Here is a 72,089-nt window from a genome sequence, read left to right as displayed (position 1 = left end):
CTGGTGGTCTTAGTCCGGAGGCTCCTGTGGCGCCTCCCAGAGGGCAGGAGGGTGAAGAGTCCATGTGATGGGTGACTGGGGTCTTTGATGATTTTCCCAGCCCTTTTCAGACACCGCTTCCTGTAGATGTCTTTTATGGCAGGAAGTGGTGCTCCGGCGATGCGCTGGGCAGTTTTCACGACCCTCTGCAACGCCTTCCGGTCCGAGGCAGAGCAGTTCCCATACCAGACTGTTATACAGTTGGTCAGGATGCTCTCGATGGTGCAACGATAGAAGTTCACCAGGATGTCTGAGGACAGGTGGTTCTTCCTCAGAGTCCTCAAGAAGAAGAGGCGCTGGTGAGCCTTCTTGATCCTGCAACCCTGCGCTCATTTCTTGGCTTGAGTGCATGGTACAGCAAGTTTGTGCCAAATTACGCGGCTGTTGTTGAACCCATGAGAGCTCTTCTGCGTAAGGACTGTTCATTCCACTGGAACGAAGCAGCTCAAGCAGTGTTTGATCAAGTCAAGCGGTTAATCGTACACAGCCCTGCCCTGGTGATGTTTGACCCCAGTAAGCCAACCATAGTCTTGACAGATGCCTCAGACTATGGTGTAGGTGCTGTTTTGACTCAACTTGACGGTAATGATGCAGAACAGACTGTTGCATTTGCATCTCGCAGCCTGTCTGATGCAGAGAGGAAATACTCAATCGTTGAGAAGGAAGCCCTAGCTTGCGTCTGGGCTGCTGAAAAATGGCGCACATGGCTCTGGGGCAGAAAATTCCTCCTACGAACAGATCACCAAGCACTTACAACACTGCTGACTACTAAGGGCAATAACAGAGCTGGTCTACGCATAGCCAGATGGTCAGCTCGCCTGTTGGAGTTTGACTATGAAGTGGAATATAGAACTGGGTCATTGAACCATGTTGCTGATTGTCTTTCTAGGCTCCCACTTTCCGAGACAGACATGGCATGTGCAGAGGATGTGGAGTCAGTTGCAGCCATCCTCACTGATCTGAGTGCTGTGTCTGAGGATGACTTCCAGTCAGAGTGCAAAGCCTGTCCAGTGTTCACAAAGCTCCGTGTGCAGATACAGAAAGGCTGGCCTGCAAGGAAGATGTCACTGGAACCTGACTTACAGCCGTACTTCCCAATCCGCCATGAACTCGCGGTCTTGAACGAGTGCATTGTCAGAGGTACACATTGATTGCTAGTGCCTGAGTCGTTGCAGAAAAAACTCACTGATGTAGCTCATGAAACTCACCAAGGCATTGTACGTACCAAACAACGCCTGAGGGAATTGTACTGGTGGCCCAAAATGGATTGTTACATAGAGACACTGATAAAGAACTGTGCAACGTGCAGACAGAATGACAAGTCCACTGTCACCCATGATGCTCCACTCCAACCCATTCCTTTACCAGCTGCTGCTTGGGAAAAGGTGTCTGTGGACATCATAGGCCCTTTTGAAATAGCCCCTTCTGACTGTAGATTTGCCATCACATTGGTAGACTACTTTAGTAAGTGGCCTGAAGTAGCTTTTGCTTCCCGAGCTGATGCAGCTACTATCATTCAGTTCCTTTCTGTAGTTTTCTCTCGTGAAGGGACTCCAAAGACATTGATAAGTGACAATGGCTCTCAATTTCTCTCTGCTGGGTTCGCTGACTTCCTGAAAAGCAGGGGAATCCAACACCTGAGATCCTCAGTGTATTACCCAAGAGCTAATGGGGAAGTTGAGAGATTCAATAGATGCATTAAAGACTGCCTACAGACTGCCTCGATTCAAGGACAACCCTGGAAATCGTTCCTGAGAACTTACCTGATGGACTACAGAGCAACCCTCATTCAACAACTGGAGTTTCCCCTTCAGAACTGCTCCATGGACGACGAATGAGAACAAAGTTACAGGTAATGGATATGCCTGTTCCTCAGACAGAGAGGTATACCATGTGCGAAAGAGTTAAGAATAAGCAAATGAAAATGAAAGAATACACTGATGCTCACAGACACGCCATACCATCCAACTTTCAGCCTAGTGACAAGGTACGGGTTAGGAAGCCGTGGAAGGTAAAGAAAGGTGAGTTAAAGTTTTCCAAACCAAGGACTGTCATGACAAGGAAAGGACCAAACACTTATTTGCTGGATGATGGACGGACCTGGAACGCCTCACACTTATCGGCTTTGTCAGAGCTGAACACAGGCACTGATTCTGACACAACAATGGACTGTCATAAACCAGGAACTGATCTAGCATCTAACTCTGAGTCTGATAGTAGGCTTAGGCCCACCAGGATGAGGAACCCACCTTGCTGGACCCAAGACTTTGTCGTGGGAAAGTGAATGTTACTGAGTAATGTGAAATATGTTAAACGTGTATTAGGTGACATACATCAGAATGATGAAGTCAGGTTCACATAAGAAATCCTTGTTCAAAGGGGGAGATGTTGTGTCCACACATACTATTGCATTTGTTCTGTAGATGCATTTACCAGAAGCGCTAGAGGGCGCTAGTGAGTATGTTGTTCTGGTTGTCGTTTTTGAAGAAGAAAAATAAAAATAAAGAAAGGAGTTATCTCCGGTAATCCTCTGTTCCTACCTGCGTGTGTGTGTAATGCCTGCTGAACTAACACCACACAACAGCGGGTGAATAAAGTCACCCAGTCGCTAGCTGTGCCATTACCCAGCATACACCACTCCCTCCATAAATGCAATAAACGAGACAAAAGTAATAGCCTATAATTAATTTATCTGTTGTATCTGCTGTTTCTCAGGTAGTTGCTTACATTATATAATTTATTGTGTTCAGTATACGTCACTACAATGTGATTTCGGAAATATATAAATATACGGACAACAGGCTCTTCCGCGGCAATCTCTTGTTGTCAATAAGCAAGGTTTAGGGAGCTCTATAGTATTCAATGAGAGGACCCTGCACGTCAATTCTCGACGCGAGGGGGGTACCCTGCACGTCGATAAGTGAAGCAGAGGGAGCCTGACCATGTGTCACACATTTGACGAGTTGGGAGTGAGAACGTGTTGTAATTATGGCTTTTGGATTAACTAATTGTTCACACTAGTTTCCATACTTTAATAAATAATGTGCTGAGAGACCTTTTGAACATCTCTTCATTTGTGTTCCTTGATCATATCGTTGTCTTTTTACAAAAGCTTGATTTGACCTCGTAATTTTTCTCAAAAGTAGTCAATGCAGAATATTGTGTAGCAAGCCATAAAGCTAATTCTGGAAGAGTGGAGAGGGCTGAGCAGCCTTTTGTGGTTTGGACTGACCACAAACAGAAATAAGACAGACAAAAAGCCATCTTACCTCCAGAATACCAAATGTTTGGCAGATTTCAAACCCCAAGGAATTTGTGTCTCATCTATGAAATGTGTAATGTGTAAACCATTAAACAATACTACGCCTGTTACTATACCATATAAAATATCATTGGTTGCAAAATTATTCCTGATTTAGTCTTCACTCCTTATTAATATTTTTATAATACAAAATATAATAATAATAATAGAAATATATTTAAATTTAAATATTTAAATTTACAAAAATATTTTGATATTTTTAGTGTTACATAACTTTATTAGAAAAGTGTCTGTGACATATTATCAAATGACATTAAATGCATTTTTAATGATTACAGTCATTTCGTATTTATTGTTTAAACTCACTAATTTCAGACTGTCTTTTGCAATAAGCTTTATATAATATCCATTTGCATTGTTATATTATATCCCATTTTATTATATTATATTGTTACTTTTCAGCAGTTTTACCAATTTTAGCCAATAATTTTAAAAATGTACAGAACTAGTATTAAATTGAAATTATAAATTAAATTACAGTAGCTATTTCCATTGATATATCCCGCACTTTACAGTCTACTAAGAACTGTGAATGTTATAATAAATATTTTGCCAAACATTTGTTTGGTGAAAATTTTCCATAATTACATATCTGTTCAAGTCTTTGTAGAATTACAGAAACTATTTAAAAAACTGCCATCTATAATCATAGAAGGGTAAAGTACTGCATATGCTGATGGATATTATTAATGTTTCAGGCTATATAGTGAGGAAATAATTATTTGATCATCTGCTGAATATGTAACTTTACTCACAAAGAAATGAATAATCTCTTCTTTTTATGGTAGTTTTATGTTAATGAAACTCTCTCAACTCTCAACCAAAATACCCAGGAAAAACAAAAAACATTGCATGGATGACTGATATCCATGTCTTTAAGTGAAATAAGTAATTTGATACTCCAGCAAAACATAACTTTGCGCTTAGTGGAGAAACCTTTGTTGGCAAGTTTGTAGATGATTGTGGACTGGAGACTAGCTAGTGCATCTTCTTTAACCACACCTTTGTTGTATTGCGTCCATGGTTTTGGTCAATGTCACGCTGGAAGACTAATCCATGATTCATCTTCAGTGTTCTTACTGAGGCAAGGAGAATCTCCAAGATTTTACAGTACGTGGCCCCATACATTAGCCTCTTATTGCAGTGAAGTTATCCTGTACCTTTTTGATAATTTCTCTTCCTCCAAACATGGCAGGCTGAGTTAATGCCAAAGAGCTCAGTTCTCCCAAGAATTCACTCACTGGCAAGCTTAAGATGGGCCTGTCCACACAGGGGGGATCTTGGGGGCGCAAGACTACAATCCATTATAGTATATTGTTACCAAATGGTGTTCTTAGTGACTTTGGCAACTTCTTTCAGATCATTAACAAGCTCCTTACATACGCGTCTGGGCTAATGCACTAACGTTTCTTTGTTTGTTAATTTATTTCAAACATGTAAACAATATTTAGTAACGTTCTCATGATTGTCCTCACCCCATGAGGCAAGATCTTGCATGAGCTTCAAAGTAAGGGTGACTGATCATTTTATCTTTCTACTATGTCTGAATAATTGCAACAACAGTTGTCACCTTCAAACCAAGCTTCTTGCTGATGGTCTTGTTGTCCATTCCAGTTTTGTGCAGGTCTTCAATCTTCTCCCTGATACTTTGGTCTCACCTATGCTGGTGGAGAGGTTGGAATGGAAGAACTGATTTCGTGGACAGCTGATGTTTGCTGGAGCCACAACTGTAAAAGCTGCTGGCCATGATATCAGTTTGGATATGTGGTGAGAAGGAAATATGAAGATGATACCAGGAGATGTCCTTACTGAATCATCAGAGCTGAACAGGTGATGGAGAAACAGGTTTACCTTTTAGGTGACATGAATGACTTGAAGGGAAGTTATGAACTGTTTCTGAGAGACAAATGACAGCTGGTAACTGTGCAGGGGCGGGTCTAGCAAAGTTTTGCCAGGGAGCCGGGTAGGGCATTAACAGGGAAAGAGGGGCACAAAGAAATACTTTTCTTTCTTATTCTCTTTTAAAAATGTCTGGCTTTTAATAAATAATTATCTGAATCTTAAAACCAAAGTTTTTATCTGATGTAAAATGTATAGAAATCATACATATACCAACAAGACAGTGTACATCACTGTCACCACAGCATTTGTTTTCATTCAAAGGCTTTATGGCTTTTCCGATAATATCTGGTGGGCTGGTCTCTAGTCAAAATGCCCAGGCCGATTTTTTGTCTCAGTCCAGCCCTGGACACGACACGCAGTGAATTAATCTGAGAAGGTGCATTAAAAAATAAATGGCCGCGCCAGCGGTGCACATCAGAAATTAGCTCACTTAGACACATTAGTTTTGCTGCTTCTTAATGACGGTATCTTAGCTAACAACCCCAACTACCAGATTCAACTTGTAATTGGCTAAAAATAACTTAGCCTACCGGTGAGAGGGTAGGTAACTGGCAATTTTTTTCAAGCGATGTTGAAATTTCCACATTCCAACACTTCAAATGCTTCAGGAGCTGTCCGCTCAGCGCAGCATTAGTACCACGGAAATACATGGATACATCCATAGACTCGAGACTGATCAAACCAAAAAGCTTTAATGAGCAGCTGGATTTGTCTCCCATTATAAAGCGACATCGAAATGCAGCTGATTGAACTGAAAAGCTGGACTTTGTGGGGGTCAAAGTTTGCAGAACTACAAACGCAGCTGGAATACACAGCTGCATGTGTGTGTGTGTGTATATATATATATATATATATATATATATATATATTAGGGGTGCAACGATATTCGTATCGATATTGAACCGTTCGATACAGTGCTTTCGGTTCGGTACGCATATGTATCGAACAATACAACATTTGTAATTTATTTTATCAATTTTCCTTCTGACGATGCTGTCTGTGTTGAGCGCTCAGTGAATCTGTGTTCGACTACTCCGCCTAGGCTGCACTGTCGAGCGCAGATCCACTGAGCGCTCAACACAGACAGCATAGTCAGAAGGAAGAGTGCAGGGCAAGCTAGCGAGACAGAAGTTAAGCTCTACTTGCAACATTCAGATCTGGCGTTTGGAATTATTTTGGTTTTCATGCGACGTATGACCGTGAAGGTAAGCGAGTCATGGACTAAAGTAAAACAGTATGTTGGATGTGCCATGCAATGCTCAATTACATTGGTGTGAACTAGTGTGTTAGCGCAGTTAGCTCGTTAACGTGTTTGCCGTGTAGCCCCATGCACGGAGCGATCGGCGGTAGCTCGTTAACGGAGATTTGCCGTGTTGTGGCGTTAAGGTCATTTCAACGAGATTAACCTGAAAGCACTAGTGGGAACACAACGAATATGACTGCACATTTACGCCGACATCATCCTAGTGCAAAGACAAAAACAACAAGCATGCTACTAACTTTAGCCGAGTCATTTAGACAGCTGTTAGCACATGATTCTCCTTATGCTGCTGAGAATATAGCCCAGAAGAAGCGGATAGTATAGCTTTTATTTTGGAAAGAGCCATTTCTCTGTAATAAACTCTCTTTTCCAAAGATGAGTGATTCCTCAATCAGATACAGGGCTTGCAATATTGCTAGCCCGACGTCCCGGAGCTAGCGATTTTTTCAGTCGGGCTACCAAAATCTATCTCTTCCCTGCCCGTCGGGCTATTGTAGGAAAAATATATGTCAATGCTTTTGCATTCTTTCAGAAATGTAGCTGGGTAATTATGTCATTGGCATCGGTGAGCCACTGTCAATATGTGACATATTGAAGTCGCGTTTGAATTTGCGCTTGTTTTTTTGCTTTCACTTTGCAATCGTGCGAACTGTGTATAGAGAGCGACAGCACTGATCTGTGAGTGATGATAATTTGTGCACCAATTCCTCTGACATCGTCTTATTAATCGTTAGCTTACTATGCAAACATGACAAGTGAAATCTCCCGCAGCAAGCTTAAACATGTGAGAGGTTGATCGCGCAGAGAATCGCTGAGCTTATGTGAGTGAGCGTGTAAAAGCATTTCAGTTCTGCTGAGCCAAATAAGACAGGTCAGGGTGAAGAAGTGACAGCCAAAGAAAAGCTTACCACAAAACGGAGAAGTTATGACAAATCAGACTATAAGGCAAAAAGAAAGTGCAGCTTTATGGTTTCATGGACAAAAGAATTTCTGTGGCTGCAATATGATGAGCTAAATAACCAGGGCTGCACATAAGTGGTCCACAGGTGCGCATTCGCTGTCAAAATAAAAAACATGCACAAGGGTTAGGGTTAAATTTAAAAACTGTACTTTTGAGTTAAAATATATATTTATAATTTTAATAAATGACAAATTAAAAAGGCATGAACATTTTTTTTGTATCGAAAAAATATCGAACCGTGACACCAAAGTATCGAACCGAACCGAACCGTGAATTTTGTGTATCGTTGCACCCCTAATATATATATATATATTTATATATATATATATATATTACAGTGTTGGGGAGTAACAGAATACATGTACCGCCGTTACATATTTAAAATGCAAAATATGAGTAACTGTATTCCGTTACAGTTGCCATTTAAAAAGGTGGTATTTAGAATATAGTTACTTTGTTGAAATAAATGGATTATTTTCCTTTTTCATATTGTCGCGAGTCAGGACTGTTTGAGTTTTGTTTAACAGCTATGTTCCAGGCGGCAGCGTTACGGTTGCCATGATTACAGGGTGACGCGCTCTCTGCGACTGTGTGTTTCCTGGGTGAGAGAGCTCCTTTTTGTTGTTGTTGTTGTGTTAAGCTACAGAATGCTACAGGCATAGCCCTAAAGAATGTAGCCTCATGGGCAGTGTAGTCCGTGCTGCAGGGAGAATGGACTGCCATACCCGTTATGTGTCTTTGAGCGCGAGGAGGGAGAAAAAGGAAGTAGAAAAGTACGAGCTGTCATCGAGCAGAAACGGGAGCTGGAAGCATGTAAATATAATAATAACCACTGCAGCCAAGAAGAGTGCCTGACGAGCCCAGTTGTAAGTAAGCTATTAAGACTCAATTGTACACTGTGTTCGTGTTTTCCTCCGAAACAATAAGTTCCGTTGGAGCAGCCTTTCAATGCCTCTCTCTGTCTCTCGCTAGCAAAGTTGACCCAGACAACAAAGTAGAGCTAGTTGTCGGCTACGAGCCCGACACGGAACCCAACGTATTAGCCAGAGGTCGCTTTACTACGGTTTGGAGCCGCGGACCTTCAGTAATAGTAATAAATCACACAGCAATAGTACATTCATGCAGTTGTAAAAAGCATGATAATATAATAAGTAATCCAAAGTATTCAGAATACGTTACTCTCATTGAGTAACGTAACGGAATACGTTACAAAATACATTTTGGGGCATGTATTCTGTAATCTGTAGTGGAATACATTTTAAAAGTAACCTTCCCAACACTGTGTATATATATACATACATATATATATATATATATATATATATATATATATACAGTGGGGCAAAAAAGTATTTAGTCAGCCACCGATTGTGCAAGTCACTGTCGTTCTCTAAAACCTAAAAGAGAATTATGGATTTGATCAACTGGTCTCTGAATGCTATTGACACCCTCTTCTCAACGAGAAGTCTGGGCTGGCAGACTGCCGGATACACGATGGATGGGTGGCAGACCTGGAGGATCTTGTGCCTGGCGGGACTGTCTATCGAGGACGCTGAAGACATCTACCTATTCGGAACCATGATAACAGGGTTCTTGCTGATTGGAGCTGGCTTGGCCCTGACCTATCGGAGAAATAAGAGAGCGGAACCAGCTGTTCAAACTCCCCCAAGGCTGACCGCTGGAATTGAAGCGACGGGACGAGGCGCGACCTCTCACACCGAACGCAGCATGGTTAAAATGACAACACCACGGAACAGAAGTTTGATACCATCATGGGGAGGCTCGCGGCTCTCCAACGGGAGATCGAGAGACCAGTGTCAGAGTGCTAAATTCGGAGCTGCTCGCATAAAGGAGAAATCAACAATATTCAACATATGGACACCACGGCGCCAGCTGCTCAAGCCCAAGGCTGGAGCCCACCAAAACAACTCCCTGATAACGACTGTGTGATGACTATTCTTCCCATCCCATGCAAGGCCACCTGGGTTGGCTGGCAGACTGTTTACTTAGCCTGATAGGGCGAAGGACACTGTCTCAGCTGAACTCTGGACACGCACACACATACACTTACACTGATAAGCACGCCTTCCCCCTCCCTTTCCAAACGCCTTCGATGCTTGTTTCCTGCGGGGGAAGAGGGCGGGTCTGCGTGCCGCGTTGAAATGTTAGCGCTGTATAAGACGACTGCTGTGTTCCTTCGGATTACCCCCCACCCCCCTATCCACCCCTGTGGCTAGTCACGTGCTCTAATGTTGTGATGTGGACATTAATGTGCTCTCTGTGCAGAGGAGTTTTTTTTTGTTTCCTGTTCTCATGCTGTCCTCCCATAGGTGCCCAGCGTGAGAAGAGGTCTCTTTTTTTCCTCTTGTACTTTTTCCCATTGTTGTGTAATTTTTCAGTGTTTTCTCTGCAACGCTGCCGATCTCCGACTGTATTCCCATGTGATGTCTTTGTTGTGTGTGTAAGTCTGGGGGGGGGGGTCCTATTCCTCTGCGGGGCAACCTGCATATGGCCAATAAAGCATTCATTCAATTCAATTCAATTCAATTCAATTCAAGTTCCCCCACCTAAAATGATGACAGAGGTCAGTAATTTGCACCAGAGGTACACTTCAACTGTGAGAGACAGAATGTGAAAAAAAAATCCATGAATCCACATGGTAGGATTTTTTTTTTTTTCTTTTTTTTTTTTTTTTTTGTGTCCCGTTTGGATCTATGGCCATCAGAATTGTTGTCTTAAGGCCAAGAAAGATGCCAAGCGGATTTATTTTACCAAGTGGATCGTCATGGCCTTGCCATATTGGTCCATTTGATTGACCTTTATTATAATTATGAATTTATTTTATTTTCAGTTGCTACAAACGGGACAGACATGACTGGAGGATAGGACAGGGAGAAAGAATGAAAGAAAGAGAGGGAGAGAAAGAAAACCAAATGGGAGAAGAGACGGTGAGAAGGGGGGGAAGAAAAAAAAAAAAAAAAAAAAAAAAAAAAGAACAAAACTCCTGGGTCACCTGTATGGAGAAAAAAAACAGAAGAGAAAGCAAACAACAAAGAGCAACATAATAAATAAAAAAAACGGCACCATCACAATAAACTAGCTAGCAGTAGATATCAGTAGATACTAAATAATAAACGATATTGTGCAGCACGCAAGATAGACAGCGCATAATGTGCTTTGAGGCAGCAGCCAAGAAAGCTGTAGTCCGCGTCTGAGAATACCCGTGTGTACACCTGTGTGCATACCTGTGTGGATCAGCATGCTTGCATTCCAAAGGTTTCTCCATGTAACGATCTGCTAGGGAGTGTGGGGAGCCACAGCCCCGTCCTCCAGGGCATGAAGCAGGTATGGAGGAGATCAAGACTCCAGACATCCAGAGGCCCCCAGAACACAAGAGACCAAGGAAGACCAACAGAGGGGCAGCCGCGCCACTGTCCCAGTAAGAGCTGAGGAGAGTCCCAGATGAGGGCTCACTCAGCAGCCGCGGAGCAGAAGCCAGGGGGAGTTGCAGTGACGCGCCCGTGAGCTCCGCCGGCAGCCAGCTGTGCCTGAGTGACCGAGCCCCAGGCCGAGAGGCCGGGGGCACCCCACCTCCGGAGTGGCCCGAGCGAGCCCCAGGCTCCAGGCCGCGATAAGCGGCCGCCAAGGAGTGAGCCGGTGTGTACCCGGACGCCCACCCCCAGACACAAAGAACCACCAACACACCGACACCTGAGGGAGTCCGCCACTGGCAGGGGAAGTGGTGGTGGGTGGAGATAGGCCTCCAAACCTTGGAGGGCCTGAGATGTCCCCAGAGAGGTGGCGTCTGATACCCAACCTGACATATAGACACAGACATACAGGCACACACAGACACAAACATCCATTCCCACCCTCATGCTCTCATAGGCACTTACTCCACACTCAACCAACATGGAGACAGACATAAAGAGACGCTGTACACACGGTCACACTCCCCAAGCGTACTCTACGAACCGGGTCTAGGTACCCTTGCCCCTGGAGGGGGGAACTGCACCCAGACCCAGGTGGTGTGGTAGGATGGTAGGATTTGTAAAGAATTTATTCGTAAATCAGGGTGGAAAATAAGTATTTGGTCAATAACAAAAATACAACTCAATACTTTGTTGGCAATAACAGAGGTCAAACGTTTACTATAGGTCTTTACCAGGTTTGCACACACAGTAGCTGGTATTTTGGCCCATTCCTCCATGCAGATCTTCTCGAGAGCAGTGATGTTTTGGGGCTGTCGCCGAGCAACACGGACTTTCAACTCCCGCCACAGATTTTCTATGGGGTTGAGGTCTGGAGACTGGCTAGGCCATTCCAGGACTTTCAAATGCTTCTTATGGAGCCACTCCTTTGTTGCCCGGGCGGTGTGTTTTGGATCATTGTCATGTTGGAAGACCCAGCCTTGTTTCATCTTCAAAGTTTTCACTGATGGAAGGAGGTTTTGGCTCAAAATCTCACGATACATGGCCCCATTCATTCTGTCCTTAACACGGATCAGTCGTCCTGTCCCCTTGGCAGAAAAACAGCCCCATAGCATGATGTTTCCACCCCCATGCTTCACAGTAGGTATGGTGTTCTTGGGATGCAACTCAGTATTCGTCTTCCTCCAAACACGACGAGTTGAGTTTATACCAAAAAGTTCTACTTTGGTTTCATCTGACCACATGACATTCTCCCAATCCTCTGCTGTATCATCCATGTGCTCTCTGGCAAACTTCAGACGGGCGTGGACATGCACTGGCTTCAGCAGCGGAACACGTCTGGCACTGCGGGATTTGATTCCCTGCCGTTGTAGTGTGTTACTGATGGTGACCTTTGTTACTTTGGTCCCAGCTCTCTGCAGGTCATTCACCAGGTCCCCCCGTGTGGTTCTGGGATCTTTGCTCACCGTTCTCATGATCATTTTGACCCCACGGGATGAGATCTTGCGTGGAGCCCCAGATCGAGGGAGATTATCAGTGGTCTTGTATGTCTTCCATTTTCTGATGATTGCTCCCACAGTTGATTTTTTCACACCAAGCTGCTTGCCTATTGTAGATTCACTCTTCCCAGTCTGGTGCAGGTCTACAATACTTTTCCTGGTGTCCTTCGAAAGCTCTTTGGTCTTGGCCATGGCGGAGTTTGGAGTCTGACTGTTTGAGGCTGTGGACAGGTGTCTTTTATACAGATGATGAGTTCAAACAGGTGCCATTCATACAGGTAACGAGTGGGGGACAGAAAAGCTTCTTACAGAAGACGTTACAGGTCTGTGAGAGCCAGAGATTTTCCTTGTTTGAGGTGACCAAATACTTATTTTCCACCCTGATTTACAAATAAATTCTTTACAAATCCTACCATGTGAATTCATGGATTTTTTTTTCACATTCTGTCTCTCACAGTTGAAGTGTACCTCTAGTGCAAATTACTGACCTCTGTCATCATTTTAAGTGGGGGAACTTGCACAATCGGTGGCTGACTAAATACTTTTTTGCCCCACTGTATACACACACACACACACACACACACACATATATATATATACATACATATATATATATGTGTGTGTGTATACATACATACAGTACATACATATATATATATATATATACATACACGGGCGCCTGGCAGCACAAATGAACCAGCTGCTAGTTGATGAGAGACACCCGGAATGGCTAACCGAAGGCTGAACAGTCCTGATCCTCAAGGACCCCCAGAAGGGACCGGTCCCCTCCAACTACCGACCAATAGCCTGCCTCAGCATCATGTGGAAGCTCCTGTCAGGCATCATAGCGGCTAAGACAAACAGGCACATGGGTCAATACATGAGCGGGGCACAGAAAGGGATGGGCAAGAATACCAGAGGCGCAAAACACCAGCTACTGGCAGACCAAGCAGTCAGCTGAGACTGCAGGACCAGACTGACCAACCTGTGCACTGCCTGGATTGATTACAAGAAGGCCTATGGCTCAATGCCCCACACCTGGATCCTGGAATGCCTAGAACTAAATAAGATCAACAGGACCCTGAGAGCCTTCTTCAGGAACTCAATGGGGATGTGGCGGACAACACTGGAGGCCAACCTTAAGCCCATAGCACAAGTCACCATCAAGTGCGGGATCTACCAAGGAGATGCTCTGTCCCCACTGCTGTTCTGCATAGGCCTTAACCCCCTCAGTGAGATAATTGACAAGACTGGCTACGGATACCAACTACGGAATGGAGCAGTTGTCAGCCACCTCCTGTACATGGATGACATCAAGCTGTATGCCAAGAGTGAACGAGACATCGATTCACTGATCCACACCACCAGGATATACAGCAATGACATCGGAATGTCGTTCGGGCTGGAGAAGTGTAGTCTGATGATAACAAAGAGAGGGAAGGTAGCCAGAACAGAGGGGATCAAACTACCAGAAGGCAACATTGCAGACATAGAGGACAGTTACAAGTACCTGGGGATCCCGCAGGCAAATGGGAACCATGAAGAGGCCACTAGGAAAGCTGCGACCACCAAGTACCTGCAGAGGGTCAGGCAAGTCCTGAGGAGTCAGCTGAACGGTAAGAACAAGATCCGGGCTATCAACACCTATGCCCTGCCCGTGATCAGGTACCCTGCTGGGGTAATAGGCTGGCTAAAGGAGGAGATAGAAGCCACTGACATCAAGACAAGAAAGCTCCTTACAATGCATGGAGGGTTTCACCCCAAGTCCAGCACCCTGAGGCTGTACGCTAAGCGGAAGGAAGGGGGCCAGGGACTGGTGAGTGTCAGCGCCACAGTCCAGGATGAGACAAGGAACATCCACGAATACATCACAAAGATGGCCCCAACTGACAGCGTGCTCAGTGAATACCTCAGGCAACAGAAACCCAAGAAAGTGGAGGAAGGCGAGGAACCATCATGGAAGGACAGACCCCTGAACGGTATGTACCACTGGCAGATAGAGGAGGTGGCTGATATCCAGAAATCCTACCAGTGGCTGGACAAAGCTGGACTGAAAGACAGCACGGAAGCACTAATCATGGCAGCACAGGAACAAGCACTAAGCACAAGATCCATTGAGGCTGGGGTCTATCACACCAGGCAAGACCCCAGGTGCAGGCTGTGTAAAGATGCTCCAGAGACAATCCAGCACATAACAGCAGGGTGCAAGATACTAGCAGGCAAGGCATACATGGAACGCCATAACCAAGTGGCCGGCATAGTGTACAGGAACATCTGTGCCGAGTATAACCTGGAAGTCCCAAGGTCAAAATGGGAGATGCCCCCAAGGGTGATGGAGAATGACCGAGCTAAGATCCTGTGGGACTTCCAGATACAGACGGACAAAATGGTGGTGGCTAACCAACCGGACATAGTGGTGGTAGACAAACAGAAGAAGACGGCCGTAGTGATTGATGTAGTGGTTCCGAATGACAGCAACATCAGGAAGAAGGAACACGAGAAGCTCGAGAAATACCATGGGCTCAGAGAAGAGCTCGAGAAGATGTGGAGGGTGAAGGTGACGGTGGTCCCAGTGGTAATCGGAGCACTAGGTGCGGTGACTCCCAAACTAGTGGCTCCTCAATCTGTCTGTTTTTTTTGTCACTTCCTGTTTCATTTTTTTTGTCTTTGTTTCATGTGCATTTTGTTTAGTTTTGCTTTCCACATGTCCTCAAATTTAATTCTTACAAGCTGTTTCCCCACCTGCTTCCTATGCTTTCATTATCCTGTGTGCCTATATATGGTCTGTATCTCACTGAGTTCTGTTTCTTGTCTTCTTTCATCTCTCAGTGCAGTGTATTCCCTGTCAGCAATGTTCCCTCTAATTTTTCATGTGTCTGAGCAAACGCACAAACTTGGACTACTGTGAGCAACAGTAGACGTGTGCACTGTGGTCACGCCAGCATCGAATCCATCCAAGTTACATGGTTTATTAAAATAATCAAATTACAGCATTTACATTTATGTTAGACTACTTTTAATTAACTGCTTTAGCCCACTTACAATGAAAATTTACAAACATCTTGTTCATGACCTGTGTAGTAACAGTAACAGTATTGGAAGTAAAAATAGCTTGAACTCCAATTTTGAAAACACAACTTTCTTTCTTTTCTTTTTATAAAGCGGACTTGTATTATGAGTATGAGTCTGTGGTCTGGGAGAGAGTTCTGTAACTCTCTGTCTGCAAAATACAGTATATAGAGACCAATGTTGGGCAATTAATTATATAGTTACTTCTTTAAAAGGTTTTACAAACAAAGTTTTTTGCAGCTGTTTACCTAAAAATGCAGCCAAGGCGTTTTTTAAACAAACATTTCAAAATATTTACAGAACAATCAGGTGTTCTGCATCAAATTTGATGCCACACAAATTATTTGTGCCACTCCAAAAACTAATTTCTGTCCACAATGAGATAAAGGAGAACAACAGCCTGATACCTGCAGGTGTCAGCCGGTGATCAGCTGTGATCAGCTGATCACGGGGCCGGGGTTAAAAGAGAGACGCCACCCACCTGTTCGCCGCTCAGACATCATTCTCTTCGTGTCAGGAGCTCCGAAACCCTGCCGACGTCAGTCTCCGCCTGATTCAGCAACCGTGAGTGTTTTTCCCTTCAATCCTTTTTCTCTTCCCGGCTCCGCTCGCTCTCTGTCTGTAACGACAGTTCCGAAGCCACGCTTCGTGCACCGATCATTACTAGAATAACTACGTGTCTGCTCCAAACCCACCGCTAGCCGTAGCCGCGCTTGGGTCTAGTCAGCACGCTACACAGGCACGCCGAGCTACTGTGCGTAGCTCGCCCCGCCGTGACAGGATGTCTGAGCCCGCTATAGACCCAGCGGAATTCGAACGGCTGAAAGCCGAAGTGCTATATCTTCGCGGTGTGGTAGATCGGATATGCACAAAAATGGAGTCCCTCACCGAAACTGTCCTCCAACTTTCCACTTCCGTCACCTCGCTGCAACGTCAGCCGGTGCCGGTGAGCGCGGAACCCCGGATCGGACTACCAGACAAGTGGAACGGAGTTGATGGCCGGCCTGATGGTTTGCTTGCCACTTTAGACATGCTGTTCAAGTGTCAGCCCACTAAATACGCCACCGCCCGTGCAAAGGTTGCACTGCTAACCTCTCTCTTGTCTGGCCAGGCTCAGGAATGGGCCGCGGCTCTCTACTACAATAAATCGGCAGCTTGCAATGACTATGCCCTGTTTGTGGAGGAATTAAAAAAGACGTTTGTTCCCCCGAGCAGCGAAGTGGAAGTGGAGTCACAGCTGCTTCATCTACGCCAGGGCAGCCGACCCGTCTGTCACTTTGCCTCTCAATTCCGCACCCTGGCCGCTAAGCTACAGTGGGGAGACGCTTCTCTGCGCTCTATTTTTCTGGAGGGACTGGCTGACTACATCCGAGACGAGATAACTGGCCGTGAGGCCCCTAAAACCCTGGATGAGGCCGTGGACCTCGCGCTGAAGATTGACCAACGGGTGATGTCGCGGCCTCGCCATACCCCTCGGGCCTTCAAACCCTTCCAGCCTCAGAGGACCACGTCTTCGCGACCTCCTCCCCCCTCTGATGGAGCCACGGCTAGCCCGAGCGGCACATCCAGCGAGGAGCCCATGCAGCTGGGTGGGCTCCCCAAAGAGGAGAGAGAGAGACGCTGGCGTGAGGGCCTCTGCGCCTACTGTGGATCAGCTCGACACCGTCGTCCCCAGTGCCCGCTACGGCCGGGAAACGACGACGCCAGGTAGACTGCGGGGGTGTCCCACCTGGCCCTTCCCACTCCTCTGACCCCTCTCGTTTTCTGTTACCGGTAACGTTTCACCTGAAACACCAACGGCTCTCATCTGAAGCCCTCCTGGACACCGGAGCCGCTGAGAACTTCATCGATCAAACACTGGCCTCTCAGCTTCGCATTCCGTTGACTTCCGTCGACCGATTCCTCCCGGTGACCTCAGTAGACGGGCGACCACTCCAACCCTACCCGATCCAGTTCCAGACCCAGCCAGTCCGCATGTCTGTCGGGGATCATCAGGAGGAGATCCGGTTTTTAGTAGTCTCGGCCACTTCCTCTCCTCTCATCCTCGGATACCCCTGGTTCCGTCAACATGACCCCCACGTCTCCTGGTCTTCCTGCCAGATCCTGGACTGGGGTCCCCAGTGTTCACGCCACTGCCTTCTCTTCCGGACTGGAAAGGACTCAAAGTCAGAAGAGGCGTCACCCCCGGAGCCCATTGATCTGGATAAGATCCCTCCGGCTTACCATGACCTATCTGAGGTCTTCAGTAAGAGGCGAGCCTCTGCTCTCCCTCCTCGTCGCTCCTACGACATGGCCATCGAGCTCCTCCCGGGAGCGGTCCCTCCTCGTGGTCGCCTGTTCCCGCTGTCACCCGCAGAGAACAAAGCCATGGAGGAGTACGTCGCTGAGGCTCTCCAACAGGGCTTCATTCGCCCTTCTACCTCCCCTGCAGTTGCGGGATTCTTCTTTGTCAAGAAGAAAGACGGCGGGCTTCGCCCCTGTATAGACTACCGGGGCTTGAATAAAATCACTGTTAAGAACCGCCATCCTCTTCCTCTGCTATCCACCGCACTCGATTCCCTCTCCCAGGCCTGCAGCTTCACCAAACTAGACCTATGCAGCGCCTACAATTTGGTGCGGATTAGGGAAGGGGACGAATGGAAGACGGCCTTCATCACCCCTAACGGGCACTGGGAGTATCTGGTGATGCCCTTCGGCCTCTGCAACAGCCCTGCTGTCTTCCAACATCTGATCAACAATGTCTTGCGGGACATGCTGGGCCGGTGGGTGTTTGCCTATCTGGATGACATCTTGATCTACTCCCGCACCGAAGTGGACCATATTCGCCATGTGCGGGCCGTGCTGAGCAGGCTGCTCGAGTACCGGCTGTTCTGCAAACTGGAAAAGTGTGCCTTCCATCAGCGGTCCACCACCTTCCTGGGCTTCACCATCTCCTCCAATGGCCTGACCATGGACCCGCAAAAGGTCCAAGCCGTGACCCAGTGGCCTCAGCCCTCCAGCCTTAAGCAGCTACAGAGCTTCCTGGGCTTTGCCAATTTCTATCGGCGCTTTATCCGCAATTTCAGCACCATTGTCGCCCCACTGACATCCCTCACCAAACCAGCTAACCTGCCCAAGCCCTTCTGCCTCCCCCCTGGTGCGAAACAGGCATTCCGAGACCTCATCCGCTGGTTTGCTACGGCTCCCGTCCTGCTCCACCCTGATCCTGCCGGAGATTTTGTGGTGGAGGTGGATGCCTCCGATGTTGGTGCTGGCGCCGTCCTCTCTCAACACGGCCCGGATGGGAAACCTCACCCGTGCTGCTATTTCTCGAGGAAATTCTCTGACACGCAGCGACGGTACGGTGTCGGCGACCGGGAACTCCTGGCCATCAAGTGGGCCTTGGAAGAGTGGCGGCATTGGCTCCTGGGAGCGAAAGAACCGTTTCTGATCTGGACTGATCACCAGAACCTGATCCATATTCGTTCTGCCAAGCAGCTCAACCCAAGGCAGGCCCGTTGGGCCTTATTCTTCGAACCGTACAACTTCCACCTCGCCTACCGCCCTGGCTCCAAGAACACCAAGGCAGACGCTCTCTCCAGGCAGTTCGCCCAGGACGGCCTCACGTCAGACCCTGGACCTATCCTACCGTCTCGTTGTTTCGCTGCCCCCCTTCGGTGGCCCTTGGAGGACTCTATCCGGGATGCCCTGACCGCCGAACCGCCTCCACCTGACACCCCGGCTGGGAGGCTCTATGTACCATCCCGGTGCCGTCAGGAGGCCTTGCTCTGGGCTCACTCCTCCCCGCTCTCTGGTCACCCAGGGCCCGACAGGACCCTCCAGCTCCTCCGTCGTGCCTTCTGGTGGCCGTCCATGACTCGGGACGTCCATGACTTCGTTTCCGCCTTTGACACCTGTGCTCGGGCCAAGTCCTCCACCCAGCCGCCCGCTGGCGACCTTCGCCCTCTCCCTGTGCCGAGACGTCCCTGGTCCCATGTCGGTCTTGACTTTGTTACCGGCCTCCCATCTGTGGACGGTCTTGACACCATCCTCACCTTTGTGGACCGGTTTTCTAAGGCGGTGCACCTGGTCGCCCTGGCCGGCCTCCCCTCCGCCAAACGGACGGCCGAGCTCCTCCTGGACCATGTCGTCCGGCTTCACGGATTCCCCAAGGACATAGTCTCCGATCGGGGGCCCCAGTTCACCGCCAGGTTCTGGAAAGCCTTTTGCCGCCTGATAGGAGCATCCCCCAGCCTCTCGTCCGGTTATCACCCTCAGACCAATGGGCAGGTTGAACGGACCAATAAACAGTTGGGGCGCTTCTTGCGGTGCTTCGTCTCCGCCCAACCGTCGCTTTGGCCTCGTTACCTGGTGTGGGCTGAGTTGTCTCATAACCTTCACGTCTCTTCCGCCACCGGTCTCTCACCCTTTGAGGTCTGTCATGGTTTTCATCCTCCTATCTTCAGCCATCAGGAAGCGGGGGTCGACGTGCCTGCTGCTGAACGGATGGTCCGCCGCTGTCGTCAGGCCTGGATCAAGGCGCGGGCTGCCATTACCCGGGCCAATGTAACAGTGTTTATGTGGTATTATTCCACTTGCCACAAATATCAGTGTAATGGGGAAACAGCGCCCCCCCTCTCGGTGTGGCTGGTTAGGTGAGGCTGGCTGCAGTAATCGCTGCCAGTCTGCCTTAGCCATACGAGAGGTGAGTTGTATTGTTCCGCACACAATATAGCTAAGTAGTACAGACACATAAAACATGTTTGATTAGCTGACGAGCACCGAGTGTAATAAGTGCTTAGTGGACACATGTCCGACACCAGTTTTATGTACTTTTCATTTGTTTATTAATGTGTGAAACTGTATGCTAAAGCGGAATGCTAATGAGATGTTCTGCCGTAGTGTGCTGTGCGGAGTGGTGTGTGGCGAGCCATTTGCACTGATACAACACCGTTGTTTCCATTCAGGTACATCACTTGTTGTTGCTGTTATTTTATTGTTTATTAAAAATTGTAATATTGCTGCAGTAATCGCTGCCAGTCTGCCGTAGCCATACGAGAGTGTGCTGTGCGGAGTGGTGTGTGGCGAGCCATTTGCACTGATACAACACCGTTGTTTCCATTCAGGAAATAAAGTGGCAACGATCGATCAGAGACTCCTTGTCTTTTTAAAAACACTACACAACGCAGAGTCGAGGAGTCTGTTTGGGCCGAACTGTTGCAGCGGGATGAAGCAGAAACCGGTTACACTGGTGCCGTGACCCCAGCTCCTGCTATCCTGCGACCGCAACGGGGGCCGTCTACTTCCTGGAAGGTGGAAAAGTCGCGGGAGACTGGCTTTTCTTAGTCCCGCCATTTTCTGCGTTCTTTAGAGACATCGGGGCGGGGCTCTGTGCTTTCTTTTTTTTTTTGGAGAGTTAAAAAAAAAAGAAAAAAAAAAAAAGGGAGGGACACATTGCTGAGCCATGGCAGATTTTCCCAGTTTTGGCAGGGGAAGGGGGGCAGTTGGTTTTACCCCTCTGCATTCATATGGCAGAGGCAGATCAAGGTTGCTGACAGCCCCAGTTTCCTCCACACCTAAGCCTGTCCTTGCTGAGTTAAATGAAAACCCTATTGTTGGGAACTGTGATGATCTACAAAATACTAGATCAGAAACCAGTTCCACAAAAGAGAACCTTTATTCAGAGATTGCAACGCAAATTGGGTTTTCTATTGGGGAAAGCATTGCCTCTTGTCTTGAATCTCGGTTGGGCTCTGGAGTGGGAAACAGTGTTGTTGGGTCTGCCAATAATGTGTTATCTGAACCCTCACTATTGAATGTGATTGTAAAGTCTGATGTTAAAGAACCTGTGTGTTTTAGAGGGGATGGCTGTGATACATGCAGTGTTCAGGAATGGGAGGAAATGATGATGACTTTTTTTAAGAGAAGAGGGGTACCAGTTGCTGAACAAGCTGATGATGTGCTAAGTAAACTGCTGGGGAGGGCACGAGAAATAGTCAAGGTGGGCATACGTAGTAAGCCATCTGTGTGTCTTGAGAGGGGCCCAGAGCCCATTTTTGAGATCTTAAAGCAGCACTTCAGTGACACTGCCTGTTCAAGCATGCCTTTAGCTGATTTTTATGCAACACTACCCAACTCAGGTGAAACACCGTTTGATTACTGGCTCAGGTTGAACAGAGCCATGGAGGTGACTGAAGACTGTCTGAAGAGACAAAATAAGTCCTTTGCATATCTGACAAAAGAGCTGACTGCTATGTTCATCCGCCACTGTCCAGACTCAGAACTGTCTCTTATTTTCAAGTGCAAGCCCCTGCAGCAGTGGACGGTTGCTGATGTGCACGAGAAATTGCTGGAGCATGGCAAGGACCGGAAGTGCACCCCTCAGTTTAGTGCAGTCAGTGCCTTGAGTTTTCAGCAACAGGAGGTGAGTCCTAATGTGCAGCAGGCGACAGGCAACAGTAAGTGTATTACACCATCACCAACCTCTACCTCAGCATCTTACCGACCTTCATGCAAAACCACCTACTGATTGTCTTGATCATGTGATAGCCCTGTTAGAGAAAGTCCTGGAGGGACAGCCTCGACAAGCAAAGCTGCCTGCTAAGGATGATGTAAGGGTTCCCCGGAACCAAACACACAAAATTGTGCCTTGCGTGATTTGTGGTGACACTGAACACTCTACGTATCACCACTGTAGAGCCCATCAGCTATGTTTCATCTGCCATGCTGGCGACCACACACGGGCTCAATGCCCCAGGGCCGTGTCTGTCAGAGTGAGGGGGCCTGACTCAGCCACCCAGCAGCTGGGAAACTAGATGGCCTACATGTGGAGGGGGCAAGTGTTAGGCCTGAAATCGCCCCCAAAGAGGATGATTTTGATGATTTAGAATCTGTATTACACACTGTTTGTGAGGAGCGCCAGCTTGGCCGCAGACCCGTTCTTCAGAACACACACAGACTAAAACAGCATGATGAGCTGTTCTATGAAAATGTGACCCTGGGTGGCAAAGTGTCTGTTAAAGCCATGCTTGACAGTGGCTCTATGCCCTGCACTCTCAGCACCAATATGATGCCCCAACTATTACATCATGCAGTGCTGCAGACCCCCACCTTGCAACCCACGGATGTCGTCCTGATTGGCTGTGGTGGTTCGAGGACTGTTCCATCAGGTGTGTGTGACATTATGGTGGAGATATATGGCTGTAAAGTTGTTGTGCCAATGTTGGTGATTGCAGGGCAGAGTGAGGACCTCATTCTGGGCAGCAACCTAATGAGGTATCTGAGTAATCGCCTGAGGGAAGAGGGACATTTAGGAGAGGAATGCAGCAAGACCCTGAGTGCGGGAGAACAGCTTAATAAAAATCTGCTGAGTTCAATGTCAGGAGTGGTGGCCCCAGGGCATGTTGGTGATAAGATTGGAACTGTCAAGCTAAAGAGAGCTGTGACATTAGAGCCCTTGACAGAACACCTTGTTTGGGGCAGGCTGCAGCTAATGGATAACGGGGCAGTGGGCAGTGCTGTCGTTGTAGAGCCCATTGGGTCAAGGTCTGGACCGAGGTCAGTTATGGTTGGGAGAACGGTGATGGGTGGCTCCCTGTGAAAGTGCTGAACCCCTTTGACAAGCCGATAACACTGAAACGGAACATGAAGTTGGCTGACGTGTCCCCCTGTGCAGCAGTGGAGAACTTCAGCCCCACTGGCTCCTACTTGCAACAGAACATGCAACAGTCTACTGGCTCAGCTTGGTGCCATGATGAGCAGAGTCTAGTCACTGATGTTTCCACTCTGCCAGATGATTCACCCTCACAGGAGGTGACAAGTTGTTGTAGCCCCTTACATGCAGTGCTGCAAAATCTGGGGCTGTCTGATATCGACATTGATTCATGTGCAGTTTCGCCGGCTGGCAAAGAAAAACTGGTTGGCCTTATAGCCCAGTTTGAGTCTATCTTCTCGAGAGACAAGCTGGATTGTGGCAAGGCTAACGGCTGCCTACATCGAATTAGAGTTGTGGACGACAAGCCATTCCGGTTGCCATGCCGACGTGTGCCACCGACTCATTATGAAAAACTAAGACAGGCTCTGAATGACATGGAGGAACGGGAAATAATTCGGAAGTCTTGCAGTGAGTTTGCATCACCCCTGGTCTTAGTTTGGAAGAAGTCCGGTGAGTTGAGAATCTGTAACGACTTTCGCTGGCTTAATGCTAGAACTGTCAAAGATGCTCACCCACTCCCACATCCGGCTGACGCACTGGCTGCTTTGGGAGGGAACGGATTGTTCTCCACAATGGACTTGACTTCAGGTTATTATAATGTGGAGGTGCATGAAGAGGACCGTAAGTACACGGCATTTACGTCTCCATTTGGGTTGTACGAATATAATCGTATGCCACAAGGACTGTGCAATAGTCCGGCCACCTTCATGAGGATGATGCTAGGCATTTTTGGGGATCAGAACTTCCTCAGTGTGCTGTGTTATCTTGACGATGTTCTGGTTTTTGCCCCAACAGAAGAATTGGCACTGGAGCGTTTGCATATGGTGTTCCAGAGACTCCAGGTTCACAACCTTAAGTTGGCTCCAAAGAAGTTCCATTTTCTGAGACAGTCTGTGAAATTCCTGGGGCACATTGTAAATGCTGATGGGATACAGTCAGACCCTGACAAAATAGCATCCATTACATCCCTTGCAGAGGCAGACCTTATGGAAGCGGGTTCGAGTGTCCCATCCCAACAGAAGGTCCGCTCATTTTTGGGGATGGTAATGTTCTACCAACAATTTATTGAGAACTGCTCATCCATCGCAAAACCTCTGTTTCGGCTGACATCTGGGGATAAAGGCCCTCGTGGTTCACGGCGAAAGCACCGGCTGGTGCGTAAAAAGCTGTGTGAGGAGGACTGGACGGATGAATGCAGGGCAGCTTTCAATGAGCTGAAGCAGGCCTTGTTGGATCGAGTGCTCCTGGCCCATCCTAATTTTGAGGAGCCCTTTTTGCTCTCTGTTGATGCCTCCAGCAGTGGCCTTGGTGCCGTGTTGTCGCAAGTTCCTTCTGGAGCTTCTACATCAAGACCGATCGCCTTTGCCAGTAAGACACTCAATCATGCACAGTCCAAGTACCCAGCGCATAGGCTGGAGTTCTTTGCATTGAAGTGGGCGGTGTGCGACAAGTTCCATCACTGGTTGAGGGGTCATCAGTTTACCGTATGGACGGATAATAACCCTCTCACCTACATACTTTCTAAGCCAAGACTGGATGCATGTGAGCAGAGGTGGATCGCAAAGCTAGCGCCTTTTCAGTTTGACATAAAGTACATTCCTGGTCCTAAAAATGTGGTTGCTGACGCGCTGAGCAGGGAGCCCTTCGTGCACCCCAGGGCCTCCCACCGGTTGATAAGGGTTCCATATAATGAACTTCTGGCAGAGGCAGAGGCAGTCGCCACTGGTGGGGTTCAGGAGGCCTTCAGATGGACTGTTCACTCAGCTGATAAGGCCTCAAGCAATAACCAGCCTGTTGTTTCGCAGTGCACGGCTGTTGCACAGACAGGAATGCTGACATCTTCTGAGGTGGGAGCTGTCTTCCAGGCCCATAGTGAACATGAGTCCAGGGTGTGGCCACATGCTCTCCTTCTGCCCCAATGCTCTCAGACTGTGCTTATGGCAAACCAGTCTGACTCTGAACCCTTCTCGCATGATGACCTAGTGAGACACCAGCGGCGTGATGATGTGCTGTGCAGAGTGATCTCCTATATGGAAAGGGGACGGAGACCCTCGAGGAGGGAGCGGGCAAGTGAACCGGTTGATACGAAGAGATTTCTAAGGGCTTGGGACAAGTTAACTGTGAGGGATGGTGTGCTGTATCGAGTCTCCAAGAATCCCGTCTCAAAGACAAAGACTTATCTGTATGTTGTTCCGCCAACCTTGCGGCTCGCTGTACTGAAAGGCGTCCATGATGAAGCCGGTCACCAGGGACAACAAAGAACACTTTATCTGGCCAGGCATAGATTCTACTGGCCTGGTATGGCCAAGCATGTGTCAGAGTATGTACGGTGCTGCAGAAGGTGTGTTGTTAGCAAGTCGCCTGAGCCAGAGGCGAGAGCACCTTTGGAGAATATCAGAACATCAGAGCCTCTTGAACTGGTCTGCATAGATTTTTGGTCTGCGGAGGATTCGGTGAACAAATCAGTGGATGTGCTTGTGGTCACAGACCACTTTACTAAGATGGCTCAGGCCTTTCTATGCCCCAATCAGTCTGCTAAGGCGGTGGCACACAAACTCTGGCATAACTACTTCTGCATCTACGGCTTTCCGAAACGCCTTCACTCGGATCAAGGAGCTAATTTTGAGAGTGTGCTCATTGCCGAGCTATTGAATGTGGCAGGTGTCCAGAAGTCTCACACGACCCCATACCATCCGATGGGAAACGGCTCCTGCGAGAGGATGAACCGTACCTTGGGCAACATGATTCGTGCATTACCCCCAAGAGCCAAGCAAAGGTGGCCTGAGGCACTGAAAGCTCTCACATTCGCCTATAACTGCACAGTCCATGAGACAACTGGCTATGCGCCATTTCTGCTGATGTTTGGCAGAGTGCCAAGACTGCCGATTGATGTGATCTTTGGCTCTGTTATTGAGCACCAAGACATCATGAACTATGATCGATATGTCCAGACATTGAGGAGGGACCTCAAAGAGGCCATGGATTTGGCGCAGGAGGTGGCACGCAAAAATTTGAAGCGTCACACGGACCTCTACAACCGGAAAGTGCGGGGAGCCCCAGTAGCGATTGGTGATCGCGTCCTTTTGGCCAACAAAAAGGGACGTGGCAAAAGAAAACTTGCTGATCGCTGGGAGAGTGTTGTCTATACAGTTTTTGACAAAAATGATGAGAGTCACACCTTTAAGCTGATGGATGATTCCACAGGGCAAGTGAAAGTTGTGCATCGCAACCTGATAATGCCAGTGAACTTCCTCCCTCTCAGTGGTGTTTCAGTTCAGGATGATGGAGCTGAGCTTTCTGAGTCTGGCTTGCTGATGGTTGGATGCGACGGAGAAGCTGTCTGCAACTCATCAGTGGGCATGGCTGAATACAGGACGAGAGCTTGGGTGTCTGACTTACCGTCTGCAGTGTCCAGCGACTCGCTGATGACAGAGGTTACTCAACCAGAAGGCAGCATGGTGGATCGAGAGCTTGCCTGTACCAGTGTTCCCCCTGTTGACACTGAGGAGCGGGTAGATACCACCTCTGGTGGTCAACATTCTGACCTGCTTATGTCTGTGGCCCCAGTTGCAGCCTCCTCTGTTTTGGAGTTGGCAGCCATTACTGACGGTGACCAGGACAATGAAGCTGCTACTGAGGGTCATGTCTCAATCACAGTTGTTCCGCCCAACGCAGACCCGATTGATGTTAGCAGGGTGGTGGGGACCCGTGCTAGATCGAGAGTGGGACGGTTACTTAAGCCTGTTTCCAGGTTGATTGAAATGATGCATCAGAGACCTGTTAAAGTTTAAATATTGTTGATAACTGTGAGTTGATTCTATTGTTGTTGAAGTGGGACTTTGATCTTTAGAATTGAAACTGATTATTTGTCGTTGATTTTTCTGTGTCGGAGTGGCGTACAGTTATGATGTGATGAAATATGTAACTGGCATATTTTGTTCTTTTTTGGAAGGGGTCTGGCCAACTTCTTCTTCTACTTCCTTTGGGGATAGTCCTCTGACTGAATTTTCTTTGTGACTGTACGACCTGGTATTACTGAACAGATTTATCACATGTTGATAGCTGTGGATTAGCTATTGGATTTTTTTTTTATCTTGTTCTTTTTTTTTGAGGATTATTGGGTTTTTGTCCTCTGTTTGTGTTATGGTGACTGTGGTGTACCTGATTTTTTTTTTAAGGGTGTTTTTTTTGTTTGTGGTGTTTGTTTATTTGAGTGTGCAAGTGGAATTCAGCAGGGGGAAATGTAACAGTGTTTATGTGGTATTATTCCACTTGCCACAAATATCAGTGTAATGGGGAAACAGCGCCCCCCCCTCTCGGTGTGGCTGGTTAGGTGAGGCTGGCTGCAGTAATCGCTGCCAGTCTGCCTTAGCCATACGAGAGGTGAGTTGTATTGTTCCGCACACAATATAGCTAAGTAGTACAGACACATAAAACATGTTTGATTAGCTGACGAGCACCGAGTGTAATAAGTGCTTAGTGGACACATGTCCAACACCAGTTTTATGTACTTTTCATTTGTTTATTAATGTGTGAAACTGTATGCTAAAGCGGAATGCTAATGAGATGTTCTGCCGTAGTGTGCTGTGCGGAGTGGTGTGTGGCGAGCCATTTGCACTGATACAACACCGTTGTTTCCATTCAGGTACATCACTTGTTGTTGCTGTTATTTTATTGTTTATTAAAAATTGTAATATTGCTGCAGTAATCGCTGCCAGTCTGCCGTAGCCATACGAGAGTGTGCTGTGCGGAGTGGTGTGTGGCGAGCCATTTGCACTGATACAACACCGTTGTTTCCATTCAGGAAATAAAGTGGCAACGATCGATCAGAGACTCCTTGTCTTTTTAAAAACACTACACAACGCAGAGTCGAGGAGTCTGTTTGGGCCGAACTGTTGCAGCGGGATGAAGCAGAAACCGGTTACACCAACGCTCTGTACACCCAGCAGCATCGTCGCCGCCACCGCCCAGGTCACCCCTTCCAGCCGGGGGACCGCGTCTGGCTCTCCACAAGGCACCTGCGGCTGCACGGTGAGTCCAAAAAGCTCACTCCCCGGTTCGTCGGCCCGTACGGAGTCACTGCCCGGCTCAACCCCGTGGCTTACTGTCTCCGGCTTCCACCCGCCATGAAGGTCCATCCGGTTTTCCACGTCTCGCAGCTTAAGCGGCGCGTCACTTCCTCGTTGGCGCCCCCCTCCCGGGCCCCGCCCAGGATCGTCGATGGGGGTCCTGTCTACACTGTCCGACGGATCTTGGACTCCCGTCCCCGGGGCCGGGGGGTCCAGTATTTGGTGGACTGGGCTGGCTACGGCCCTGATGAGTGCTCCTGGGTGCCGTCCCGCTTCATCTTGGATCCTTCCCTCATCTCGGATTTCCGTCGCCGCCGTCCTGGCCCTCTCCGCCTGATTCAGCAACCGTGAGTGTTTTTCCCTTCAATCCTTTTTCTCTTCCCAGCTCCGCTCGCTCTCTGTCTGTAACGACAGTTCCGAAGCCACGCTTCGTGCACCGATCGTTACTAGAATAACTGCGTGTCTGCTCCAAACCCACCGCTAGCCGTAGCCGCGCTTGGGTCTAGTCAGCACGCTACACAGGCACGCCGAGCTACTGTGCGTAGCTCGCCCCGCCATGACAGCAGGCCTGACAACAGGAGATGTATCACTCCTGTAACACCTGTAACATTCAGCAGTCGCCTCATTGTTCTGACACACACAATTAAACTATTGAATACACTACACACTAACTACACAAGATTTGTGCTAAACATTGCAAATCTCTCACATCTCAAAACCGCCATCACTCCTAAAACTTCCTCCCCGTTTCTTAACAACTAAATGCCATGTTTTGATTGGTCGACATGGTACATTTTTCGACCAAAGGGAAAGGGTGGGGGGTGTTTTGGTTTCAACTTTGCTCACAGGTGGAGTGCTTTTGAGCGATTTCCTTATAAAACGCTGTTTTTACCGTTTCTTCCTGCAGTAAATATAAACAACAATAGTAATCAGGAAGAAAACCAAACATTGCATATATTTTTATCATAACTCTGGTTTTACATGGCCTATCAACACAATTTAAAAACTGGTATAAAGTCCACACTTTTTCCGTCAATTGTCCCGTCTGTCCTGCTCACATCTCCAATGGTTGTACACTTTGTCATTAACATGGCTTCACTCCACATCAGCCACGCCGCTTTGCTAGCTAAAACACATAAGGACGTTGTCATAGCCTGTCAATGACGTTGATTAGCTGCGCATATACGTGAATGTGAATCGCGTCATTGGCTGGACTATGGGATAAGGTGGCATCGTTCTAATCCCATACTGGAGCAGCCAGTCACTTACTGACTAACACTGCAAAACAGAATTGTTAAAGTTTTAATTTTAATTTCAATTCAGGTTAGATTTTTTTTTGTGCGCAACGCGGATTTTTTTCTGCGCAGAGACCGTGCCATCAGTGCGCAATTGCGCACACGGGCAGCTTAGAGGGAACATTTCCTGTCAGTGTGTTTTGTCTGTATTGTTCCTCCTGAATCTAATATTAAATTAACTGAAAACCTCTGCTTTTTAGTACTTTGGTAAAAATCTTCCCAGGCAGGCTAAGAAGTGTGATTCCCTCTATGCCCACTCTCGGATCCCCTTTCTTCACGACTGGAACCATCAAATTGCTTCTCACTTCCCTCTATTCATCTCTGTTGCAGTCATAATCATCTCTGTCTGACTTTTTGTATTTTTACTTTTTATTATAATGCCCCAGTCTGCCAATCCAGAGGCACTGCCCCTGGTTGCCATGTGATGTTGCAGAGACATGTCACGCAAGACAGCCCTAACATCCATAGCCAAAGGAACTCCAGGAGCCCTGCCACCAAGGAGATGTTTAACTACCTTAGTGACCTCGCCCCCAGTGATGAGCTAGTTGCCCCCCTCATCCCTGGACTCTGCTTTCTCTGCCGAAACCATGTCAGTTGGCATTAAGGCGGTCCTAGAAGGGCCTAAAGGACACACAGGCAGCATTTATGGACAAGAGTCCATTTATTGGCCTCCACAGCAACAAAACAACAATATTAACAATAATATTGATATATCCTGCTCACCCCTGCTTCCTCTGGTCTCAATGGGCTACTAAACATAGGGGACATCATCAGGAGATTAGTCCCAGCTGCTCTGGCAGGCTCCCTGGCACTAACCTCAGGAACCTGCTGCACCATGCTTCCTCTGCAGCAGAGCCACAGACCACATCTCTACCACATCTTCAAAGTATTCCTTTCACCACCTAACTTTATCCTCAGTTGCATGTTTCAGCCACCACCCGAGCTGTGTGCTGATTGGCCTGCAGGTACCCATTACCTGCTTCCAAAGTCAGACAGGCTAGGTTTAGGCTAGGACTCATTTAGCTTGATGGCTTTCTTCACTTCACCAGTTTTGGGTCAGAGGAGGAAGACAGGACAAAAGACAGTGTGCAAGAGAGACAGCGGACAATAATAACTAATGATTAAATGTATAGGGGGGTATAAACACATACTGAGCGAAAAAGCGTGAGTGAGGAAGAAATAATCAGTGTATGTTGGGAATCCCCCCTGCAGCCTAGGCCTACTGCAGCATAATTATGGGAGGATTCAGGGTTACCTGATCCAGCCCAACTCCAATGTAAAGTAAGATGGGCTGGAAATTGAGTGATAGCATTAGTGCCATACACATTATTATATCATCAAATATAATTTAAAGGTCTTTATGAGCTTAATTTCCCTGTTTGAAAAATAGTTAATACAAAAATAAATTTAGGTTACCATTCAGTAATTAGTCACATAATACAATCTGTTTGAAGGCTGTACATTAAGTTAACATTTTGCCAATTTGCTCACTGTATTCCAGGGTAAATTAATTTGATCCAATTGACATTGTTTGGGATAACATATTTCAGCACCAACTGCATTAACTGTCATTTTCGCTCAGCTTCCTTGTGACACAAAACAGCAAAGGAAGGGAGCTGCACTTTTGCAAGATTTCAAGGTCAAATGGACCCCGGCTGAGGTGGGGCATTGTGGGTTTCCCAAGTTTATAGGGCTCAGCTAAACCCTGATTGGTAAGGCTTTTTCTGACTGCTTCTGCTCTTCTTTTCTTTGATTGGACAGCCACTTGTTTTTCACAGAAAGACGCTTTTATGGAGCCACAGCCTGCTGACGGGCAGCAAGCGTGTGTTCAGCAGACTTTAATTGTCTGTCAGTGGCAATAAAAAGCCAGGGAAATATAGAACCATAAAAAGAGCTGCAGGCTCGAGCCCAATGTGTCCTAGGAGACTGAAATGAAGAAAAAACAGGCTGAAGGTTGAAGGTGAATAACTGGATGCATTTTAGCTTGAAAATGACTAGTTGTAAGCATTCAGCATTTTCATAAAAGATGGCTTCACATACAGATAACAGTCACAACATGAAATGTAATTAAAAAAAATATTGTCCCTTCATAAGTAATACATTTTATATCAACTAACTAAAGACTGCAACTTTAATACTTGTGTAATAAGCTTGTCAACTGGGATACAAGACAATGAATAATTCTGATCTGACTCTCTTTTTTGTATCGGTATTTACATTTGTTTTCAAAGTTTCTTTCTTTGTACCACAGTGCCATCTGCTGGTTGTCTGTCCATAATACAGGAGTAATTTGTTTTAGTATTTAGTCTGAGTTTATAATTGATGTGTCTATAGTAATCCTTTTTTCAGATGGATTAATGATACACTGATAAAAACAAAACAAAACCTGCTGTATTAGCTTTTATTTTTAAGGCTAATACTTACTTTCAGAGTAGGTGATATAGGATTACACAGAAACATTGTAAGGACAATAATGTATTGTGTTTTAACAAATAAAAATAATTTTTGAATAAGGTATTCTAATGCCAATATATAAATTACATTTTGTACTAATATCAGGTAATTGTGTTAAATTTATATCAGCTCAGCTCTTTAGCAGTGTGTACTCTTAAAGCTTAAGTTTCAGATCACTTTGGTGCACAGAATAGCAAAAATCAGAACATCATGCAGTTCTGACTATATCTTAAAGTAACCTACTCTGCATAGAATGCCTCTTTAGATTTTATCCTGTTAAAATGCTTCAGTAACGTAATCTCTGCTATTGTGATCTGCTAAAAGCCACATGTCCAGACTCAGTCTGGATACATCTGGTCCTCGCGGAAATAAAATTCAAACATAACAGCATGCAGTGTAAGAAGAAACAGCAAAATATATTTTCCCTTGGTGAGAAGTCTTGGACAGCATCATTCCTGATGTTTTTCACAATATCAAATACTGCAAACCTCTCCATATATAGGGAGAACATTATTAGCAGTTTTGAAAGAATTTTGTGGAGATATAAATGACATGTGTGATTTGTACATTTTACCAAGATAAAAAGCAATTAGAGCCTTCACTGGGATGAAGTGTACCAGAGCAGATCAAAGTGCTGATCTCTGAAGAGTGCATTTAATACAGCGCATTGGATTCAAACTGATTGACCTTCAGACACACAATGACACCATGGGCCGTGTGTATCTTGCCTGTAAGAAATGCAAATCCAGCTCCATAAATATGTTTTAATTCCCCTAATGCGCCCACGGCCTGTTTAAAAAATGGGGGGGCTCAATTCCCTCACGAGTCCTTTTAGAGAAAGCATGTAATGAAGGCATGAGAGGGAGAAAAGGATTATAGTGTGTTTTGACATGGATTCTTTTTTTTACAATTCCTCTCAGTGACACACAAACACACAGAAAGGGGGCAGAGTGGGAGTTTGGGGCCTCTTTCTGTGTTGTAAAACTTTATTGCAATCTGGGGCCTGGCTGTCATGGTAACTGGTTATATGAGCTTGCCTGGGGGGTGGATTGCAGGGTGGGGTGGGGGTGGGGGGCACCATTTTCAAAAAAGTGTCTGCGTCTGCAAATCTTCCTCTGTTTATAATTATGGGGAGAGTGTATATATCCATTAAGAAATTACAAAAGACAGAAAGGGAGGGAGAGAGAAAAAAATGAACTGTCATTTTTGAAAACAGAAGGCCAATCTCCAAAGCCTGTTACTTATTTACATACACACAGATTGAAGCACACACTGTCAACTACCGTCAACCTTCTGTAACTTAAACTAGGATCTTCCGGGGAACAGGACACTGAAAAGGGGATGGCTACTTTACTGGTATCTATTGTCGTTGTAGGTCACTGGCACAAGGTGGGCTACTGAAACATACCCAGTGAGGCACATAATTAATGTAGAAAGAAGAATAATCCAGGTCATGACCATCTCTTTGTGTCCTAAAAAATACTTCAGTACTCGTCTTTTTTCAAGACTGTGTCTGACTATAGATTAAAGGGATATATAGACTTTAGGGATTGTGGATAAATCTAAGGGTGTGTTATCCACAGCAAACCCCTGCCCACATCACTTGTAAATTCAGCCTTTGATGATTTAAAATTTCAGCAAGCTAGAGAACAGAGCATGTTTACAGACAAGATTGTACTCATTATAAGAAAGCTGAGGAGGGCATGAGATTATTAATAAAAGTGTATCTGGACACCACATGTGTTCTCATCTGCAGAATTTGAGAGACTTTTTTTTACAAAGCATCCATTTGGACTTCAGATGCAACCCAGATCCATGTGTTTTGTGTTTCAAATGTGTGATAGTGGCCGTATTCCATATTGATCATGTAATAATTAGACAGTTTAAGATGCTCATGTTTCTTCTGTCTTCAACACTAAACTTTTATTATTTATACTGGGTTTACATTCTGGAGGCCAATGAGACCTCTGTTTTGGATTAGAATGAGTCCATTTCTAAAATAAGTTGATTGTTAAAATAAGTTGATGGTTGGTATGGACAGATGTTTATCTTGGAGCTTCTCCCATACATCGGTCAATATTTCTGTTATATCTTCTTCATAAGTGCCCCATCTAAGAACCAGCGCTCCTTTATAACAATTTAACATTACTGGAAAAAGACTCCTCCTTGAATCGCTACCTTATGGTGGTGGAGGGGTTTGTGTATCCCAGGGGCTATGTTGTCTGGGGGCTTTTGCCCCCTGGTAGGGTCTCCCATGGCAAATTGGTCCTGGGTGAGGGACCAGACAAAGAGCGATTCAGAAAACCCTTATGAAAAGAACATCGAGGGAACAGTTTACCCTGCCCGGGATAGGGTTACCGGGGCCCCGCCCTGGAGCCAGGCCCGGGGAGGGTGCCCGAGGGCGAGCGTCTGGTGGCCGGGCCTTAGTCCATGGGGCCCGGCCGGGCACAGCCCGAAGAGGAGACATGGGCCCATCCTCCCGCAGGCCCACCACCCGCAGGAGGCGCCATAGGGGTCGGGTGCATTGTGTGCCGGGTGGCGGCCAGGAGCGGAGGCCCTGGCGGACTGACCCCCGGCTGCCAAGACTGGCAGTAGGGACAAGCCGGAGATCGACAGACGAATTGGGGCTGCAGCTGCAGTAATGCGGACGCTGCACCGGTCCATCGTGGTGAAGAGGGAGCTGAGTGTAAAAGCGAAGCTCTCAATTTACCGGTCGATCTACGTCCCTACCCTCACCTATGGCCACGAACTGTGGGTAGTGACCGATAGAACGAGATTGCGGATACAAGCGGCAGAAATGAGCTTCCTCTGAAGGGTGGCTGGCCTCTCCCTTAGAGATAGGGTGAGAAGTTCGGCCATCCGGGAGGGGCTCCGAGTAGAGCCGCTGCTGCTCCACATCAAAAGGAGCCAGCTGAGGTGGTTCGGGCATCTGACAAGGATGCCCCCTGGGCGCCTCCTGGGTGAGGTGTTCAAGGCATGTCCCACCGGGAGGAGGCCCTGGGGCAGACCCAGGACACGCTGAAGAGATTATATCTCTCGGCTGGCCTGGGAATGCCTTGGTGTTCCCCCGGATAAGCTGGAGGAGGTGGCTGGGGAGAGGGAGGTCTGGGCCTCTTTGCTTAGGCTGCTGCCCCCGCGACCCGGCCTCGGATAAAGCGGATGAAGATGGAGATGGATGGAAAAAGATGTACTTGTTTGCATGTTCTTTTTCCAGTGTTCACAAAACCAAGTGTACACGAATCTTCAATTATTCTTTTACAAATGCATAGTTGTAGTCAGTAGTGTACACTGAAGAAAAAATGAGCAATTTCAAAGATTCTTTGCTATAGATTGCACAAAATGCCTAAAACATGCTATGAATAACATAATGAGTTAACTTGTGGTGCCTCCAGATGATTTTAAATCCAAAAACTATAAATCTAAAAATACAAATATAAAAACTGTCATGGACTTCACCGCGTTTAGCTCCTGTTGGTCTCTGTAACAGGGCGGCCCTTAGCGGCTGGAAACACAGTGAGATGGACCAAGGCAATTGTAGTGGAACAAAGTATTTATTTGCTATACAGCTCTCCTTACAACAATTAATTTGTCACGCTTCTTCACAGCACAAAAATCCATCCTCTAATGACAACTGGCAGCCTTAAATATGTTCAGCTGTCACAGACTTAACCATTATTCCACTCTCAGGTAAATTCTTAAATCCCAACCTTCCACCACAGTATACAATATATCAATAAGAATAAATAAATACATAAATACATTTTCACATTTACATATTAATAAATATTTCACACTTAATGTTACACCAAACCCAATATTATAAAAACCCAGAAACCCAAGCACAAAAAGATTCACCACACTCTCTTTACCAATGGTCTCTCCCGGAACCTTTAAATGGTGTCTGGACTCCCAGGGAAACATTTGCCCAAACACCTTGAAGAGGACACAGGCAAGAAAGGTGAGTAATCATTATCTTACACTTATTTGCACCACTTTTATCCCTAGATTTCACACACACTTGCATTAGTTTTCCTTACTGGTAAACCTTAATCACAATCTCAATCACCATTCTTCTCTCCTGACAGACAACCACCACATTCCTTGATGAGGAGCAGCTGTGCAGGATCTGAAATAAGGCTACCAACTGATTTTAAAATTCCCAATAAATAGTCAATAAATATGTAAACTTCTTGTGTGCAAATCCATGCTTAAAGTGCAATGCTAAATAAAGTGCTTGATAAGGTGCTTTTACGGTAATAAAGTGAAAGGTGTGCTCTAAAGTGCTATACAGATAATATAATATAAATAAATGCAATAAGGGAGTCCTCTTCCTTACAGTCTCTCATGCCAAGATTCTCTCCTCTTCTCTGTGTGCTGTTATTGTCTTTGCCCATGGTTGAGACTCATTCTGGGTTCCCCTGTAATCACCCACCTATCTCCAATGAGCTTATCAAGGCCATTACTTACAGTTTTTTCTGATTGCTTAAGCACATTTTTTGTAACTATTGGCTATTTTTGCAAAACTCTACACACAAATAAGAAAACCTGTCACCCAATTATCAAAACATTGTAGTTCTCTTGCAAAAGCGAACACAGCTAGATTAACTCTTCACACCTTCGTAAAAATGGTGTTTTCGTATCAAACAGTACACACAAGCCATCATCTACTAAGCACACAATGCGCCAACTGCAAACTGATCGTATGAATACAAAACACATCTGGCTTTTGCTTTCTCTGTGTACAGATGTCAATTTGAGGTCACACTTTTGTCATAGTGTCATGTAAACATACAAGGATCCAAACTTCAAGTATTGGTGTTTATTCACACTCATCAAAACCAAGACAAAGTCAGAACACAAAATAGGAATTTCACAAAAAAAAAAAGACAATCAGCCTACATCATATCGTCTTTCTGGGTCCGGCCACAAAATTTCGTCCACATCGCATACGATATCCTCCAGTCCAAGGCACCGGGAAAATATCTCCTTGAATGCCGTATCCAGGCCTGACGTGATGCCTGGTCAATATCTCCACATGCCTCCTCCATTGCCTGTAAAAGGGCTACCTGTTGATGAGGATGACAGTCGTACAGTTTCCAGCGCAAGGCAGAGAAGAACTCCTCGATGGGATTTAAGAATGGAGAGTATGGAGGGAGGTTGAGTGCCATGAAGGATGGATGGTCTGTAAACCAGTTGCGAACCAAAGCAGCCCTATGGAAACTAACATTGTCCCATATGATGACATATCGGGTCTGCTCTGGTCTCTGAACAGTGAGCATGTCATGCAAGGTGTCCAGGAATGCAATAATGTGTGCAGTGTTGTATGGGCCTATGGTTGCATGATGGTGAACAACACCATTTTGGCTTATAGCTGCACACATGGTTATGTTACCACCACGTTGTCCTGGGACATTGATGATGGCACGGTGTCCAATAATGTTCCTGCCACGTCTCCTGGTTTTACTGAGGTTAAAACCGGCCTCATCTACAAAAAGTAGCTCATGTCCCATTGCATCTGCTTCTAGTTCCATCACTCTCTGGACAAGACAAAACAAATGCAACACATCAGGCCCATGCACAGCACTACAGTATGCACTTCCAAATTCAGAACCAATGACACTAGCTTACCTGCACATAGTCATATCGCAGTTGCTTTACACGTTCTGTGTTTCTCTCGAAAGGAACTCTGTAAATTTGCTTCATTCTTATTCTGTGGCGCGCAAGTACACGGCTTAATGCAGAAATGCTTGCACTGTGTATATTTTGAAAGATGGTGTCATTATCAATTATGTGCTGCTGTATTTCGCGCAGTCTTATTGCATTATTGACAATCACCATGTTCACTATATGGGTCTCTTGCTCTGGAGTGAACATTCTGCCTCTGTCCCCAACATCTGGACGTCTAGCAATTCTGTAAAGTAACAATTTCAGTATTTTTGCATGTATGGTACTGTTGTGTTTCTCATTAGAGTATGGCAGTGCTACAAAGTACTTACCGATTCTCATTTCGAAATGTCCTAATGATGCTTGCCACAGTGTAGTGGCTCAGTTTAGGCTGAACCCATTGGCCAGCTTCCCTCAGGGTCATCCCATGGTTGATGACATGGTCCACTATTGTAGCTCTGATGTCATCAGTTATTCTGTTTCTTACTCTTCTTACCCTTCCTCTTTCCCCTCCTTGTCCTCTTCTTGCTCCTCCTTGTCCTCTTCCTCTAACTTCCTCTAACCCTCTTGCTTCTTCACCTCCACGTCCTCTTCCTCCAACTTCTTCACCTCCACGTTCTCTTCCTCCAACTTCTTCACCTCCACGTCCTCTCCCTCGGCCTCCTCTGATTCTCACTCTTCTCACTCTTACTGCTCCTTCCATTGTACTCCACATAGACAGCTTACCTGTGGCCTGTTTATAGTGCTTAGGCTGATTGCAAAGTGGAATAATTATCTAAAACAGTTTTCACATGTGAAAGTGTGCCAAACAGTTGGCAAAATAGTGTTAATGATAGCCATACATGTGTATAATTTTGCTAGGAGTGTGTTGGAAATTTGGTAATTGAGTGTAAGCAGTGAGTTGTGTTTAAAGTTCTGCAAAAAGAGTGTTATGCAGTGTTTGTGCTTTTAGTTTTGCAAACTCAGTGAGTGGTTTTGCTATAAGTATTAATAGTTTTAGGAATTGTGCTATAAGAATCACAGTTAGGGTTAAAGCCATCAGAAAAAACTGTAATATAATGGCTGGCAGTCAGTCTTTGGTGCACTGGTAAGCTATACAGTTAGTGAAACTGGTTCACTGTGTTGTTATCTTGCTCCTGTTTTTTTTCTGGATACTGACCATTTGTCTCTTCTGCACAGATTCCTGGATTCTTTTCTCTGGTGTTGGGTGAGCCTAACCCGAGTTGAGAGGAGTTTCTTGTGTATAACTGGATGTTTAGACTCTTTTTCGCCATGGACCCTTTGATCACTGCTTCCCTCATTTTGCAGTGTGTTGTTGCTGACTTCACTGGAAATAAAATTGAACTTTGAGTTTCCAAGTCCAGCATTTGAGTCCAGCTGGCCTATATTGGCTATGATAAAAACACAATTATAGGCTTAGTTTAGTACAAATTTAATATGAAGCACAGTCTGGGTGTCCTTTTTTAGGATCATATATGTCAACATTTATAGAACAACTGTTGTTAAGTCATTTGCTGTAGACAGAAAAAAATCAAGCAACAAAATGTCTGAGAATCTATATTTATTACCGATTCTCATCAGGGAAATAGAAATACAGAAATCAAAGAGATTCTTCAGGAATGGTGATGCTATTTTTCAAACGTGTGCACCCACTTCTTGTTTTTAAAGTCATTAAGATATATGCTGTATAATCATTGAAGTTTGGAGCCACATCTCATTTCTATATATTTAGTAGAATAATGAGAACTAGTTGGGGTGAGAGATGCAAATATAAATGAAAGTAGAACATATACAATTTGAACTAGATTTAAGGTTAATATTTGGTATGACCATGTGTATTTATTGATCTAGAGCCTGAACTTTTTTAGGCAAGCTTTATTGTAATTTTTTTTAAGTTGCTTCTCCAGAACTATTGGATTTCTTCTTTCTACGTTGGCTACCTTTTGTGCTGTTCTCTGTCAAGCATGATCCTACACTGCTTCATTAATGATGAGAATGATAGTGTTCCATTGTTTGGTTTTCTATTCAGCTACAACTTTACTGGAATAATTATATAATTGTACTGCACTGGCAGTATGTTTGGGATGATTATCATGCTAAGAAATGAACCTGTGCCAACCAGCCATTCCCTAGATGGCATTGCATGGTGTATCAAAATCTGATGGCACTTTTCGACATTCATAATATGATTACACTTTACAAGATTCCCAACACTACTATTTAAATGCAGCCTCAAACCAGCTTTATCTGTTTATCTGCCTTAAGAATGGCTTCTTGACATCATCCCTTCCAGGTCCTGGTTCATTCTTTGCTGGATTGTTTTCCCTGTTTCTTAAGGACATGACATGCACATACTTGTCATTTGCTGTAAATAGCAGATGTAGCACATAATGCTGTAGATGTGCCAGCACAGGTTGACAGCAACAGAGCTGTGAGGTAGATGGATAGAAAGAAAATGTTTATATGAGGAGAAAAACAATACTTTTGCCTTAGCAAGACTTGCTTCAAGTAACCACTGCATGTCTGTGTTTGCAGTAGCAAAAAGGTATATTTTAAGCTGATGGAGTGATTGATATCCATGAATTCTGAAAGTTGTATATTATTGTTTTTATGAATTATTGGCAATTCTGTAAGTTTTGATACATTTTTCTACATCACACTGCATTTAATCATTAGTTATTATTAATCTCTGGCTTTCTTACACAGTGTGGTTTTGTTCTGTCTTCTTCCCCTCACCCCCAACTGTTGTGGCAGATGGCTGCACCTCCCTGAGCCTTGTTCTGCCAGAGGTTTCTTCCTGTTAAAATAGAGTTTTCCCTTCCCATTCTCGTCAAGTACTTGCTCTTAATGTTTTGTTTGATTAGTGGAGTCTTTTTGTAGGGCTCTAAAAACACCATCTACAAAATCTGTGGACAATAAATGCTGACATTTCTTTTTGGTAAAAAAGAAATGTCAGCATTTACTGAAATGTGTGTGTGTGGGTGTTTGTGTGTGTCATGTTTCCAGCTTAAAAGAAGACCCATGCTGCTACACAAGCTTAGACACTTGTATTCGGTGGGGAATTCCACTACGGGCTGCAACAGTAATTGGATGCAGCTTGACAGTCAGGGCGACTTCGCCTCAGTCTCCTGCCCGCTTATAACGATTGGTTCTTGTTTGAAGCGACGGTGAAATATGAAAATATGGCAAAAATATTTAATGAAGCCTGCAGATTATTTAATAATATATAAGAAAATTACGTCAGAACTTCCGAGCGCTTTGGGCGTGGCATGCCCGAAACTGTCATTGGCTGCCTAATATAAACCCTTTGCATGCCTCTCCTTCTAAAATCCTTCGCTATAGAGCACACTGAAGGTTTGTGTACAGTTAACAATATGTATCAACTGTGTAATGGACGACCGTCCTCGGCCCTCATCGTAGCCACCTCGGAAATCAAATCACCGGTGTTCTCTAGCAATCCATCTTCAATATCCGTTACGATAACGTCTCTAGATTGTGCATAAAGATGACGAGCCGGTATCAATGGCAGGAGAGAGCTACAGCGTCCCGTGCCGTCAGGTGAGATCATGGCAGGATTAACAAGTTAAAGATCCCTGGGGAAAAATGTTTGGTGGACCCTAGGCAATTTGTTTAGACTACCAATCTCTTTCTCTTTCTGATTACAGCAACCTGGCGTTTTCATTCAGATCCATCGAAAGTTTCAGGTCATATATCTCTGCGACTGTGAAGTGATGAAGGCAACCTCCGGATCAGCTTGCAGTCAACTTCACAAGAATTTTAAAGTTAACTACAATGTTTTCATACTGAACTGGTTGATCAGAAATGTCAGTTTTCATAAAAGTTGGACATTCCTTTTTTGTTTTGTCCCTTTTTTAAGCTATTCTCTGTCGTGCCTGTTTCATCCATCTTGGAAGTTTTGTGTGTGTGTTTCTAAATTTACATATATGTATACGTAGGCCTATAGATATACATACACGATACACACACACACACACACACACACACCAACAGTTTTTTTTTTGGATGAGCTATTGCCGAATGAGCTATAGTGGGATATTTACCTTTTTATTTTTATTTTTATTTTATTTTTTGCAGTATACCATCAAAAGCGATCCCATGGCGCCCTCACCTGCCCACATCACTCGCGAGGCAAACCGGCAGCGCAGGTAGTCACCCAACGCATTCCTCGTCATGCATTGTTCTCACGTTTGCCGCGGGTCCGCTTCTGGACTGTAGTCTGGACTGTAGTCCGCTCCAGGAGTGTGACTTGGGTATCTAAAACTACAACCAGAGAGGTCCTCCTTCACTACAAACGCAGACCTTGACTTCCAGTGAGAATGAATGACTGCTACATACGACGGCTGCTTAATTACATAAGAGAAGAGGAAGAGGGACGAGGAGTGGAGAACGGATATAACATAAAGAAATAACATGTCATTCTGTTCTGGTCGAATTTAGCCGTAGAAAAAGCAGTATCACTGGATGGGACAGCCTGGTGGAGGGACAGCGGCCCACAAGAACACGGTATGGAAGAGTGAACCTGTAGGATCGAGAGAAATTAGAAAATGAGAAAAGTGGGGGGGAAAAGGAAAGAAAAGATTTAGATAATGAATAGACGTAGCAGAAGAAGGGCTGGGATAAATTAATTCAGAGAGAGGAGGGCACTCGGGAAGGTGTGCTAAATAGAAACAAACACGGTGTAGCTAAGGGATCTCTGGCGCGTAGGTGACACTCTAACTTCCGTGTCGCTTGGCTGGCTGGTTGTTATGAGAGAATAACTTAAAAATACAATAACTTATATAATATACGCATATTATAACTTATTTCCCCCACTACTTTTCTCCCTGAAATGGATGTATTGCTTCTTTATAATTTAATTACCCACTTCCCGCATACAGCTGGCCACCAGGAAGGCAACAATGCAATGCCGACAGATCTAACGAGCGGCTGATTGTAGCTCGCGAGGTTGGTGGTTCGATCTCTGCCTGCTCCAATCTGGATGCCACGTGTCTGAATGTTAAATAGAGAAGCACTTATGAATAGAAAAAAAAGTGTTTGTAAGGGTGAATGTGGAATGTTTTATATAGCACTTTGAGTGCAGGTAGAGTAGTAATAACCATGTAAGACCCAGTCCATAACAAGTAAAATGAAGGGAAAAAACTATAATATAATAATATAAAAGTCCTCTGTGAACCAAAACGCACTCTCTTGTTGTCTCTTGTTAACTGTTTCTAAATTTTACTAATTCAGGAAGTAGATTCTTCTTTTTCAAGGAACCAATAAATTATTCTTTTTTATTTATTTATTAATTATCATTTCTAGCTTCTAACACATCTACTGTACTTCTCGGAGGGTGCAGGAGAGCAAGAACAAGAGATGTCTTGCAGAAATCGCGGAATGGAGGGGACATTATTGTGAATTATCACTGTTCAAACCAGAGGTTTCACACACTGTGACAAGTGTGCATCCAGGTGGCTGGTACCACAGAAAGCGAATGCTAAAGTGTTTTCTGCCATTTATACTTATGATCTATACTGACACCTCTGACTGGGTATCGCTCAGTGACTGTAAAACAGTTTAGATATCCTGTAGCCTAATAATAATCAACACGTTCTCACTCCCGAGGCGTAATATTTTATGCTAGGTGAAATCGTCAACATGTTACGCTTCCGGGCATCCAACACGTTCCTAAATGACGAGATCAGAAAAATGAGGAAACATGAGAACCGTTTTGGAATCCGTCTACACATATTCGTTCATTTTCCTCAACTCGCTTAAGTCTGATCCTAACAGCCATAATAACACAATCATATATTTTGTATTTAAGTTTTTATTTAGTTCTTATGCTGCGATAAGCGTTGTTTTGGTAAGTACGACTGTCGATCCAAATAACATCTGTAACGTTAGATAAACTGATGTTACTATAAAATGATATCCTGTTATTCCGGTTAAATTGTGATGGTATCTTAGGCTGATGCGTTTGGCATAAGCATAATAAGAACACTGAATAATGTGCTGAGTTAGTAGTAGTAGTAGTATTAACTCAAAGTTCTTCCCAGAGTTTATTCTCCCTGTTTGTTAAAATAACACTGTACTCTATTACAGAAGACTTTAATTGTTGTCGTCAAATGTCATACAAAGTAAATATATTCGATTTTAACTTTTTGATTTTGTTTTCCCCGTATACTGTATTACGACCGCTACTAGTACTACTGCTACTAAAACTAAAGTAGTATGAATAATGATAATAATGTATTATTTAGTTTCTTACCTTGTTTCGACTGTGCCTATAAAGGGTTTGGTCCGATAATAAATACAGTGATACAAGGATACACAGTTGCCCATTTTTATCTTAATTTCTTGTCTGTTTATATTTATTCAAATTCATCAGAAAAAATATGATATGGAAAACAAAAATGAATGTTTACTCCAGTTATACATTACAGTTTTTTCTGATTAAGCACATTTTTGTAACTATTGGCTATTTTTGCAAAACTCTACACACAAATAAGAAAACTCTTCACCCAATCAGCAAAACATTGTAGTTTTCTTGTAAAAGCGAATAACCCTTGCTTAACTCTCCACACCTTTGTAAAAATGGTATTTTCGTATCCAACAGTTAACACAAGCCATCACATTAATAAGCACACAATGCACTAGCTTGCTACAGTGTAGCGGCTCGAGTTAGGCTGAACCCGTTGGCCAGCTTCCCTCAGGGTCATTCCATGGTTGATTACATGGTCCACTATTGTAGCTGTGATGCCATCAGTAATTATATTTCTTACTCTTCTTACCCTTCCTCCTCCCCCTCCTCGTCCTCCTCTTGCTTCTCCTTGTCCTCTTCCTCTAACTTCACCTCCTTGTCCTTGTCGTCCTCTTCGTCCTACTTCTTCACCTCCACGCCCTCTTCCTCAGCCTCCTCTAATTCTCACTCTTCTTGCTCCCTCTATTGTACTCCACATGGACAGCTTACCTGTAGCTCAGCGGTCCCCAACCTTTTTTGCGCCACGGACCGGCATAAGCCCGACAATATTTTCACAGAAACGGCCTTTAAGGTGTCGCGGAAAAATACAACAAAATAAAACTAGTACCGGTACCGAAAAAAAGAAGATTTATTGATAACACACGTGAAAAGACCCGGGAAGACCGAGTTAAAGATAAAAACGATAACAAAATAACGCTGAAAACCGATAAAAACCCCGAAAACCATACATTTCACACCTGAGCCTCAACTCTCGCGGCCCGGTACCAAACGACTCACGGACCGGTACCGGTCCGAGGCCCGGGGTTGAGGACCGCTGGTGTAGCTTATTTATAGTGCTTAGGCTGATTGCAAAGTGAACTACTTATCTAACATAGTTTTCACATGTGACAGTGTGCCAGACAGTTGGCAAAATAGTGTACATATAATAGCCATAAATGTGTATAGTTTTGCTAGGAGTGTGTTGATCATTTGGAAATTGAGTGTAAAGCAGTGAGTTGTGTTTACAGTTCTGCAAAAAGAGTGCTGTGCAGTGGATTGTGGATAGCCACAATTTTGCAAGGTGTGTGTTACAAAATGGCAAACTTAGTGCAAAGCAGTGTTTGTGCTTTTAGTTTTGCAAACTCAGTGAGTGGTTTTGCCATAAGTATTAGTAGTTTTAGAAATTGTGCTATAAGAATCACAGTTAGGCTTTAAGCATTCAGAAAAAACTGTAAATAATGAATGGTATTTCTTTTAAAGTCACTACATGATATTTCCTGCTTTTGAAAGCTGTATCGTAGTAGTATTAATTAAAAAGATTAATGCATTGACACGTGTCCGATGTGTGTTGCCTTAAAGTCTTCTCCAGATGAGCCCCGATCAAGTCCTGACACCGATCAAGTGGAGCTGGATAACTTGTTTTACCAGTGCTTGACTCAACAGCGTCGCCTCATGGAAATTGACATAAACATCGACCTACCAGCCAGGCGACGATGAAGTTTCAGAACCTGAGAATTCAGGTAGCAGAGCATACCTGGAGCTGCAGTTTTGTTTCAGGTCTGATGGACTGTCGGAGAAGAGGAGCTTGCAAATCTCGGAGCTGAAAAAATAATGAATACAGGGAACGTGTGAAGTGTCTTGTTTGTATACATATGTGCATATACATTACACACACACACACACACACACACACACACACACACACACACACACACACACACACACACACACACACACACACACGGTACTTATTTGGACTCGTATGTGTATTCTGCTGTGTTTGCTTGCATTCAAGGGACATGAATCGCATTGTGTCCCAGCATGCATGCAACCACTCCCCAGTGTAGTGTAGAACTAAAATGCTCTATTGATTTTTTTTTTTCACAAACTACAGGTAAGTGTGCCTAACTGAACCTGAGGGCTTCTTTTCTTTAGATTTTAGATTCTATTAGTTTTTTTTTTCTTTCTTTTTTTTTTTTTTTTTTTCTAGTTTATCGTTTTGTTACCTAACACTTAATAGAAAACTCATGGCTCACATGTAAGGTCCTTAAGTTATATATTTCATTTAGATTAGATGAATATATGAAAAATATACTAGAATCAGTTATGAAGAACATAAATCCTATATTTAGATACATACAGATTTCTGATCATTGTTTTATTCCTTTGCATTAGCATGGTTTTTTAAGAACAGTTTCTCTAAATCTGTTCTGTTGGTTCCATGGCTGAAGCTTGTACCTTTTCTTTTTTTTTTAAACATGGGACAGTTTTCCAGATATAGTGTGTTATTTTAGAGTAGAAAGTTTAAAGAATGTGCACTATTTTTAGATTTTTAATTTTCCAACTAAAGCCCTTTATATGGGAAGTACTATTTTTAACATGCATCATGCATCAGTCTAGTTTGGCTTTATAGTTAAAAAAAAATAAAGTAATTTTAGCCTGTCCTTCTAAAGAATTGCGTTAAAGTCACAGTTGACTATGTTAAATATAAACACTGTCACATGTTTTACCTGGTTATTGTTCTCATTAGAAACTTTATATATTCGAAGTTAGCTTTTAACAAGCATGTAATGAATCCATTTTATTTAGCTGTTTTTAAAAAAAAAACACACATATCTCTTTAGGCTTAAACTGACGGTGGTAATACCACACATTCAGACACTTAGTAGATGGTGTTTTTAGTATTATATGTGCAAGTCTAATTTGGTTGTATGAGGTCTATTGACCTTCTGTGTTGTAAGTTTATAACAGTCACACAGCCATTAAGTATTAAATCAGCTTCTAAATAATTTATGTTTTTTCTCCCTCTGCTTTGTGTCTTTGAGGCTTGGACCAACACTCCCCACATTACATGAGTGGTAAGTATTTTGGTTTTACAATACATTAGTAATTTTCGGTGACATTTATATTAATCAGGCTAAACTTTAATCATACCAGATCAACCAGTTTTACTTATTGTTTCATTTGTGCTTTAGTTTGGGGAAGTTGTTTCTTTACTGGTCTTTTCCTGTCTTCTCTTATTAGACTTGAGATATGACTGCACTATGCTGTTACTGTTGACTTAAATAAATTCTACAAGACAAGCTGAATAAGTAAATGCAAACAAGGACAGTTTGATCTGCATTTTTTGAAAGATCATATCCCACAAACTTAGTTTAGGGGGTCTACACTGTATATAGTTAAGTCTGCAAGTTTTTGAACAGTGAAATTTGTTTTGTGCCTGATTTATTCTGCAGATCACCAGGATGAAAAGTTATTGGCCGTGTTTCCATAGCCTTTTTTAAAAATATGATTTCATGACATTTTGTGTGTCAGGTGGTGGTCAGGGGTATCCAGACTGACAAGCGGGACATTAAATGTCACCTCTCCGGTGGGGACAGAACCTGAGATTGTCTAAATCGGGTTCTGTTCTATAGCAAATGCAAAAAAATAAAAATAAAACATGTTTTAAGAAAGCAAATAAGTTGGTGTTCTAAAGAATATGATTGTTTGCTTGTCTTCTTTGACACCAGGGAAGATGAGTCCTCCATCACAGATGGTGTGGTCAGTAAGGATGGTCACCTGCAGGGAAGTTGGGACAATGTTAAAGACTTTCTTCTGCACTTACATTAGGATCACCTAAATCCATGACGGTCATTCAGGCAGTAATACCAGGACTGCAAACAAGACATCCTTAAAATATTACAACATACAAGCTTCTGTGTTTGAATGCAAAACAAATATGTTGTTTGATCTAGAAATTGCACTTGTGGCTGAACAATAAATACATTTAACTTTGATTATATAAGTAATGCAACTTGCAATACAAAGTAATGGGGAGTATAAACATAGTTTCACAACAATTAAATCTGATACTTTGTTATCGTTGTTTCACTGTAAGGTTATTACCTTACAGTGAAACAACGATGGCAATGTAATTGTTTGTTGTTCAGTAGAACAGTGTCCAGTATGTTGGCTGATATGCGTTTTTGCATTTGAAAATAAAAGTTGGGCTGATTTTAAAAACCCAATTAGTCTTTTTGAATCATACTTACATTCAGTGTTATATTAATATAAGTGTTGTACTAGAAATTTCAAGAATGATAAAACATAATGTGATTTTTTTTTAAGTTACTACAAATTGTTTTTAATTTAGTAGAACTTGAAATGTTTGTCAGTGGGTAAACAATTAGTATTGCGCAGTCAGAAACAACAAGTTGTTCTTAGTACTTGAAATGAATAAGTTGTCCTAATGTAGCTATCTTAAGTAGGCTTTACTTAGTTTTTTTGAGGCAATGAGTTTGCATAGTTTTTTAAAGTTCTGGGAACTACAGTGTACACACATATATACATCCATACAGAAAAGTGGGGCTTGAATCTGTTTCAGCATATTGTGAAAGTGTTTCGAAACTAAGACAGATGGCTGCCATTTGTTTGTTGGGGTTTTCTCTGTATTGTAGATGAATTGAACTGAATTAATTAATTATTATGATCTCTGTTGGGAGCTGTATTGAAATGTAATTTTAAAATGCATTTTAACAAAATGCAATTAAATAGAGACTTGGGCAGGTTATTCACTAAGCATCTTAAAACACTGTTTGACATCATAACTTCAAATTTTGTTGAAGAAGAAAGAATGTGTTTTAAGAAAAAAAGACTTTTAAGTAATTTTGGTAAATATTATTGAGCACCCAAGTAGCTGAGCATGAGTGGTGATCACAGTGTTTACATATGACACACATCATCTACAATAAGAGCACAGCTTGGCACTATTGTACAAGTTTTTGTGTTAACTGCTCTGAGTACATATGTAATGTCTATAAAATAACAAAATAAGATATTGCAGTTTACAAATGTAACAAATATTCAACATCAATTGTAGTTTTTGTTTTGTTGTTTTTTGAAATTTTGTTTTTTTGTATTCATTTATTTGTTTTTATTATTACATTAAATTATTACAATCGAAGTAGAGATTAACATAGCATCAGACTAGTGATATCATCACCAGTATTACTGTTAATGGTAAAGAAAATGTATTGTTAGCAACATGGTTTGTTCCACAAGGACTGTATTTAATAATAATGGATTGGATTTATATAGCACTTTTCAAGGCACCCAAAGCGCTTTACAATACCACTATTCATTCACACACTGGTGGAGGCAGCTACAGTTGTAGCCACAGCTGCCCTGGGGCAGACTGACAGAAGCGAGGTTGCCATATCGCGCCATCGGCCCTTCTGGCCAACACCAGTAGGCAAGTAGGGTAAAGTGTCTTGCCCAAGGACACAACGACCAGGACAGAGAGCCCAGGGATCAAACCGGCGACCTTCCGGTTACAGATGCGATTCCCAACCCCCTGAGCCACAGTCGCCCCACGGTCTTTCATAAGACAACTTCAGGATGACATCATGCTCAAGTAGCATTTTCACTATAACTGGCAAGCTCCAGTAATGTAGTGGTCTCTTCATAGATACTAAAAAAGTATTTCCTGACTTATCTGGGTTAAGGGTTTAAGATGGTAGAAAGTAAGGTCAAGTATAAAATATTACCTTACAGTAAATATCCAATCTGCTTAGCCAGTTGGGATTCTTATTATTTTATTATTATTATAAATTTTGTTTATTATTATAATAAAAAAAATGATGGAGATTGGAACATGTAAAAACATAATAGAATAGTGGCAGTCAAAAGTGGATGTGCTTTCCTCAACATAAAGATTACCCTGTTTCATTACAGGCTAAATCTGACACCCTGGGTCACATTATTTTGCATGAGAAGCAATCCACAAGACTCCAGTGTGGAGCTTTAATCAGAAACACATGCTGTTGCAACAACCAGCGCCCATCCATTTTTTAGGAGATTAGAGGAGAGGAGAGGAGAGGAGAGGAGAGGAGGAAAAGAAAAGACACTGAGGAAAGGAAAATACTCACTGGGAAAATATGGCAAACATGGAATGCAGGGTAAGAAGGGTGGAGAAACAGAAGGAAATAAACAAGAGCTTACTAAAGGAGGCAGTAAGAACAGTTCCCCAGCTGCAGGACTGCAGGCGCCATGTTGAGACAGCAACATTTCTGTCCCACCACATTGTCTCATGCTTCATATCTGCTCTTACTCCCTCCCTGCTCATCTATGTATCTCTTTCCTTTTCCTCTCTCTCTTTGCCACTTTTGATGTTTTACCAAGGGGTAATTATCCATCTTGTTTATTTGTGGCTAGAGAAAGTACAGGCGGCAGCTGTACACGTTGTGTATATTACGGTAGAGGTATTGCCTTATGGTGGCCGAATTGCCTTTTATTGTCTATTGGTGGTCAATAAAATACACCCAAAAGGAAGGTTTCTACCCTATGGAATGTCTGCTTTGTTATTCTTCCTGTCTGTTGCATTCTCTTTTAATACCCTCATGTCAGATTTTCTGAGACTGAACTGAAACTTTTTGTCTGTGTATGTTTTTTTTTTACATGCATTCTAGTCTACAAAACCAACCCTAGACATGATTTCAAATTTCTTTTCATATCAGAGTCGCACCTGGATATTCATTAAGCCAAGCAGCAACCTGGTGCTGAATGGATTTTACTTGTTAGACATGATTTATGACAGCAGGCTGACCTCCTACTGCTGGATTTAACCACACACAATCCAAAAAATTTGATCAAAACCAGAAAAAGGCAATACTCTAAGGCTTGAACCTATCACAAAAAACCCCTAAGGGAGTTATTATACTTGCGTGACAGCTAAAATACTGTCAATTAACATGGATTTACATTCTGAACACAGTCACACAAAAGCATGCTGTCGCATGTTGCATGCTTGCCCAGAACAGATGTGTCTAAAGTTGACACAGTGGATATTGCAAGTAAACATAGCGAGATATTAAAGAACATTTTTTTCTTGCATTTTTATTTATTGTTACATGTGTGACCATCAGTTCTTCTAGTATTATAGTATTGTAATATGAAATTTGTTTGAGTGGAGTCAGTGTCAGATTCAAGAAGGACTCAGACTCAAGTGAGTTGACAGTTTAGGCTGATATGAAGCACAAAAGTAAAACTAATTTATAATTTTGGCACATTTCAATCCAGGGAAAAGCAGAATGTCTTGCACAAGATAGTGTGTAGGCCAAGCTGTAAAACTAAAAAAAAAAAGGCACGAGTAAGTGGCTCTATAGTGTAGTTTAAAAAAAAACATTTTTATATTTTATATTGTTTTGAAATAAAAAATCCTCTAATTTGATCCGAGGAAGAACTACTTTCCCCTCTGCCGTTGCATTCGTACAAATATGTCTGAAGAGCTTACCTTGTTCACTAGTTTTACAGTCCAAGGTTTTCGATTTTAGATTGCAAGCTCCATCTCCAAGTGGCCCTAAAATGTTCCCCTATGCCAAAGCTTCAGAGAAGTTTTTATTGCATTTAAAAATTAGGCATTGGCTTCACTGAGTTTTATTCAGTTTTTGTGTTGAGATTCCAGAATAAATTGGAGTTCTTTTATTTTCAATGTTGGTGGCCACTGCTGCTGTCATTCATAAAGCTTCTGGATTCAAACAGGAGCTGTGAGATGTAGTTGTTTCAAGTTGTTGGTCTGTATGCTTAAGATCACAGGAACCTGAAACTGCCTGAGTCACACCAGCTGCATGCCACCAGCCTGAAAAGAGGCGTAAATCAAGCACATCCTAGCACTAGTTGTAGCTGCTGTTTATTGTGTGCTGGTAACAAAAAAACAAACAGAAAAAAGTACTTTGTCCTGTCCCACTAAATAAACAGTCTATTGGATAAAATGATTGTAAATACGAGCCTTCTTCATGTGGTATTGCTGTGGTGTAACCCATCATCCCATTTGGTGATTATGTTCTACCACAAAAAAGTAAAAATAAATAAATGGAAAAGTGGATTTTGTGAAAATGATGGAAATAGTTGTCAATACATACTTCAAGGAGAGACAGAAACACTGCATGTTGCATGAGAGTGGACCAATTTTTATGCAGAAAGTACAATCTGACAAAAGATATGAAACCGTAGTTGCAGGGGCAAATGTAGCTTTAAGGAATTAAGGAGAATGTGAACCCATGTGCAGAACCGCAGATATATTTAACAAACAAAAATATGATCTCAACTGAGGCTGAGACTTCTGGAAAAAAAACAGAGCCCAATAAGCAAAGTACTAACATGGAGAAAACCAACAGGGAAAACATGCAGAAACAGATCAGCAGGCAATCAGAATAACAGAACAAGAACAGACTAACAAAGGATTCAAATAGATCAGAGGCTAATCAGGCAAAAGCAACATGGGTGGGGCAAAATAGTGAAAAAGCTGACACTAATCACATTAACAAAATAGGGGAAGCAAAATGAAACACAACAGAAACGAGTCAAGAGGTTAACAAAATAAAACAGGATGTAACTAAACACAGAGACATTGACAGTCAAGTTGAGACAAGGAGGGAAAGACTAAGAAAAAATAGGAACAGACTAAACCAAATATTTTGAAGCAGAATATTAAGTGAGCCAAAGAACTTAAGACTCAAGATGCCTAGGCAAGTGTCAACCAATAATAAGCAAACTAAGAACCAAATGGGGAATAAAATGATAAAGAAGAATTCAAAAGTTCACAAACTGAGTCCAAAACCCAAAACCATGAGAGCAGCTAGGTAGCATTGCATAGTGATCTGTAGGATGACTTTGGAAATGAAGCAAAGGAAGTGTGTGAAGGCCCAGGCAAGCATTAAGTGGTGGAAGCAGAAGAAAGAAAATGTTACACAGAGTTCAGACAGGAGTTGAAACAGGCTCTCGGTGGTGGGGAAGACTTACTATGTGACGGGGAAACTGGCAAGAAGGTATTTGGTGTGCCCTCTGGATACAGGAAAGAGAACAAGGAGGCTTGGTGAAATAAGAAAGAACAGGAAAATACTCAAAGGAAGAGCAAAGAAAAAATGGGACAGTCAAGGAGATAAAGAAAGTAGACAAGAGTACTCTGAGGCAAGGCATACAGCAAAGCGATGGGTGGCAAAGGAAAAGGATTATGGTGATTTGCATATGAGGCTGGATACTAAAGAAGGAGAAGAGGACTTCCATAGATTAACTAGACAGAGAGAGGGCTGGAAAGGATGTGCAGCATAAGACATCTCCAGGGCAATGTGCATGCCTTCAGAGTGAGTCTTGAAAAATGAAAAAATATGTATATATAAAAAAAAATCAGTTATAAATAAAGTGCCATTTGAAAACTCTTTTTAGAAGAAATTCATTGTAAAAAGTATTTTACATTTTTGTCTTTGCGTTATTATGTAATACAACTATATGCTATTCAAAAATTGTCACTAGCTGGCTGTCTTCTGCAATGTGATTTCGTTTAATTTTATTAGTTTGTGCTAAAATATGCGACTTTACAGGGCGGTTTTATTTAGTCATTTATTTCCACATTTTAACTAGCCAATACTCACAAATTACAGATCCTGATTTAATTTTGTGGTGAGAGAAGCCATTGAAAGATTGATGCTTTAATAGTTTTTTTGAGATATTCATATTCAAACATTGTCTAGGATTTCAATACTGCTGGCAAAAATGTCCTCTGAGGCTATGTATTGTAGAACAAATGTTAGCAAAACCATGAATTTAACTAAGATTTATAAACCTCTATTCTCAATAAAAGAATGATTGTAGGTAGTGATGGTACCAAATCATGAATTACTAAGCCAGGCAAAAAAATAAAATAAATCCTTTTAATGCGTTTAATAAATGCTTTGTTTCTTATATTCTGCACCCTCCTTAACAGACCCATAATTTTGGTCTCCTGTAGATTTTTAAGATACTGTAATTACATCAGCAGCACGACTATCATCCCTACATAGAGCAACGAAGTGCCTGAACGTAAAAGATATCGTGGACTTATTAACAATATCCCTATTTGAGTCAAATGATACAAGATGAATTATCAGCAGCTGTACTATAGTTAAGATGTTTCCAGACATTACTTGTCGCCGTGAGCCCGTCCAGCATAACGATATGTTTCTACTTTTTTCCTGCTGCTTAACTAATGATTAATACTGACTTCACTGTGGCTGTAGATTAGGAGGGAGAGCGGTCATCTAGTCATCCTAACGTTGCTGGTTTGTATGCCAAACATGGGCACGATACTAACTCCAAGTTGGTCCGATGCATCTATCAGTGTTAGATAGAAAGATTTAAGCATAAAAAACCGCTTGTGTGAATAGGTGAATGGGGGGTTATGTATAGGACGTATTGAATCCTTTGAAAGCCTCCTTAAGCTTTTCAGCTGAGAAATATGATGATCTACGACGTTCAGCCACGTGGTCGTTATTAAAATATATAGATCGCATCAATCACACAGGTTATCATACTCAGCAGGTTTTATTGTAAGGTAACAACCGTTACCTTTAATAAGAATATAAAGCCTAAATGAGCCATTGGAAATCACATGAGTAAGTGTTAACGATTTCTTTTAATTATTTATTATTATCTTATTTTATCTTTTAGACTTATTATTACACCGCCATTACTGGAGTGGTAAACGCTGACCTCCACTACAAATATGACTTTATTACATGGCAGTTATTTTACCAGAAGCATGCATCAGTGTTAATCTGATAGTTTAATTTTTGCAGTATCTGTTATCACATTTGGGAATTTTTTTCTTGTAGAATTAACACTGAAACAGTCTGTTCCCCTGGTTTTGTACTCAAGGTTCATAATATTTGAGATTTTCTTGATTTTTAGAAATTCAATTCAAAAACATATTAAATAAACACACTAAAATATTAATGTGACCACGTGATGCATGCCTATTTAAACAGACTACTTCTACAAACAAAATAGAAAATGCAGTTTAATATCAGAAAGAACTGAACAGAAGAGGAAACGATGTCTGTATGTGTGTTAACTCATTATGCATATTCCAGGTAAAAAGGTTATTATGTTTCTTTTAATGCAACGGAGAATACTTGAGACCCTCACTCTATTTCAGAAGATAATGAAATATATGTTATTGCCTATTTTGCGCTCCTTTCAAGACGTTTCCGCCGTTTAGGAAAAAAAGGAACAGCGGATGAAGAAAAAAATGCCAGTATGAGGGGAAATAAAATATTTAAATATTAAAAGTTCCTGAGACAGAATGTTGAGACCTCTTTCCCCCAGGGGAACTAACCGACTGAACAATTAACCGACCGATTCTGTATTAAATTAAATACAAATACCACAGGGACTAGTTGATTTAAAAAAAAAAATCAGATCAAAGGGCTAATGAATATATTTTATCTAAGTAAAACTAAAAACAAATTAAAAGCAATTTAAAAATAATATTTACCTTTAAAAAAGAAAAGAAAAAAAATGTATCCAAGTCGATGATTTAAGCTGCTTTTCTCAAATATTAAATATCTGCATAATGACATTTTAGCTGTGTCAATGCTACATTTCTATATTATTATTATTTTGTTTTTGTTTTGTTTTGCGACAAAATAATTTAGAAAATTGTTAAGTTCACGTTATTTTTCTTACCCCACCGACTACATTTATTTAATTTTAACTGTATTGTGATTAACAGCCAAAATACCTTTAACTTTAGATCTAATTTGTAATTGGTTACAATGTGATGGTGGAGCTTTCGCTGTGGGAAAAACAAACTAGGTTTACTTAAAAATATTCACTTTAGTATATCCGGCACACTGCGATCATTTTCTTTTCAATTTCAATATCTGAAAATAGAGAAATGCATGAAGTAAAGTCATCTTCATCATGCATGTAAATTGCTTTTTTACACTTTATTTTTTAATTGACTCAGCTGGCTTCATTCTCACTAAATGACTCCTGTGATCGATATTAAGATAATATTTAACAGAAAAAAACCCACACAAAACAGAAAATTTGAGATATTGGAAATGGATTTAGTGCAATGTAAATGCCTTTACTGGTTGCATCCCCCCCCCTTGAAAGAAATAAATGAGAAAGGGTTAGGGGGAAAGTCCGATTAGTTTGGTTACAGCTTCAGCTTTATTTTCTGTGAAGTTGCCATTAAAGCTCGGCACTTTGACTAAAACGAAGATAAAAACATAAAAGTTGAACAGACGAGGCTGAATTCTGCACATGTACTTCATTATGCTCAGTTTTCACAGTGAAATTGTGTTTTTTTGGTCACCGACGTCTTTCCAGTTGTTTCATGCTTTTGTGCCAGTCTGTGCATTGTCAGATGGGAAATATTTTCTCTACAGGATATTTGAAGAGAACATCTAATTGGGTATGGGCAATGTTAACAAAACGAGCATGACGGTGTTGGATTTTGTTTGTGTGTCTATGAAGGTTATTTTCCAAAACTCTCTTTAGTCATACCACTGAAGATGTTGAAATTTAAGGTGGTTTGCAGAAAAATTCTTTTAGCTTTTTCAGCACCACTGTCTCCAATTAACTCCTCGAGTTGGCAGAACGCCCTGCAGGGCGGAGGCCCACCGACAATTAAAATTCCCACAGCCTGTGGTCTGAAAAAGAAAAATATCCCTAGCATTTATGCCTGCAAAACAGTATGTATTTTTCTACTCTAAACATATCGAAAATAATGCTAATTAATGCTTAACAATTTGAACTGTCCGGTTAATTGGCACTTATGTGGCAATGTGCTACACTGCTTCACAACGCACCTCATTACTTGTTCTTGTGGATAAAAGCGATCTGGGTCACAGTAACTTTATCTAGAACCTATTTGATTGAGCATGAACAGCTAGATTTTTTTAATACAGTTTATATTTTTATTTCTTTTTCTTTTTGATTTTCAAACAAAGCTGTAAACGAGTGCTTTAACACAAAAGCTCAGAGGAATGTGGTGAATTCAAGCTCAAATACCAAACTGTGCGCCAGAGTCACCAGTCATGTTTGAAGGACTCTAGGTTTGTTGGGTTTGTATTTGCATTTCTTCTCCTGAAATGAACATTCACCAGCCGTTGCTCAGAATCGTACAAGTCATCATTTCTCCTCAGCATATATGAAAGCTGCGCTATAGTCCATCTTTCACCTGGTAAATAACAGCTTTAATAACAAGCAACCTGTATTTCATATTTAATTGTCGTAAATAACTGTTAGCTCCATACACGATGCACAGTTCGGATTTATACCCTTGAGTACTAGAATGACTTCCTGAACGAGTCAAAGACTCCAAGTCTGTAATTATAAATAAATGCAAAGACTTACAAGCCCGGTGACTTTGCAGGTCAGCTGCAAGTCAAATGTTAGGACTCCCGATCAGCACAGACTGCAGCTGCTCTTCGGCTTCTTGGTTTCGAGCACACCGGCGGATTTCATCCCAAATAATTCAGCCAAAGAAGTCACCACCGGTTCCATGAAATAAAAGTCCGTTCCAGCTTCTCTTCCCGGTGCCCCCATTGCGCTCCGGACCGAGCTATGTTTACCCATAGCAGGCTGACCGCTGAGTGTAAAGTACCCTGTACCGGAGTAGCAGGAAAGATTCAACAGCCCCAGTTGCGTTTACAATCCGCACCACCACAGGCCATATATCAACTCAATAAAAACCAAAGCAGCCGGCACGATCTAGGATTTTATTATGGTATTAAACAGACTCAAAAAAGTAGTTGAAGTAGTTTGTGCTATAAAGACAAGCGACCTAACCACGCAGGACCCGATTTAATGGCGCTCGTTAACACAACTGGCTGTTAATCTGTCAATAAAAACGCTCTAGAACTCTCAGAAAAGCTGCCAAGTAGATCCAGGAGTCAAGTAAACGATGAAAAACACACATAGGTGTGAATTTTACCGCCTATCTTGTCTAGGATAGAAAATATCTGTGTTAACTCTCCTTAAGTGGAGGACTATTGGCACTTATACTACTGGTATTTTAAAAGCATACTCCTCGATCCAGGAATTGATTTAGTTTTTTTTTTTTTCATTCATTTGGCACTACTTATTTGTCAGCCATTGTCTCTGCTTTACAGTTCATACATACAGTCCAGACATAACATAATTTAACGGTTTTATATCATTCTAGATCGAAAGCAGCAGTAAATAAATTGACAAGATATTCGGAAATAGCCTTAATTTTGCATATTGCATATAAACATCTATCTGGGGTAGGGGGTGGGGGCTTGTGCATGCGTGATTTACGCTTCATTGACGCTTTTTTTCAGGTTAGAAGAAAAAAAACCGGCCAATCACTTTTCGCCTCTCTCACAGACTTGACAAACCCCCGTGCACAGTGCTAGGCTGTAGGGCTGTAGCACTTTGTTTCGAAAGAAAGGGACTAGGGGAGGGATAGAGAGGCAGAGAGACGAAGTAAGAAAGGGAGGGGGCAACCTAGCAAAGCACAGAATTGAAGAAGAAAAAGAAAGAGAGGCAAAGGAAGGAAATCTCGTAATGTCTCTTGTCTTGTTTTCTATTTAGTGAACTCGAGGCGTTTCACAGATAATGCCCGAGAATGTCCATTTCTGGGACTTTGAGCAACTATTACGTGGACTCCATCATAAGTCACGAGAGCGATGAACTCTCATCCCAGACTCGCTTTCCTAGCGCCCAATATTCCGGCTCGAGCTCCGCTGCGTCCGCGAGTGGGAGGCTGCCGGGTGGCGCTGCTGCGCACACGGAGCATCCCCATCCCGATTCCTATCCGTCCTGCAGTTTCCAGCCCAAGCCTCCAGTCTTCTCGTCATCATGGAGCCCATTTAATCCACACCACGGAGCCAGTGGCCTCCCCGCTGTCTACCATCCCTACATCCCCGCGCAGCACGTGCCCGCCGCGGACACACGGTACATACGTTCATGGCTGGACTGTGCGCCGCGGAGTTCTGAGTCTGGTCCGGTACAGGGCCAAACGGGTCAGGTCAAGCTGGAGCCTCAGCTTGGCCATCTCGGTGGGGAGATCGCATCCAAAATCATGGGACAGCATCAGCACGAGCCCACAACATACATCTTGGAGTCAGCGTCCACGGCAGCGCGCGAGCTTAGCCACCATTCGGCCGCCATCCAGGGAACAGAGTTCGAAGAAAACAAGGACATTAGTGAAGGGAATGAGGACAAAGATGGCCTGGATCAAAGTAAGTTATTAAAGCAGGAAATAACGCGTGATAGTGGGAGAGAACAAGAGGAGGGAGGGTGATTGTAAATGCTTTTAATGCCGCCATAAAACTAGAACAAAGAACTGGAGAGGCCGAAGTGCCCCCACCGTCTGCTCTCTAACTTTACTGTGTTTTTTGGCTCATGTCACCCTTGTATTTGCAGCTGGCGCCTGTAGTAACATTTTTTAAATGAATTATGGAACGCAACTTTTTCAGACTTTAACAGTTCTTTAAAAAAAATGTGTCAGTGACGAGCAAGTGATGCATACGATTTTATTAAAGCTGTTAAATTAGCTAAAGATATTACGAGCAACACTCTGTATTATAATGTTGCTTGTTTTAAAGGTGACCCTGGTATTGCCTTAAAAGAGACCGTCAAAGTGACTCATAGTGCTTACGATAGTGTTGACCGTCTGGCAAAAGCTTGTCACAGCTTTGCGCAAATGATGCGTATGTATTATATACAAGTTAAAATGTTCGGAGCGCGCGCGGGGAGGGCGGTGAGTCCAAAAAGCTTCAAAGTCAACTTAGGAAGAAAGATTATTAAGACTAACAGTTGGAAAACTTCTAGCCTATTTGGCACTTTTTTTCCTCTTCGTCCTTAAATCTATCAACCCGACAGAAATCACAGAAGGTAGTTTGTTTGTGTTACATTCAGATTGACATACGCATTACTATCCTGTTTCAAAAAGACCAAATCTTCTTTGAGATAGATTAAGATATTGTCTCTGGACCCTTCTGCTTCCAATCCTTCGCCTTTACGCATTACCCATTTTCTGCCCCCCCCACGCCCCGCGCGTCTGCCGTTTCTCTTGTTAGTTGTACGCTTATAAATGGGTAGAAGAAGACAAAAAACTACAAACCAGATTGTCGAACCCGGTTTCTTTTTAAAAAATCATGAAAGGTCAGTGACCTAGCCGCAGAGCTCCGAGCCGCCAGCATCTGTGGGGCAGAGGCCTCTAAGTCAGCCTGCAGCGGGGTCTGGCTGCACTTTGTTAGACTCACATCAGAGCTGGACAGTCAGGACGTGCACTCTGCCTTCTCACAGCGTGTATAAATCGTCCCACCTAGGCCCATGTAAATTCCTCAATGGCTTCGAGCTTTGGCAGCTGGCAAAGCTCGAAGCCATAAAGAACACACAAAATTAAATTAATTTAGGATATATATTCATTGTGTTTCACGTTGTAGCTACAACGTGAAACACAATGAATATATATCCTAAATTAATTTAATTTTGTGTGTTCTTTATGTACTAGCGAGTTTTATTTATTTATTTACTTTTTAAAAGAAATCACCCAATAATATATAAATGACTGCAGCCTTCAATTCAGGTTAATCTCAAAGCATCAAACAAACAGCTAATTGAATTGTAACTTTGTTAAAATTACCCTTTCCTGCTGTGTAATACTTCAACCCAGGCACAGCTCTACTGACCTTATTGTGGTCTGTAGTCTGGTGGTTATATGAACGTATATGTAAAAATACCTTCCACAAATCACAGTCATCAGTCATCTTGTTATAACTCCGTTGGTAGTTTGACAAGTGCAGGACGGTCTTTTTTCTCTCCTCTTCTTTTATGTGCTTTTGTTCCTTTGTGTTTTTTCTGATTGTTTGCTTTTTTTAACAACAGCATTCGACCTGTCATATGCTGGGTCTCTTCACAGTTCTCTTCAAAGTTTCTTGACTTTTTGGATGGGACAGAAGAAAACCGTACCCTAGAAAGAGATTCAAATGAATGTATAATTTCTTTTTAACTGACGCCGGAGTTTATTTCCCTTTCTCAACTCCCTCCTGACAAATCTACCAGAGGAGTCGGAACATCAGTGTGCGAGAAAGAGCGGGAGACCTCTGTCTCCATTGTGGCCTTAATAAGAAAAAAAAATGGTCACAAAGAAACACACATTCATGTATACACACATTCACGTTTAGTGTATATATACACGAATACTACACTAGAGTCACACACATATGCATACACATGCACAGCCAGCTTATTACTGCGATTGAGCACGCTATCCATCAGAACAGTGAGCTAGTCTAAAGACAGGATGGAGGCTAGCAGGCTCCAGTCTGAATTATTAGACTTTCCGTTCGTAGCGCCGTGGTGTTCGTGAAGGTGCTCCTCCTGAAGAGTTCCTCTGTTCCCCTGTTTGAATGAGTAATAGAAAAAAAAGTTTCTCTCTGAGCTGTCTTATAGGGTTCAAAAAGCAGCCATAGAGACTTTTTTCCTCTGGTTGATTTGTGTTCTCTTTGTGTCCGTATTGCAGTGACTTAATGTTTCAGGTAGTGGGAGCCATACTAAGCAGCATGTGAAAGCCTTTTCTCTTTTTCATAACGTGGACATTTCAAAATGGTGGCGTCACAACACTGCGTTGATTGAGCCTCCCCGCGCGACTTTTTTTGGGAGTAATTAGTAAAGCAGTGGTAAAGCAGTTTGGGTGGAAACACACTTGGTGATTTGCATTTGTCATTTTCAAAACTCTTTGGTTTGGAATAACTTTCTTTTACATCTTTAGGCATTTTAGGGACATTCTTATTTGCTTCCTTGAAAAGGGTAAAATGAGAAGACTGAAACCATGTTTATGTATATAGGATACATATTACGTTTATTAGCTTAACTTAGCTTGGAAACAGGGAAGCAAGGAGCCATTAATTTCCAAAGGTAGCAAAATAAAATTTTCAGCACCTCTAAAACTCACAAACAAGCATGTTACATATTGTGTACTCATGAAATTAGAACATTAAAATGTACTTTCTGTTATTATTCACATAACACTGGGTCTTATACCAGATAGAAGTGGTCACATATAAATGCCTAACAATGCAGTCCTCCACAGTAACCAGATTCCCCTGAAAATGTTGACTTTATATACTTAAATGTGTCAGCTACAGCATGGCAAAATTCCTCCCCTATTTGATAGTAATAAGGAATTTTGAACAGATGGTTGGTGTTGGAAGAATTCTGAAAAAGTTTTACTTTTTGGCATTCATGTATCGTCAACCACAGAAACATTCTGGACATTTTTTTTTATCAACATGAAAAACTTGACTGTTTCCCCGATCCAACCTTGTAGATCTGAAAATGAACATGCTGTGATAGCCAGGTTCTAAGACTAGCTTTGCTTGTGAAATCAGTCTAATCAACTGTACCTGTCCTCTTTAACTTGTTTTCAGGGTGGAATATATAAAAATGAGTGTCTGCATGATGTAGTCTATCTTCAGATTATGGCTGAGTATTTAAAATGGTCGCCATGTGAATAACATCACTGGAATGCTACCTTTGAAAACATCCTATCCAGTTAACGCTAGTCTACAGCTAGAGATTTCTCTTTATGCTGCTGGCACTGGGCTGCTTTCCAGAATAAACTACAAGATTACACTTCAGTCTTTGTGCTTCTGCTTTTGCTGCCAAGCAGGCTGACAAAGTTATTACCTTGAACTTTATTAACTTATAACACAGAGTAAACAACCCCATTAATTGGCGTGTTGCTGTTGGTGAGATGGGGTATAAGTGTTGGTGGTGGATGGGGATGGGGAAGTATGGGAGCGGGATAAAATATGACTCTGGGAAATGTAATAACATGCCTTTGGGATATATGAGAGGTCAATTTCTGGAACTATTAGGGTGAAATTGCAAAGGGAGGAAGACACACAGAGAAAAAGAGACTGGATGGGATATTTATCTTAACTGTTTCAGTTGCTGTTTCCATGCATTCATCAAAGTAGACACACACACACCTAGGCAAAGACCCACATGCTAACAACTGAACATCAGCTGCAGGGCCATGGGCTATAGCAGGCAGCTTTAGGGGAACGTAAATCTTTTCATTCATGTGCCTGTCCATGAACACCAAGCTTCTGCAACTATGTGGATGTAACCTACAGAAAACTTAAAGTTAACATACAAGCAAGGGTTACCATTTTACAAGAAATACCCCACCCCAGCCTTATTCTTTCTATCGAGATACTCTCTGACTTCCCATATATTAGAAAAAAGATGTCTACACTAACTCAGCCCTTTCCAAACTCTCCCACTCCTCAATCGGTTTGTCATCCTGGGTGACAGCCATCCTCACGGCACAGCTCTGAGGGTAATGAATGGTCCTAGAGGTGAATATACACCCAGGGAATGCAAAGCACACACTTTACAGTGACAAAAGCTCTCACCCCCCTAGTTCCCACCAGCCTCATCACTTTACTGGACAATATTTTGTTCTGCATTGAAATAAATCCTCTACATGCTGCTTTTGTTGAAGGAAATTAATTCCAGAAGGTATTAAGGACATATTTACTGACAATGGCCACTAACTATAATTCAACTTGCAGGGAGAACACAAGAGAAACCTAAATTATATCTTCTGTCAAATCCAAGCAGAGACAGAGTCTAAATAATGCAATCATCTTCAAAACCCAGAGTTTCAAGCATTACAAGATTACTATAGACTGCATACAAATGACGGCCATAGCCCATCATGCCACCCACTGGTTATATACAGTGTCAGTTCACAACACCAGTCATCTCAAGGAACTTTATATCTGATGGAAGCAGTTATTGAAGAAAATATAAGCCAACAGATCAGCAAGGGAGAATGTTTTATTTCTAAACAATTTTCTCAGAAACTTTACACAGCCCTGTTTATACCAGACTGAGAGCAGCCCCACCAAGGCTGGTGACAGAGCAGTACTGGAAGAGCATATGGGACAAGGACACAGCAAATAACAACAATGCTCAGTGGCTAGTGCAGCTAAGAGCTCACCACAGGAAGCTCCCTGAACCGTTTCCAGTAGCCATCACGATGGCAGACATCCAAGAAAGAGTTTCAAATATGAAGAGTTGGACAGTACCAGTCCTTAGTGTCATTCACACGTACTGGCTAAAAAAGCTAACTATATTCCATGAGCCTCTGGCAGCACAGATGAACCATAGTGTCAGGCATCATAGGAGCTAAGATGAACAGGCATATGGCTCAATAAATTATTCGACCTCAGAAAGGAACTGGCAGAAACATCAGAGGGGCAAAACACTAGCTACTGGTAGCTAGAGCAGTCATTGTCTGCAACATGAGACTGACCAATCATGCACCACCTGGACTGACTACAAGAAAGCCTATGAGTGAATGGCTCACACATGAATCCTGGAATGCTTAGAACTGTACAAGATCAACCGGACCCAAAGAGCCTTCACCAGGAAGTCAATATGGATGTGGCAAACTACAATAGAGGTCAACTTCAAGCCAATTGCAAATGTCACCATGAAATGCAGGAGAGTTAATATCCTTATTGTATTTACTGATTTCAAACTCAAAGAGTTGCTTGATATCTAATTATTAAAACAATTTATTTTACATAAATATAAAATGGGATCCAGATCAGAATGTCAGTAATTACAAGGTGTTTTATCTTTTAAAGACCCTACAAGATTACTTAGATGATTATATGACAAGCACTTAGTGATGGTGTCGAGGACAAACTCCACACTTAGGAGGAGAAACAGTCTCAGGGAGGAGCAGCCACCTCAAATGTTAAATTGGGAAGGGCAATGATAACAGGAAAAAATGACTAAAAAAAAAGACTAAATAGAAGTTAATTGATATGAAATATTTCTTATTTATTGTATATAACGTGAATAACCTTGTCTTATTAGAATAAGTTGAGTGAGTTGTCGTTTCACGAAATTGCATTTTACTGTAATATAGATGACTGTTCGTTTTGTCTGCCATGTTCTGTAGATTCTAATTACCAAGTCGTTATACCTCATGTTTCTTTACATGTTTCTTTACGTTTTGTAAAACACGTTCTAATGTTAGTCCGGGAAACCTTTTGTGTCATTGATTTAACTTTTTTTTTTTATGGTGAACAATAACGAATTACACTCTGATGATGTATTGGGGCAGAGATTCAATAGAATTATAATTATCTGCCCTACTCTGACTTCCACTATTTACTCTCCTGACAAAGGAACAACCTATTCTGGAGGTCGCAGTTCTAGAAGTCATTCTTATACAACTACATGGCTTAACTTTATATTAAGCCATGTGTTTTCAAGACAAAATCAAGCCACGTGAACACAGAGGCGTAGCAAACGTGAAAGGAGGACGCATACACGCAAACAAACACAAACCGGAGGAGAAAATGGTGAAAGGACATAGCACCTGCTGGAGACCTGCTGGTGGGTGCAAGGATGAATCAGAAAGATTCAGAAAGAGTAACTATTTCCAGGTCATACTGATGGTTAGACTTCATTTGTGGTTTGTTTCTCTGATTTCCTTTAAATGATATAAAATCAAATAACACTGCAACGAATGAACAGCAGCTTTAAAGGAAATAATCGCAGCATGCTCTTGTTTTCCCCGTGCGTCCCACATTTTTATCATTGCTGATGGCATTTTATGGCTTTTAAAACTGAGTTTTTATTTGTCTTGTTTGGAGTTTTAAGGCCTGACTTGGTAACATTGGATGCATTTTTTTCTTTGTTAAAGTTTAGTTATTCTAACTGCTAGGCGTTTCCGTTTGTTGGTTTGACTTAATGGAGGAAGACTCTGACCTAACCACAGGAAATGCTTGCGCTTGGTGAACGATTTTATTTAGAACATATAAAAATGGAAATGTACCAGAACGAGCTATGGATGTGCAATTTTCTTTCAGATGAGCAAAAGCACTATCAACGGGTTTAAAATTGAGTAGGGGGCTTTGTTTTGATCTGTAACTATCCTTTAGAAACTTGAGATGCCGGGAGACTCCTTACAACTTTTACAACCTGCCTCATAGTGGAGATGGGGGGGGGGGGGGGCATAGCTTTGAGCCAAACCCATGCCTGCTAAACGAGAATTTAAGGCTAATTACATTGTCCTGAAAGCTATAAACGGCGGTTGTGGTGATGGGAAGAAGGGTGGTGGGGGCACAGTGGCCTGGCAAACAAGGAGGCGATGCAAAGACAGCGAGGGAAATAACTGAGAGAAATTCATTATGTTCTCATCGAAAACAAAAACATTTAGTTTTCATTCAGATTTCTGCTACTGCACTCAAAAGAGCCAAATCTCAGTACGCTTAATGAATAGCAAAGGATAACCTTTTTTCTGGATTATAGATTTCCCACAGCTAGGAAATTTAGGAACAATTGCTACACAAGCGATGGATTTAGCGCTCTATTGAAATCATAATCCTTACAAAAAACTAAAAGATAGAACACTTTCACCAATGTGTGTTTGTGTGTTTGCTGCAAATACAGAGACAGTGCTTACTCCTAGTGCATTCAACTTTGCCTTGCTTTTTTGTTTTGTTTTCTTGTTATCGATAGTTGCCTCCTTGAATGGCGCGTGAAGCCAATGTGAGGTACAAATGAATTCAATAATAATTTTTAAAAATTAACCAACAAGAAAAAAAAAAGGAAATCAGCTTGGTAGTCCGAGTTTTTCTTTTCTTTTCTCTTCTTTTTCTGTTTTTTCACCCTTTAATCCTCTGTCATTTTTCATCTGCATACTGGAGGGTATTCATGGAAAGAAGGCCGCGTGGCTTTGATGTGATGCCATATAAAAGGGCCATGGTTTTACTTCTGTCAAAATTATGTGTTATTAATAACGTGCATAAAAGTGTCATTTGCTGAGTCTAGTATTGTCTTCAAGATGTCGTGAACACAAAATAGTGTTAGAGTGACTGCATGGATTATCAATTTCCATTTTTAATCGATGAATTTTTTTCTGTCGTTTCTTCCTGCAGATGACCCATCGGCCAATTGGCTTCATGCACGTTCCTCCAGAAAGAAACGTTGTCCGTACACCAAATACCAGACGCTAGAGTTGGAGAAGGAGTTCCTGTTCAACATGTACCTCACGCGCGATCGGCGACATGAGGTGGCGCGCGCACTCAATCTGACAGAGCGGCAGGTGAAGATCTGGTTCCAGAACCGGAGGATGAAAATGAAGAAACAAAATAAGGACCAATCCAAGGACTAGCAGGACATAAACGCTCAGACACGCATGCATGCACACACACATCTCACATTCCCAAGAACTGCAAAAATGTACATGCACATCTACTGCTTCAATTTCTTTTAACATTCCGAGTGAGCCAAACGTGATGTCAATCTCTAAGTATGATCCCAAACAAGCGCATATGACGCTGCAGCTGAAGTATTAGGAACGTCTGATTTTCAGAGTTGGAAATTTCCTGGAACTTCTGGATTATTTCCTATTAGGCGATTGCGATAGTAAAAAATTGAGTTTGTTTCGGCGGCCAATCTTTCAAAGCACTCAGACTGACTCAGTGTAAACCTTCGGATCAGACTAATAGATTGATGAATTCAAAGATTTTGTTGCCATTACTTTCTACCGAGTTCTTATTAAGCTAACAATTATTATACAGTAATGCAATTTGATATCGGATTAAATTCTTCAAGATAAAATGTGCAGAAAGTTGATTGATTGTTTATTGACACCAGAGGTGTGTGCTGAAGTGCTGAAAATGGGATTTCACCCGGTCATTAACAAGCACTAAAAGCACGCACAGCTCGCACACAAGCGCGTTGCTGTTCGTTTGTATTTGTACTCCCCCACCCCACCCGCTCTTTTTTCTGGCAGGATTTGATTACATAGCGCCTGATAGTCGAAGCTGATACAAGCAGCCAATAGCCGTTTGTTTTCCGGTTGTCTGACCATCGGGTCTGTCTATCCCTGGGATCTCGGCGTTCGGCTTGCTTTTAGGGTGGCTCATGCGCTGCGGCGGCGGCTGATCAGTAGCCTGACGTCACAAGAGTTTAGAGTTAGTTAAGAAGAGGACTCACGACAGTTATTATTTATTTAATAAACCAAACCTTTCCATCAAATTAAACTTCCAGCTCAGCTGTGCACATTTCAGACTGAAAACAAGGATATAACGTTTGTCTGCTTACCATCGTCAGTCTTTTTTCCAAGTCGCTTCTGATCGTTGGATTCTTAAAAAAAGTCCTTTCTATTTTTATAAATTGTCGTGTATCAACTGCTATGCAAGGCATTCTCTCTCATGAAACGAATTGTGTTGAATGCGTGCGCAACACTGGTTTCTATTTACTACCAGAAACTTGGTGCAATAAAAATAAATAAATAATACTGAAAATAAATACATGTCTGCAGGTCCCATTACAAGTTTAAGTCTAGAGCAACAGATAGAAAGTTAAAAAAAAGTCTTAGGTAAGTATGCAGATTTTATATCTTCGAGTGTTTTCTTCATTTTATGCAGAACTTTATTGATTTGGATGTTAAAACATAAGTAGGCCGTGTTGTAGAGCCGGACTGCGTTTTTGTAGTGTCGGCATACTTAAATGGCGTCCCGTAGCAGTTTTATGGATGGGAAATAAACAACACGCGCGAGCGCTTGTGTGTGTGTGTGTGTGTGTGTGAGAGAGAGAGAGAGAGAGAGAGGGGGGGGGGGGGGGGGAGTTCGTGTGTGAACCAAAATACATATACAATACATCTACTCCTTTTTACAAAAATTATAATGGGTTTATATGGCCAGCTGTTTTTTTTTTTTTTAGCAAGAAGAGAAATCTGCTGTTTCTCCGAAGCATCAACAAATCCTCTATTTACACAAATGTTTACATGGTTTGCGCATGCCTCAAAGACTTCATTTCGTCGTACATCGTTTTGTGTGTTAAATCTGTCAGAGGGGATGCTAACAGGAAAAAAAAACTAAAGAGAAGTTTCTTGATATGAAATATTTCTTATTTATTGTATATAAAGTGAGTAACCTTGTCTTATTGGAATAAGTTGAGTGAGTTGTCCTTTCGGGAAATTACATTTTACTGTAATATAGATGACTGTTCGTTTTGTCTGCCATGTTCTGTAGATTCTATTTTCCATGTTGTTGTACCAACTGTCTAAAACATGTTCTGATGTCAGTCCGGTGAACCTCTTGTGTCATTGATTTTGTATTTTTTATTTTGATTTGGTGAACGATAACATTCTGGTGATGTATTGGGGCAGAGATTCAATAGTATTATAATTATCTGCCCTTACTCTGACTTTCACTATTTACTCTCCTGACAAAGGAACAACCATTTCTGGATGTCGCAGTTCTAGAAGTCGTTCTTATAGAACTACATGGCTTAACTCTATATTAAGCCATGCGTTTTCAATACAAAATCAAGCCACGTGAACACAGAGGTGTAGCAAACATGAAAGGATACACGCAAACAAACACAAACCGGAGGAGAAAATGATGAAAGGACATAGCACCTCCACACTCCAGTGGACCTGAACACCACGTGTGTGTAATACAAGGTGCTGAAGCTCAGTGCACACAAAATCCTCTTCATAGCCCGTCACCTATGAGACCACATGGCTTAACTTTATATGAAGACATGTTTCTTTAAGACAAAAATAAAGCCACGTCATCACAGAAGTGGAGTAAGGATGAAAGAGGTCACGCACACACTCATACAAACACACACACAGACACACAGGAGTTTTTTTTTCCAGAAAATGTATGCACACACTCTGACTCCTTAAAGACTCTTTAAAGCCCTGGTCCTTTTTTTGCTTGGTTTGTTGTCTCTTGTTTCTTTATGCAATTGCAAACTTGAGATGGTAGGACTAATATTAAAGAAGATACTTTATATTAAGAACATGTTTAGTTTGATTACCATGTTGGTATATAGGCTTATGTATTTAAATGTGAGCAGGTTCAGAGTTAGTAGTTTGTGACGGAAAAGACAAAAGACAAAGAGACTGAGGGATAAAAGCAGATGAAACAGCATGTGTTTAAAATATGTGTCTCTTCAGTTCTACACTGCAACTGAAAGAAGAGGGGCGTCTGTTTGGCTGCAACACCAAAAGCCTGTAATAAACCCATAGCCCCCCACCCCCACCCCCAAACACACAAACACAGATGATGAGTGCATTCATTAGATAGAAGCATCTCATCCGTCCATTAGGGGCTTGTGAAGCCGCTGTGGTTCCTGTGTTTGTCTCTGCTGCACCAAATGACTCCTACAGACACAAAGTCTGATTATGCGTGCAGCGTCTCTATTTCCTTTCTTATTTATCACAGATACAATTATCATAGCTGAAACTGTAGAAATAGTTAAAAGTTGCCACGGTTATGCTGTTAATGCAGAAAGTTACAAAATAGTAAAATAAAGCTCTAGAGTGCCTAGAATACTTAGGTTTGGGAGTACTAATATGAATTTCATTTCTCTTTGTGTAATTTGGTATCAGTGTAGCAATGAGTTATTTTAAAAAAAAAGTAAATTATATATTTAAAAATTGATATCCAGCTGTTGGGAAGTGTGTTTACAGGTGGGTTTGGGCAAGACTTTATAAATATTATTATTTGGGGCTTAGTCTCGTGAAATCATGCTGAATATTGTGGTCCTATTTCCCCAGCAGAGATCTGGCCTACCCTCAAACCCTACCATTTTTCTTTTCAAAAAAAAAAGAAAAAAAAGAAGAAAAAACAAAGAAACAATAGGTCGGATGTTGAATCCTGGCAAGGGCCTGCATCCAGTAAAGGGTCACCAGGCTATCCCCCATGCCTACCTTGGAACATGAAAGCGATACATAACTAGAAACATACCCAGATGTCACCAGGCTTAATATCATCTGTGTCACATATTATCAGGAAATGCCAATGTGAAGTAGGCTACTGGAAAAAAAACATACATGTTGCTATACTTGCCATCCCAATGAGCAAGGCCGGCGGGATCTATGGATGAGTAGAAAGCTATCATTCTCCCTGACCAAGAAAATTAAATTCTATTAGTTTCTATGTGTGTTTGCGTAATTGTGTGTACTTGTATGTTTTGTCTTTCTTCTCGTTCTTTTCCCACACAAGGCTCCAACATTGTTACATATTAAGCACTTACATCAGCGTGTCGTCCCTTTCCCACATTTTGATTTTACCCTCTGTCGTCTGGATATGTGTAACTCTGTGATGGAACACAACAAATAAATAACTTTGCATGTGTGTCTCCCTAATAATAAAGAAAATACTCTCTGCTCAGAAAACCCTCAGTATTTTCAGGAGAGAGAGGATCTGGAAGATGATAAAGAGTAAGAGTTTTCAAAACACAAGTTATTTGGTCTTTTTTGTATGAGGCACTAGATAGGAAAGTAAGAGACTCAGGGGGAGTGGAGCATAGGAAGCAAAGGTCCTTGCAGTGTGGTATAATCTGATTGTTAGGGTTTTCTCTCTCTTTTATTTTCTGTGTTATTGTAGGGTCTTTACCTTACAGTACAAAGCAACTTGTGGAAACTGTTATTGTGATTTGGCACTATATAATTAAAACAGAATTTAATTGCTCTAATTAATTCAATTATTGTACAGCAGCACTGTCAAATCATAGTCTGACAGTGACTTTGAAGAAGAGGGTGAGACTGTATATCAGCTAGCTCCAAAACAAGCCTGTTAGCAGCTAGTAATACAAAAAAGTATTTTATGTTTTCAATCCAGCAGTACCAATAAAAAGAGCAGCAATGTAAAATGGAAAAAAGCATTTTTGCTCAATTTGCAAGTTTGCTCACAAACAAATGAATTTGACCCTCAATGTGCTGAAGTCTTCCTGTACGCTTAACAGAAAATTGTTTTCACCTTCATGCCTGATTGTAGAGATGCTGTACTTTGGGTCATATTCAGTATTTCTCTTCCTGCAAACTTAACATGTTGAGTTGATGCCAAAAGCTCGATTTTGGTTTTGTCTGTACTTTCTCCCAGGCCTGTACATCTTCACAGATCCTCCAACATTTCAGTCTACGATATTAGAGGTGCTGCAAAACGTCAATCCATACTGACACAATGTATTGCCAATACCGTGCTTAGTGACTGTGGTCCCAACTGCCTTAGATCATTAACAAGCTCATCCTGTTTAGTTTTATGCTGATCCATCACCTTTGGAGCTCCAGATCCAGGGCGACTAAGCATTCTTATATTTCTTCTATTTCTGAATAATTGCACCAATGTGT

At 42.7% G+C, this 72,089-nt stretch overlaps 3 protein-coding genes and 2 long non-coding RNA genes across 8 annotated transcripts; 3 read left to right on the top strand and 2 right to left on the bottom strand.

Moving 5' to 3' along the window:
• Positions 1–20,162: 20,162 nt before the first annotated feature.
• LOC120744724 lies at positions 20,163–23,039 on the top strand. The gene is made up of 2 exons (XM_040049271.1): positions 20,163–20,430; positions 20,590–23,039. The coding sequence occupies exon 2, from the start codon at positions 20,928–20,930 to the stop codon at positions 21,990–21,992; it is 1,065 nt and encodes a 354-aa protein (XP_039905205.1). The 5' UTR covers positions 20,163–20,430; positions 20,590–20,927; the 3' UTR covers positions 21,993–23,039.
• A 13,608-nt stretch (positions 23,040–36,647) lies between these two features.
• On the bottom strand, positions 36,648–38,482 carry LOC120744721. Its single transcript, XM_040049268.1, has 3 exons — positions 37,992–38,482; positions 37,624–37,906; positions 36,648–37,532 (listed from the first exon to the last, which is right to left on the bottom strand). The coding sequence occupies exons 1-3, from the start codon at positions 38,372–38,374 to the stop codon at positions 36,891–36,893; spliced, it is 1,308 nt and encodes a 435-aa protein (XP_039905202.1). The 5' UTR covers positions 38,375–38,482; the 3' UTR covers positions 36,648–36,890.
• A 2,201-nt stretch (positions 38,483–40,683) lies between these two features.
• LOC120744732 lies at positions 40,684–49,241 on the top strand. Of its 4 annotated transcripts, none has more exons than XR_005698445.1 (6): positions 40,684–41,217; positions 41,325–41,441; positions 41,755–41,990; positions 42,118–42,183; positions 45,482–46,980; positions 47,635–49,241. It is a non-coding gene; the product is annotated as an uncharacterized LOC120744732 (long non-coding RNA). The 4 variants fall into 4 exon arrangements; XR_005698444.1 differs by having other exon boundaries at positions 40,719–41,217; positions 41,755–42,183; positions 45,482–45,642; positions 46,948–46,980; positions 47,635–49,235; XR_005698443.1 differs by having other exon boundaries at positions 40,690–41,217; positions 41,325–41,483; positions 41,755–42,183; positions 47,635–49,239.
• On the bottom strand, positions 46,082–58,197 carry LOC120744734. Its single transcript, XR_005698447.1, has 2 exons — positions 57,284–58,197; positions 46,082–47,683 (listed from the first exon to the last, which is right to left on the bottom strand). It is a non-coding gene; the product is annotated as an uncharacterized LOC120744734 (long non-coding RNA).
• Positions 58,198–58,307: 110 nt separating this feature from the next.
• hoxb9a (homeobox B9a) lies at positions 58,308–70,364 on the top strand. The gene is made up of 2 exons (XM_040049274.1): positions 58,308–59,136; positions 66,874–70,364. Exons 1-2 carry the CDS (start codon positions 58,521–58,523, stop codon positions 67,107–67,109), a joined length of 852 nt encoding a protein of 283 aa, XP_039905208.1. The 5' UTR covers positions 58,308–58,520; the 3' UTR covers positions 67,110–70,364.
• Positions 70,365–72,089: the final 1,725 nt, after the last annotated feature.

Source organism: Simochromis diagramma, unplaced genomic scaffold, assembly GCF_900408965.1.
Source record: "Simochromis diagramma unplaced genomic scaffold, fSimDia1.1 OVJJ01000517.1, whole genome shotgun sequence".
Lineage (NCBI taxonomy): Eukaryota > Metazoa > Chordata > Actinopteri > Cichliformes > Cichlidae > Simochromis > Simochromis diagramma.
The sequence above is the reverse complement of the archived record's forward strand: the minus strand, read 5'-3'. Positions and strand labels throughout refer to the sequence as shown.

Bases quoted from the DNA above. Each gene is read 5' to 3' on its own strand.
- LOC120744721 (XM_040049268.1), bottom strand. From the start codon at position 38,374: ATGTGGAGTACAATGGAAGGAGCAGTAAGAGTGAGAAGAGTGAGAATC. The intron at 37,907-37,991 runs GTAAGTACTTTG...GTTACTTTACAG, and splicing joins ACATTTCGAAATGAGAATCG to AATTGCTAGACGTCCAGATG. The intron at 37,533-37,623 runs GTAAGCTAGTGT...TGTCTTGTCCAG, and splicing joins TGCGATATGACTATGTGCAG to AGAGTGATGGAACTAGAAGC.
- LOC120744724 (XM_040049271.1), top strand. From the start codon at position 20,928: ATGGCAGATTTTCCCAGTTTTGGCAGGGGAAGGGGGGCAGTTGGTTTT.
- hoxb9a (XM_040049274.1), top strand. From the start codon at position 58,521: ATGTCCATTTCTGGGACTTTGAGCAACTATTACGTGGACTCCATCATA. The intron at 59,137-66,873 runs GTAAGTTATTAA...TTCTTCCTGCAG, and splicing joins CAAAGATGGCCTGGATCAAA to ATGACCCATCGGCCAATTGG.